Genomic DNA, 72,089 nt, shown 5'->3' with positions numbered 1-72,089 from the left:
TGAGCTCATTGTAAGTACTTTTGGTGATGGACAAGATTCAGCATTGCCACTATGACTAGTCAGCAGCTACCCAGCCCCATATAAAGCAAGCTGCAATGGACTGTGTGTTCTGATACCTTTCTATCATACAGTAGCTAGCTTTTGCGCATCCATCAGCCTGTTGTCCTTCCTTTGACCACTTTTGGTAGGTACTAACCACTGCATACTGGGAACACCCCATAAGACCTGCAGTTTTGGAGATGCTCTGAGTAAATCAACTAGCCATCACAAATTGGCCCTTGTCTAAGTCACCCAGATCCTTACGCTTGCCCATTTTTCCTGCTTCCAACACATCAACTTCAAGAACTGGCTGCTCACTTGCTGCCTAATATATCCCACAAGGTAATCAACAGTACCACTGTCACCTGTCAGTGGTTTAATGTTTTGGCTGATGGGTGTGACAGAGTGGTAGGTATAAGCAGGGAGGGTATGAGTTGGTGGTGAGTGTCCAGTGGCGGAAGGTTGAGGGAGAATGCCCAGGAGCTGGAGCATGGATTTATCAGAAATTGTAGATGAGGTCCAAGAGGGAAGAGGCCAGGGAATGCAGGACCCATCAACTGTAGATGACAGATCTATGGTGGGCAATGGCAGATCCTGGACTGCAGATCGGACTACTGATAGAAAGCAATTGAGTCTGGTCATAAGAAGATGAAGGTAGCACAACCTCCAACTTGGTTATACTTGCTCCTTGTTTTGAACAGTTTTCTGTGGCACAATCTTGGTATATGTGCTCGATGTAATATTGTGATGTAGAATCCTAAATTTCTTCCTCGATGTAATATTGTGATGCAGAATCCTACATTTCTTCCTCGATGTAATATTGTGATGCAGAATCCTACATTTCTTCATTTCTTAAAAAAAAACCCCATTGGGTTTAGTTTTATATACCAATATGCATGTTTACAAGGGCTTTCAAAAAATCACATGACATGAAATGTATTACAGAATTCAGACATACTGGCCCTCATTCCGAGTTGTTCGCTCGGTATTTTTCATCGCATCGCAGTGAAAATCCGCTTAGTACGCATGCGCAATGTTCGCACTGCGACTGCGCCAAGTAACTTTACTATGAAGAAAGTATTTTTACTCACGGCTTTTTCTTCGCTCCGGCGATCGTAATGTGATTGACAGGAAATGGGTGTTACTGGGCGGATACATGGCGTTTCAGGGGCGTGTGGCTGAAAACGCTACCGTTTCCGGAAAAAACGCAGGAGTGGCCGGGGAAACGGTGGGAGTGCCTGGGCGAACGCTGGGTGTGTTTGTGACGTCAACCAGGAACGACAAGCACTGAAATGATCGCACAGGCAGAGTAAGTCTGGAGCTACTCTGAAACTGCTAACTCGTTTGTAATCGCAATATTGCGCGTACGTCGGTCGCAATTTTAAGAAGCTAAGATTCACTCCCAGTAGGCGGCGGCTTAGCGTGTGTAACTCTGCTACATTCGCCTTGCGAGCGAACAACTCGGAATGAGGGCCACTGTGTATAACATCTTTTTAAACAGCCTTGTTTGTCTCACCGTTCTTATAAATGCATTACTTCCTAATGGGAACCCATAATTGTGTGTTGTTGGCAAAGCTTTTCTATATTCAGGTATGGATGAAAGGGTTTGAATAAAGAACATTGCCATTTTATCACAAACAGCCATTGAGATTTATTCATAGTATTTACATTTTGTGCTTCCAGGGAACAGCGTTATTTTTGTTATGCTTGCACAATGTAGGATTGATTGCTCCAAATTCACTTCAGCTGCGCAGCTATTACAGGGTTTGTGTGTGTCTCCCCCCCGCCCATATGTTTTGTGCTTTTCTTGCTCTTTGTGATTTTGCTTTGGTTACTTTTATTCATAATTTTTCAATTCAGCGTACAGTGAATGTAAATGACATTTCTTTCTATGGTGTGTTGGTATCAGTGCTTCAATTAATATTTATCTTCATCATTATTTTACATCTAGTAATGGAGGTTTATGCTTTAATAATGTACAACATTTTTAATATCTTAATGGACATATTTAGCAAAATAATTTTTAAGAAAATAATGTAAAAAAGTTTTTTTTCTAGAGATAAGTGGGTTCGGTTCTCTGAACCCCCCAAACTTCAAGTCCCGAGCCCGAATCTGAGTCCGGCTCCGGACTTACCGCCATACTCGGAAACCAGAACGAGGCAAAACGTCATCATCCCGCTGTCAGATTCTTGCGGGTTTTGGATTCCATATAAGAAGCCGCGCGTCGCCGCCATTTTCACTCCAGCATTGGAGAGTGTAGCGAGAGGACGTGTCTCCATTCTCACTCAGTGTCTGTGCGGGAAAGTGGGGTGACGATTCCAGTGCTGTCTTGTGCTGCTCAGTCCAGTGTAGTGTCTTATGCTGCATCAGTCCAGTCACAGTGGTGGTGTCCTCTGCTGCCATATGTCAGTGCTGCTGTATAAGTCCAGTCCAGTGGTGCTGTGTTGTGCTGCATCATTCCAGTGGTGGTGTCCCTGTGCTGCTGTGAAAGTCCTGTGGTATTGCCGTATAAATCCAGTGATACTGCCGTATATGTCCAGTGATACTGCCGTATATGTCCAGTGGTACTGCAGTATAAATCCAGTGATACTGTCGTATATGTGCAGTGGTACTGCCATATAAATCCAGTCCAGTGGTACTGCCATATAAATCCAGTGGTACTGCCATATAATTCCAGTGATACTGCCATATAAGTCCAGTGGTACTGCCGTATAAATCCAGTGATACTGCTGTATATGTCCAGTGGTACTGCCATATAATTCCAGTGATACTGCCGTATATGTCCAGTGGTACTGCCGTATAAGTCCAGTGGTACTGCCGTATAAGTCCAGTGGTACTGCCATATAATTCCAGTGATATTGCCGTATAAGTCCAGTGGTCCTGCCGTATAAATCCAGTGATACGGCCATATATGTCCAGTGGTACTGCCATATAATTCCAGTGATACTGCCATATAAATACAGTGGTACTGCCGTATAAATCCAGTCCAGTGGTACTGCCGTAAAAGTCCAGTGGTACTGCCATATAATTCCAGTGATACTGCTGTATAAATCCAGTGGTACTGCCGTATAAATCCAGTGATACTGCCACAGATGTCCAGTGGTACTGCCGTATAAATCCAGTCCAGTGACGCTGCCGTATAAGTACAGTGATACTGCAATATATGTCCAGTGGTACTGCCATATAAATTCAGTGATACTGCCGTATATGTCCAGTGGTACTGCCGTATAAATCCAGTCAAGTGATACTGCCGTATATGTCCAGTGGTACTGCTGTATAAATCCAGTGGTACTGCCGTATAAATCCAGTGATACTGCTGTATATGTCCAGTGGTACTGCCGTATAAATCCAGCCTAGTGGTACTGCCGTATATATATCCAGTGGTACTGCCATATAAATCCAGTCCAGTGGTACTGCCGTAGAAGTCCAGTGGTACTGCCATATAATTCCAGTGATACTGCCGTATATATCCAGGGGTACTGCCATATAAGTCCAGTGATACTGCCATATATACCCAGTGGTACTGCCATTTAAATCCAGTCCAGTGATACTGCTGTATAAGTCCAGTGATACTGCTATATATGTCCAGTGATACTGCCATATAAGTCCAGTGATACTGCCATATAAATCCAGTCCAGTGGTACTGCCATATAATTCCAGTGATACTGCCGTATATGTCCAGTGGTACTGCTGTATAAATCCAGTCCAGTGATACTGCCGTATATGACCACTGGTAATGCCGTATAAGTCCAGTGATACTGCTGTATAAGTCTAGTCCAGTGGTACTGCCGTATAAGTCCAGTGGTACTGCCGTATAAGTCCAGTGGTACTGCCGTATAAGTCCAGTGGTACTGCCATATAAATCCAGTGGTACCGCCGTATAAGTCCAGTCCAGTGGTCTCTGCCATATAAGTTCAGTGGTGCTGTCCTGTGCTGTATATTATTTACTCCAAATAAAGGGGTTATTAATATTTAATCCAAATAATTTTCTACAAGGTATGCCAGGCATACCGACACTTTTTCGCCCTCATGGAGGTCCATGATCCCCTTGGAGGGAGAATAGATAGCATGGTGCGCATAGCGCGCCACCGTGCCCGCAAGGGGCTCATTTGCGCTCACCATGCTGTCGGTATGCCGGCGGTCGGGCTTCTGGCACCGGTATGCTGGTCGCCGGGAGCCCGGCCGCAGGCATGACCTACTACACCCGGTATGCCCTGTGTGGTGTAGAGGTACGCTCTTCTGTGCTGCATTTCGTTATTTAACTCCAGAAAAATAATGGAGAACAAAAATTTGGAGGACAAAATAGAGAAAGATCAAGAACCACTTCCTCCTACTGCTGCTGCTGCCGCTACTGTTGTTGCTGCTGGGAGTCGATCGTCATCCCAGAGGGAAAGTCGGAAGACCACTTGTACTACTTCACCTAAGCAAATGACTGTCCAACAATCCTTTGCGAGGAAAATGAAATATGACAGCAGTCATCCTGTTGCAAAGCGGATAACTGAGGCCTTGACAGCTATGTTTATGTTAGACGTGCATCCGATATCCGCCATTAGTCCAGTGGGACTGCAGTGCCACTCCTAGATGGTCCAGGTGTTTGTGCAGCACACTTGTGTCGCTTATCTTAGTCATACAGCTACCTCATTGCACCTCTTTTACTTCTTTGCATGATGTGCTGTTTGGGGACTAGTTTTTTTAAGTGCCATCCTGTCTGCCACTGCAGTGCCACTCCTAGATGGGCCAGGTGTTTGTGCCGCACACTTGTGTCGCTTAGCTTAGTCATACATCTACCTCAGAGCACCTCTTTTACTTCTTTGCATGATGTGCTGTTTGGGGACTAGTTTTTTTAAGTGCCATCCTGTCTGCCACTGCAGTGCCACTCCTAGATGGGCCAGGTGTTTGTGCCGCACACTTGTGTCGCTTATCTTAGAGTTATAGCTACCTCATTGCACCTCTTTTACTTCTTTGCATGATGTGCTGTTTGGCACTATTTTTCTTTTAAGTGCCATCCTGTCTGCCACTGCAGTGTCACACCTAGATGGGACAAGTGTTTGTGTCGCACACTTGTGTCGCTTATCGGTGATCTGGTGAGGGCAGTCATTCATTTGGTCGCTGTGCTCCTGCTGTGACTCCTGGTGCAGTAAAGTGATGCTTTGAAGCCAGCATTTCACTTTACAGCATCGGGGGTCACAACGGAGCACAGAATCAGATGACCGGTTGCCCTCCCGGATCACCGATCACGGGTCTTGACTGTTGGTAAGTGTAAGTAAATGGGAGGGGGTCGCAGCATGTTGCACATACATGGTCACAATCTCAGGGTGTTTTTTAGGAAAAACACCCTGAAAATTGCGTTCATAGGATTTGCAGGGACAGAGTTTTGTTCGCAACCTCTGTCCCTGCATGCGATAATTGATACATCCTTGCGATGTATTCAATTATCGCAATGTGAGTTTGGGTGAGTATATCCCAACCCATCCGTATATGAGATGCAGGTTGTGATAAATATGCCCCTTATTAACTAATTATAAGTAATTGAACGTTCCCCTTTCTTAATTCTTCTATATCAACAATTTTATCCGGTACAGTTTCCATTCTGCTGAACTTACTGTTCAGGTAATGTCAGGTAATGTCATACAAACAATTCACAATGCTGAGTATTTCCACTTACAAAAATGCTGCTTGGATCCAACTTAAAAATAAGCTCCATACGGGTTTGCTATGTAAGACTGGAGGTTGGGATTCCAATACTGAAAATCCTGACACAGGACGGGGTAAGAATTTCAACCTCCCCCCCTCGCCTACTGTGACAGGACGGTCCCGTACGAAAGCACTCGCCGCTTTCGCGTCCCGTCTCCTGCGCACAGAATGGAGGGCAGGTCACACGAGGCCTGACCACATAGGGGATTCCCGCTTACCGTCAGTAACCGCCTGTTACTGACTCCACCCACTGCGTTGTGGGCGGGTTTATGCTGCCACCACCAAACTCCTAACCTGCCGTGGCGTTTGGAACCACGGTTCTGCTCTGTATGTGCCGACGCACTGCCTTACCACACCTGTGTAGTGTTGACGAATCCCCACTAGCCACTTGCTAGGCATCTACCGGTAGCTGGCGGAAGGCGGAACTTGGAGACGTTAGGTGCTTCCCTGGACAGCCGGAGGACAGGGCTATGTTTGGCATAACCCTGTAGGTCACAAGATGAAGCAATCTTGTTGAGGCAGATGTTTATTTGCTCTATAATAGCCTTAAAAAAGACTCATCCCTATTGCTAGGGGCAACAGCATACAGCAAGATGTTCCAGCAGAATAAAGATGGTACAACTACCATCTGGAGGCACACAGGCTTCCTTTTTATGTCAATTTTCCACACAGTACCACAGGGGGGTAAGCCCTCCCTGTCTTCTCCAACCAATCAGGTTATCGCACAAAATATAAATAAATTACATTTTACAAGGATGTCAGTAAGTGCAAAAAAGCTATTTCCTTTTTCCTGCCACACACAGACAAAGTTTTGTATAATTTAAACTCCAATTCCTACCACCTGGGAGGTTACACTTCACCATTGATACATTTAACACATAGCTTTAAATACGGTTTGTATTGGATTTACCAAACAAATATTCTTCCTTCCTGCATCTACCATTCAGGATTCGTATATCAATTAAATCAGCTACATGAAACAAACAGGTTTCAAGCCCATAGACTTTATCTATGGGATAAGGAGATCCCACGTGATTAGCATATTTCTCTAAGGAACTTACACATCAAAAGGTTTTGTCATTCACACCTCTCTGCTAGGACAGGGCCATTAGCATGCCACTTCCTACTGACAGGAGATGATTATTCAGACAGCTATAGTAACTGCATTTTTCCTTTAAATACATTTCAGTTAAATACATGTGTTTCCCTTTAAATATACTCTGAGCCTGTGCCCTGCACAGGCTCCACATACCTAGGCACTGCAGTGCCTTACAACACACTATATATGTGATTACATTTAAAACAATGTTTTTGTTTCTCTAAATACTGTCCCCTAGCCCTGCAGCCTGGCTGCTAGGACTCTGTCTGTGCTGGAGGTATGGGGCTGGCTTGCCCCCATCCTCCAGCCTGCCTGTAATGCCCGTCAATGGGGTCCAGGGAGCTGGCTCTCCCTATCCCCCCAGTGTGGCACTCACTCAGTGGCCTCCTCTCCCCTGGTGCGCACACACAGATCAGCGCGCCGGGGAGCTCCCTCACTGCCGCGGTCGCCGGAGAGGTCCGGGACCGCGGCACACAATTTAAAAATACATTTTTAAAGCATTTTAAACACCTGGCGCCTAGCGCCCTATACATTTTAAATATAGCGCCAAGCGCCCATTGTCCTTATAATGGCGCTGGGCACTAGGGGTTAACCCCTTCAGTGCCACGGTGGCCATTGTCCACGTGGGCTGGGGGTCTCTCCGGCCACACTCCCCCCCCCCATTCAAGCGGGTCAACCAGGGACCCATGTCCCAACGATTTGATCCCTGGTCCCGCCGTCTGTTGGGTTGAAGGTGACGCTACCTGGGGGGCGTAGGCTCCGGCCTAGACAGTTCATCCATAGTGTAGTGGGCCTCTCTTCGTGGGTGCACAATGTTCAAATAGTCCACCTGAAGTCCAAGTTCAAGGCTCCACCACAAAAGTCTGTCCAATTTCCCCAAGGTAGGTTGCAGCCACCTAACAGGTGGGTGGTAAGTCACCACGGTGGGGGGCCAGTTACACACAAGTGCCACCCACGGTGTCCCAATTGTGGCATACCCCACCTCCCACCATAGCAGTATACTGCTCAAACAGGCCACAGGGTGCTCCTGCCCATATGGCTCCTTCTGGCTTGGTACTGCCCCCAGTCCGTGCAGTGGCGCAGTAGTTCGTAAAACACAGTCCTGGTCAAGAATGTGCGCCATCAGCACTGTAGCGGGTACCAGAGCCTCCTTCAATGACTGGAATGCCAACTCGCAAGCGGGTGCAAAGTCCACTGACTTGGAAATGCCCTTCCTAGCCATCTCTGTAAAGGAGTTCACTACAGGACTAAAGTCAATGACAACGTGTCCGTAGGGCCTTACAGGTTCTAAGGTCAGTACCAGTCTTGGTGATGTGGGTCGGGGACAGCCTCTGGTTGCCTCCACTCCCTCTGGTTTGGGCCTACCCCAGTCTCCTCCCACATGGTGCCCCAGGCACTGCACCTCCGTCATTCCTATCTGGCAACTGTCTGCCCTAACTGTCAGACCTGCCCTCCAATCCTCCTCTGTCGACCTATGACTCGGGAAACCTACCCTGTCACCTAGGTCTACTCTTTCCTCCTCGTCCGCTACCTGTTCCACAGTGATGGCGGCCAGACCACCAGCCTCTGGATCCTGTGTGGCATCCACTACAGGGAGGCTGCGTGTCTTCCCCGATCTACTGAGCATAGGCAGGGGACCTGCTATGTCCACAGCAACTGGCTGTAAAGGTTCTCCTATGGGCAGAGGGCCAGAGACAACACAACCGCTGGAGTGCCCCAGCTGCCAATGCATGGCACCAGCCTTACAGTTGGTCTGGGCGTCATCCGACATTCCAGACCAGGGTAAGCACTGTATCAGGCACTTCAGGGTACGGTCTTTCTGAGTGGCTGTCCAAAGGGGTTTCGCTGGCAACCGACACCGGTTGCGCAGGAAGGTTCCCTGGGGGGACCAGTTGGACACGGTCCCTATCTGGTCTATCCCCTCTCACTTTCCTGTCTACCCTGTACCTTAACCCTTCCCGCCAGGTCAAACTTCCTGCCCCAACCCTGTCAAGGCCACTGCCAGAGTGGCGCCTCATGCCTTTCGGGGATGGGTCAGAGAGTTGAGCCTCCCTAAACTCCTGCCTGCGGCCCTCAATCTCTCCTAAATTGGGACACTCTACAGGGGGATCTAGGTTGGGACTGCTAGGGTCAGTCTGGTAGGGGTCAGTCATGGAAAAGTTAGTGAGGTTTCTCATACTCACCGCCGGAGTTGGCAAACCACTTGGGTCAGGAGCATCATTGGGCACCCCCACAGGATCAAACGAGCTGGAACCAACATCCTCTGCGTTGCTAGGGGACATAGGCATACCAGAGGCAAAAGGCATGCGGGGTCGATGTGCCGATCTAGCCGCTGTAATCTTTTCCTCTGGGCTGGTTGATGCTGTGGTTGGCTGTGCTGGCAGTTGTCTAGCAGCTGTAGTCTTTTCCTCTGGGCTGGGCTGTGCTGGAGTAGCTGATGTCAACGGTGGTTGTGGAACTTGACTCCGGGAAATAGCGCCAGCAAACGTGGTGACGATCCCACCACCCAGGTCATTTCCTAGGACCACATCAGTTGGGAGACCATCCATGACGGCAACTTCTCGCAACTCTGGTCCAGCTCCCTAGTCCAGGTAGACTCTTGCCATGGGAACCTCTTTCTCTGTTCCATCTGCCAGGGTGACCTTGGCAGTGCGACCCTGCAATACTGCAGCAGGATCTATAAGATGGGGGCTCACCACAGTGATTGAGGCCCCAGAGTCTCTTAGGCCTTCCCCCTACAGGGATCCCACGTGGACCGGCTGCAGGTGCCTCCACATATTATGTAGGGGTTGTTTGGCCATGCAGGTGACTCTCTCCGCAGAGTGCACCTGTCTCTCGCCACACTCCATCAGACTGACTGGAGGGGGAACAGTCTCTGTAGGCTCATCTCCACTCGTCAAACAAGCAAGCCGGGCTCCAGCACTCGGATTTGGGGCACGAGTCTGGGGTGCTTGGGATGCAGGACAGTTCATCCTCAGATGTCCGATTTTCCCACAGCCGTAGCACTTTTTCTCCAGTCGTGGCACCGATGATCTCTGATCAGTTGCAGGGACGCTGCGGTGCGGTTGCTGGCCAAGAGCACCCGGGTTGGAAGATGCTTGCTTTGGGGGGCGATGAGCTGAAGAGGGGTGTCCCCCTGATGGTACAGTCTTTTGGAGCTGGCTGCTGGCGGGGCGCTTCTGCCCCTGTGGCCGAATTGCCACATACTTGTCTGCTAACTGGGCAGCCATCTTTAAGCTGGATGGCTCCCGGTCTAGCACCCACTCCTTCACTTCTGGGGCGCACCTGCGGTAGAACTGCTCCCTGCAGATCAGGTCGATCAGTGCGTCCCATGTAGCGGCTTCAGAATCCATCACCCACTTCACCATGTACTGCCGCAGCTGGGTGGCGAACTGCTCATGGGTGCTGCTAGGATTCTTGGGCAAGTCTCTGAACTTCTTCCTGTAAGAAATACAAGGAAGGTCTCGGTGCGCAAAAATAGATACATTTTTAAAGCATTTTAAACACCTGGCGCCTAGCGCCCTATACATTTTAAATATAGCGCCAAGCGCCCATTGTCCTTATAATGGCGCCGGGCACTAGGGGTTAACCCCTTCAGTGCCGCGACGGCCATTGTCCACGTGGGCTGGGGGTCTCTCCGGCCACACCTACCCTAACCCTCCGGTGTGTTGGCTATGGCTAACCAACCCCTTAGTGCCTAACCCTAACCCTCCTCCCTGGTAACCAAACCCTAACCCGTACCCCGGTACATACCTTTGGGATGTCGGTGTTCCGACACCAATCTTCTGAGTGCCGAATGCATCACCTACATGCAGCATTGTAAGAGTATATGGTGGAGATGTATCAAATCTTCATGAGAGATAAAGTGAACAAGTTGTCATGCCAACCATTCAGCATCTATAGTAACTGCCATTTTACAGGCTGTACTAGAAAAATGACAGATACTGAATGGTTGCTATTGGCAACTTCTCCAATTTTCTCTCTGAAAGGTTCAATACATTTTCCCCAATATGAGGCTATCTTAGTACAGTGTGTCAGTACTTGGGCATTAGAACACTATTTTTTTTTAGCACTTACTGTAGGTATAAGCAACATTATCAAATTTTTTACTATTGTCGCCATGTTTTTGGACAGTGGCATAGCCAGATTTTGACAAGAGGGAGAGCGAAAATGGAAAAATACGCTTACTAGCTGCTTTCCTTCCCCAAAGATATGGTTCTGCAAAAAGACTTCCTCTGGGACTCCAACATTTAGTTATACTCTCCTGATAAATGGCATCACACACCTGCCCAGTGCCAGATTAAGGTCCACATGGGCCTGGAGCTGAAAATGATGAAAGGCCTATTGTGTGCCACTGCAGGGGGTGTGATCTATATAGGGGGTGTGGCCTGTGCTTTGGGTATCTCCATAATTCTATTAGTGTCATCCAGTATACCTAGCCACTGCAGTAAGTTAATTAAATTAATAATGCAGAGAACATCACAGTGACCACCATATAATACAGAGAGCATCGCAGTGACTGCTACATAATACGGAGAGCATTGCAGTGAATGCCATATAATACAGAGCAAATTACATTGACTGCTAGATAATACAAAGAGCATTACAGTAAAATTCATATTATACATGCCAAATAAAAGAGAAAACATGGTAGTTTCCGTCATATCCATGTGACCTCCATACAATACAAAGAACATTGTAATGAGTCCCATTTAAAATAGAGAACTCCAACAAACCACCATAAAATACAGAAGCCATCACAGCCACACACCATGACCCGTTTAATGCAATTAATTGTACAGCAAGTATATCTACGGTATATATCTATAATCAGTATTTAATGGAATTCACACTTTGCAGCATTGGGCGCTGGTAGTAGCTCTGATTAGGCTCCTCACTGGAAGAATGCCTGGAGAGCATTTCCCTTCCCATTTCCCTTCTCTCTTCTTAACTCCTGCCACTGTCCTCCTGGCTCCCACAGCCCATGATTCAACATAGACACATTGAGTCTGTGGCTGCGCTGTAGTGAAGCAGTGCTAAGGCTGGAACAACTGCAGTCCACGGCACCACCGAGGAGTGATGATTATTGATCATCATCACCCTACATTCATCACGACGGGATGTAGTTAATTGTGACCTGTAGTCAGGAGATCACCGGTCACAACACCTCCCCCTATACCCCACCCCCTTAGAGTCCTGACAGTCGGCATGCCGACTAGCAGGGACTATTCACACTTGTGGGTGTCCACGACACCCATAAAGTGGGAATAGAACCTGTGGCAAGCGCAGAGAGCCAGCAGCGTGGCGAACACAGCAAGCCCGCAAGAGGCTTGTTGCGCTCTCCCCCTGCCGGCATTCCGCTGTCGGGATCCCAACGTAGGTATGCTGACCACCTTTCACTCATACCCAACCCATCACGACAGCTTATTCCCAGCTACCCTGTCCTCTGGCACATACCCCACCCACACCTTGCACTACAACATACATATATTATACACACAAACATATGAGAAATACAACATACATATAAATACATAAGTATACCCTCCAGACCCACATATTTTAATCACATAAAACATGACTAAAATTCAGATTATGTACCTCAATCTTAAATATCTCAGGTGACAGGTCTTAAGGTGCATACACACTTGCCAAGAAAATGAACAACGTCGCTCATTTTCACCCTTCCTGAGCAACGTCGTTCACTATCTCGGCTAGTGTGTATACCGGCGTCGACGAGCGTTTTGCAGCCCCGCAGTTGGTTATTGACCCTCGCAGTCGGCCGTGCATGCAGTTCAATTTGGACTGTTGGCCAAGAGCTGCCTGCACGGCCCGACCGCGGCGTGACTGAGCAATATGGTCATCATATCTCTCAGTGTATATGCACTGCTGCCGACCACCCTGGCATGGGAGGGTAAACACTAGGCGACATCGCTCATAGAGCACGTCGCCTAGTGTGTACCTACCATTAGTCAGTCATGAGGGGGTCTTCATGGAGAACCCCTGCTTCTGTGTGCTGACACTGTCCCTTTGGGTGCGGTGTGGGGTCAGGGCCGGATTAACAATGGGGCGGGTGGAGCTGCAGCTCCGAGCCCTCCCAGGAAAATAGGCCCACAGGATCTGCTGTAGCGCAATCAATGTTCACAATGACCAGCCTAATTGTAATCACCTCCTGACTGTCTTGCCCGGCCTTCACTCCCTTACCCCTTCATCAGCAGATCACATACCACGGAGCAGTCTGAAGGCCCGCCCCCTTGCCATACGAAGCTCCGCCCCGTTACCACGCTAAGCTCCGCCCCTTTTACTGTTTACACAAAGCTGCATCTCTCAGACTCCTGAAGCCGGGCGTTCACCCCCACCTCTCTTTTAACAGCTGAGTACAGAGCCTGCTGTGGTGGAGCACTCTGAGTCTGTGCTGCCAGGCATAGGAGTAAAAGCAACTGTAACTAGATGTGTGGATAAACCAGAAGACATTTGCAAAGGACTTTTCCACAAGTCAGTATAATGTCTAACCCCTATGTATGTATGTGTGTGTCTTTGTGTGTCAGCACAGAACCACAACTAGGGGGGGTGAGGCTAGGGGGGTGGAATTGAGGGGGGCTTCTGGCCTGTACGTAACAGGGAAGAATGGGGGGTCAGCGATCCCAGAGCTCCCTGCACGTGGCCATGTCCCCAGGGTTGGTTCTAAATCCGAGTGAGAGAAGGGACCTTCTGACGTTACTAGGGGAGGAGACACATCATCAGGGGGAGGAGCTACGGGCGAACAGGGTACCCAAAAAGTACCCTCACGGGCTCACTTCGCTAGCCACCGGGTTACTAAAGGTAATAGTTGGTGGCGTGGATAGTAGAGGAACTATCCCGCTGGCCTAGCTACTCCCCCTTGTGTCGTGGCTCCTCCCCGTAACGTAAAAGGTCCCTTAAGCCACTTGGATTTAGCATCTACCATGTCCCCCAGTGGTGTCAGGACGCATCGCCATTGAGACGAAACATACCACTATGCCTGGGTAGGAATAGTCACACATGCCTAGTGTACCCGGGCGCCGCTGAGTGCGCACCGGACACTTGCTGCGGTGCTGAATAATAGAGCTGGCTCGGTCTCACTCCCCAGCCGGCGATGGCACAGTCTGGTTTCCTTCCACTCCTGCTCTGGAAACGTCACGATGGCTCCATATCCTCTGCTGCCCTGATTTTAAGCTCCGTGGGGCAGCCGGTTGTGGTGGCCGGAAAACATATCCAACATGGGAAACAGCTGATCAGTTAGTGGGCTCACAGGCTGGAAGGTACACCTAGGGGAAAGATCCAGCATCAGACCTGGAGATTTGCTGCTGTGCAGCCAGGGGATCTTGTCATCCTGGAGCAAGGCCTGGGGGTGTCATGGCTGACCTCTCTTTTTGGCACACGTGCCGTTGTCCCTTTGCAAAGTGTGGTTGGGAGGGAGATAGATATTAAATTTATGTCAGAAAAGGGGGGTGGGGGCTTGTCAAATTACTGCCTTTCCCCAGTGGACAAAAATCTGGTCAGTCCCATAACAGGGCATCGGTGCACCTTGTGCAGTACACGCCCCCTGGGTGTCGGCCTTAAATCAGAGCCCCATGGGAAGGGCGGGCAAAAGCACCTTCACCGGGTGTCTTGGGTGCTACTCAGAGCATCCATAGGATGCTCTGATCGGTAGTACAGATCCCAAAGCACTGTAGGAGACCTCACGACACAATACGGGAGCTGGAAAAAGGAGAAGCAGGGCACAGTTTGTGGCAGCGTGTGAGTATGGCTGGCACCTTTTACTGCTGGTTTTCAATTAGTTTTTGCCCCACATCCAGATTTTGTGTTTTACAAACACTGTGGTCTCAGCAAACACTAGTGTCCATCATTTTTAGGATCGCTGCGCCTCTCAGAAAGTGCCCAGATTCCCTCGGGTAAAGTATCTGTTAACAAAGCATATAGAGAGGGCGCCTTATAGTGTAAAACCTTCAATTTATTATAAAAAGCACAACACATGGCACAGCAGTATAAATGTAATGCTCATACTAGTGATGTGCACCTGAAATTTTTCGGGTTTTGTATTTTGGTTTTGGATTCGGTTCCGCGGCCGTGTTTTGGATTCGGACGCGTTTTGGCAAAACCACCCTGAAATTTTTTTGTCGGATTCGGGTGTTTTTTTTACAAAAAACCCTCAAAAACAGCTTCAATCATAGAATTTGGGGGTCATTTTGATCCCATAGTATTATTAACCTCAATAACCATAATTTCCACTCATTTTCAGTCTATTCTGAACACCTCACACCTCACAATATTATTTTTAGTCCTAAAATTTGCACCGAGGTCGCTGGATGACTAAGCTAAGCGACCCAAGTGGCCGACACAAACACCTGGCCCATCTAGGAGTGGCACTGCAGTGTCAGACAGGATGGCACTTCAAAAAAATAGTCCCCAAACAGCACATGATGCAAAGAAAAAAAGAGGCGCAATGAGGTAGCTGTGTGACTAAGCTAAGCGACCCAAGTGCCCGACACAAACACCTGGCCCATCTAGGAGTGGCACTGCAGTGTCAGACAGGATGGCACTTCAAAAAAATAGTCCCCAAACAGCACATGAAGCAAAGAAAAAAAGAGGCGCAATGAGGTAGCTGTGTGACTAAGCTAAGCGACCCAAGTGGCCGACACAAACACCTGGCCCATCTAGGAGTGGCACTGCAGTGTCAGACAGGATGGCACTTCAAAAAAATAGTTCCCAAACAGCACATGATGCAAAGAAAAAAAGAGGCGCAATGAGGTAGCTGTGTGACTAAGCTAAGCGACCCAAGTGGCCGACACAAACACCTGGCCCATCTAGGAGTGGCACTGCAGTGTCAGACAGGATGGCAGATTTAAAAATAGTCCCCAAACAGCACATGATGCAAAGAAAAAAAGAGGTGCACCAAGGTCGCTGGATGGCTAAGCTAAGCGACACAAGTGGCCGACACAAACACCTGGCCCATCTAGGAGTGGCACTGCAGTTTTCTAGCGAGAGGATGAGTGCATCCATCCTCATGTGAAGCTGAACCACTAGCCATGAACATAGGCCAGGGCCTCAGTCGTTCCTTGCCACTCCGTGTCATAAATGGCACATTGGCAAGTTTATGCTTCTCCTCAGACGCTTTCAATTTTGATTTTTGGGTCATTTTACTGAACTTTTGTTTTTTGGATTTTACATGCTCTCTACTATGACATTGTGCATCGGCCTTGGCAGACGACGTTGATGGCATTTCATCGTCTCGGCCACAAACTATACATATGTTTATTTTTACTTTTTGATGGATTATTTGGCTTAAAATAAAACGTATTTTTTATTATTCATAATACAGTCTCCCAACCTCATTTCTGACCACTTCACAGCCATTTTTTCAAAATCAATTTTTATTGCTAAATCGTTATAACATACAATTATATTATACATTCTTAAGCGCGATGTTTTATCGATCTTTTTTTCGTATCGTCTCGGCCATGACTAGTGGCAGCAGCTTCAGCACGAGGTGGAAGTGGATCTTGATCTTTCCCTATTTTACCCTCCACATTTTTGTTCTCCATTTTTTTAATGTGTGGAATTATATGCCAGTATCAATAGCAATGGCCTACTACTATATATACTGCGCACAACTGAAATGCACCACAGGTATGGATGGATAGTATACTTGACGACACAGAGGTAGGTAGAGCAGTGGCCTACTGTACCGTACTGCTATATATTATATACTGGTGGTCAGCAAACTGTGCAAAACTTAAATGCACCACAGGTATGGATGGATAGTATACTTGACGACACAGAGGTAGGTAGAGCAGTGGCCTACTGTACCGTACTGCTATATATTATATACTGGTGGTCAGCAAACTGTGCAAAACTTAAATGCACCACAGGTATGGATGGATAGTATACTTGATGACACAGAGGTAGGTAGAGCAGTGGCCTACTGTACCGTACTGCTATATATTATATACTGGTGGTCAGCAAACTGTGCAAAACTTAAATGCACCACAGGTATGGATGGATAGTATACTTGATGACACAGAGGTAGGTAGAGCAGTGGCCTACTGTACCGTACTGCTATATATTATATACTGGTGGTCAGCAAACTGTGCAAAACTGAAATGCACCACAGGTATGGATGGATAGTATACTTGACGACACAGAGGTAGGTAGAGCTGTGGCCTACTGTACCGTACTCCTATATATTATATACTGGTGGTCAGCAAACTGTGCAAAACTGAAATGCACCACAGGTATGGATGGATAGTATACTTGACGACACAGAGGTAGGTAGAGCAGTGGCCTTCTGTACCGTACTCCTATATATTATATACTGGTGGTCAGCAAAATTATGCACTGTACTCCTACTATATACTACAATGCAGCACAGATATGGAGCGTTTTTCAGGCAGAGAACGTATAATACTGGTGGTCACTGGTCAACAAAACTCTGCACTGTACTCCTCCTATATAATACTGCTGGTCCCCAGTCCCCACAATAAAGCAGTGTGAGCACAGATATATGCAGCACACTGAGCACAGATATGGAGCGTTTTTCAGGCAGACAATGTATACTGGTGGTCACTGGTCAGCAAAACTCTGCACTGTACTCCTCCTATATAATACTGCTGGTGCCCAGTCCCCACAATAAAGCAGTGTGAGCACAGATATATGCAGCACATTGAGCACCGATATGGAGCGTTTTTCAGGCAGACAACGTATAATACTGGTGGTCACTGGTCAGCAAAACTCTGCACTGTACTCCTCCTATAATACTGCTGGTCCCCAGAATAAAGATATGCAGCCCCCTGAAACAAAGTGAGAGGACGCCAGCCACGTCCTCTAATTATCATTTCCAATGCACGAGTGAAAAATGGCGGCGACGCGCGGCTACTTATATAGAATCCGAATCTCGCGAGAATCCGACAGCAGGATGATGACATTCGGGCGCGCTCGGGTTAACCGAGCCATACGGGAGAATCCGAGTATGCCTCGGACCCGTGTAAAATGGGTGAAGTTCGGGGGGGTTCAGACTCAGAGGAACCGAACCCGCTCATCTCTAGCTCATACCAAAACGTAACCGGTGTGGGCTGGTTACCACATGGCAGAATTGTATAAGTTTCACAGCAATGTCAGGAACACCGCTGCAGGTTGCTTCGGATTCACACTACCCGCTGCTGACCACCACCAGGGGCCGGATCACTGGAGCTGCTGTTACAAGACCACACACGCCGGAGATTTGTGACGTCATCGATCTCCGGCATGTGTGGTCCCGTAACAGCAGCTCCAGTGATCCGGCCTGCGGCGATCCCTGGTGGTGGTCAGCATTAGATTTATACCTCAGTGCCATGTATTGTGCTTTTTATAATAAATTTAAGGTTTTACACTATGAGGCGCCCTCTCTATATGCTTTGTTAACACATATATATATATATATATATATATTGTGTAACAGAAAATGATACAGCGCCACTTGTGGGGTCAAATCTCAGTAAAAAAGTGGTTTAAAAAGCACTAATATTGATTTAAAACACACACGTAACCTACTTAAAGGTGTCTCCCAACCCTTAAAGGTGCAGTACTGGCACAATACTGCTAAAAGGATATAGAATGGGGGAATATGGGTATCGGCGACTGGTGTTGTTTAAAACAGAATCATTAGAGATTAAAATTTATGAGCCAAAAAATATATAATAATAAAATATATATATATAATATATAAAATTAACAAACAAGCTTTTTAATATATAAAAGTGGAATAAAATACAAAAAATTTCACAAGTACTGATAAAAGCATAAAAATCTTTGTAAAAGGTAAGGAATTCGGACTTAGCTTTTAAGATAGGCAAGGGGGGTCACTATATACACACACTCACACACACACACACACACAGTATATATGTGTATGTGTGTGTGTGTGTATATATGTGTAAAGCGTAATATAAATATATCACATACACACAATTGGATGGGTACACGAACTTGAGGAATAGAAGTGAAATGGGGTGTGGGTGATATGGAAAGCTTCACAAGCCCTCCCTGTGCCATATAGAGCACCTTGACAGCTTCTCTGCGCTGTGCGATGTCACACCCCACACCGCACCCAAAGGGACAGTGTCAGCACACAGAAGCAGGGGTTCTCCATGAAGACCCCCTCATGACTGACTAATGGTAGGTACACACTAGGCGACGTGCTCTATGAGCGATGTCGCCTAGTGTTTACCCTCCCATGCCAGGGTGGTCGGCAGCAGTGCATATACACTGAGAGATATGATGACCATATTGCTCAGTCACGCCGCGGTCGGGCCGTGCAGGCAGCTCTTGGCCAACAGTCCAAATTGAACTGCATGCACGGCCGACTGCGAGGGTCAATAACCAACTGCGGGGCTGCAAAACGCTCGTCGACGCCGGTATACACTAGAGATGAGCGGGTTCGGTTCCTCGGAATCCGAACCCGCCCGAACTTCATGTTTTTTTACACGGGTCCGAGCGACTCGGATCTTCCCGCCTTGCTCGGTTAACCCGAGCGCGCCCGAACGTCATCATCCCGCTGTCGGATTCTCGCGAGGCTCGGATTCTATCGCGAGACTCGGATTCTATATAAGGAGCCGCGAGTCGCCGCCATTTTCACACGTGCATTGAGATTGATAGGGAGAGGACGTGGCTGGCGTCCTCTCCGTTTATAGAGAAGAGAGTGAGACTAGAGTAGAGAGAGACACAGTATTTACTTTAGTAATTTTGGGGAGCATTAGGAGGAGTACTACTACTTGCTGAAGTGATAGTGTGACTGTATATCTGACTTGTGGGGGAGACACTGACAGTGGGGAGCAGTTAGAGTCTGAGAGCAGGAGTACATATTTTAACGTACAGTGCACACTTTTGCTGCCAGAGTGCCACACTGCCATTGTGACCACACTGACCACCAGTATATATATTGTGATTGTCTGCTTAGGAGTACTACTTGCAAGTTGCTGATAGTGTGACCTGACCACCAGTTTAATTAATCACCACCAGTTTAATATATATATATATATATATATAATTGTATATAATATATATATAATTGTATACCACCTACCCGTGTTTTTTTTTTTCCTTTCTTCTTGATACATACTACTATAGTAGCTTACTGTAGCAGTCTGCGGTGCTGCTGAGCTGACAGTGTCCAGCAGGTCCGTCATCAGTCATTACATAATAAATATATATACCTGTCCGGCTGCAGTACTAGTGATATTATATATATATATATATTAATTTCATCTCATTATCATCCAGTCTATATTAGCTGCAGACACAGTACGGTAGTCCACGGCTGTAGCTATCTCTGTGTCGGCAGTCGCTGGTCCATCCATAATTGTATACCACCTACCCGTGTTTTTTTTTTTTTTTCTTCTTGATACATACTACTATAGTAGCTTACTGTAGCAGTCTGCGGTGCTGCTGAGCTGACAGTGTCCAGCAGGTCCGTCATCAGTCATTACATAATAAATATATATACCTGTCCGGCTGCAGTACTAGTGATATTATATATATATATATTAATTTCATCTCATTATCATCCAGTCTATATTAGCAGCAGACACAGTACGGTAGTCCACGGCTGTAGCTACCTCTGTGTCGGCAGTCGCTGGTCCATCCATAATTGTATACCACCTACCCGTGTTTTTTTTTTTTTTTCTTTTTTCTTGATACATACTACTATAGTAGCTTACTGTAGCAGTCTGCGGTGCTGCTGAGCTGACAGTGTCCAGCAGGTCCGTCATCAGTCATTACATAATAAATATATATACCTGTCCGGCTGCAGTACTAGTGATATTATATATATATATATATATATATATATATATATATTAATTTCATCTCATTATCATCCAGTCTATATTAGCAGCAGACACAGTACGGTAGTCCACGGCTGTAGCTACCTCTGTGTCGGCAGTCGCTGGTCCATCCATAATCGTATACCACCTACCCGTGTTTTATTTTTTTTCTTTCTTCTTGATACATACTACTATAGTAGCTTACTGTAGCAGTCTGCGGTGCTGCTGAGCTGACAGTGTCCAGCAGGTCCGTCATCAGTCATTACATAATAAATATATATACCTGTCCGGCTGCAGTACTAGTGATATTATATATGTATATATATTAATTTCATCTCATTATCATCCAGTCTATATTAGCAGCAGACACAGTACGGTAGTCCACGGCTGTAGCTACCTCTGTGTCGGCAGTCGCTGGTCCATCCATAATTGTATACCACCTACCCGTGTTTTTTTTTTTTCTTTCTTCTTGATACATACTACTATAGTAGCTTACTGTAGCAGTCTGCGGTGCTGCTGAGCTGACAGTGTCCAGCAGGTCCGTCATCAGTCATTACATAATAAATATATATACCTGTCCGGCTGCAGTACTAGTGATATTATATATATATATATATTAATTTTATCTCATTATCAACCAGTCTATATTAGCAGCAGACACAGTACGGTAGTCCACGGCTGTAGCTACCTCTGTGTCGGCAGTCGCTGGTCCATCCATAATTGTATACCACCTACCCGTGTTTTTTTTTTTCTTTCTTTATTCTTGATACATACTACTATAGTAGCTTACTGTAGCAGTCTGCGGTGCTACTGAGCTGACAGTGTCCAGCAGGTCCGTCATCAGTCATTACATAATAAATATATATACCTGTCCGGCTGCAGTACTAGTGATATTATATATATATATATATATATTAATTTCATCTCATTATCATCCAGTCTATATTAGCAGCAGACACAGTACGGTAGTCCACGGCTGTAGCTACCTCTGTGTCGGCAGTCGCTGGTCCATCCATAATTGTATTCCACCTACCCGTGTTTTTTTTTTTCTTTCTTCTTGATACATACTACTATAGTAGCTTACTGTAGCAGTCTGCGGTGCTGCTGAGCTGACAGTGTCCAGCAGGTCCGTCATCAGTCATTACATAATAAATATATATACCTGTCCGGCTGCAGTACTAGTGATATTATATATATATATTAATTTCATCTCATTATCATCCAGTCTATATTAGCAGCAGACACAGTACGGTAGTCCACGGCTGTAGCTACCTCTGTGTCGGCAGTCGCTGGTCCATCCATAATTGTATACCACCTACCCGTGTTTTTTTTTTCTTTCTTCTTGATACATACTACTATAGTAGCTTACTGTAGCAGTCTGCGGTGCTGCTGAGCTGACAGTGTCCAGCAGGTCCGTCATCAGTCATTACATAATAAATATATATATACCTGTCCGGCTGCAGTACTAGTGATATTATATATATATATATATATATATTAATTTCATCTCATTATCATCCAGTCTATATTAGCAGCAGACACAGTACGGTAGTCCACGGCTGTAGCTACCTCTGTGTCGGCAGTCGCTGGTCCATCCATAATTGTATACCACCTACCCGTGTTTTTTTCTTTTCTTTCTTCTTGATACATACTACTATAGTAGCTTACTGTAGCAGTCTGCGGTGCTGCTGAGCTGACAGTGTCCAGCAGGTCCGTCATCATTCATTACATAATAAATATATATACCTGTCCGGCTGCAGTACTAGTGATATTATATATATATATATTAATTTCATCTCATTATCATCCAGTCTATATTAGCAGCAGACACAGTACGGTAGTCCACGGCTGTAGCTACCTCTGTGTCGGCAGTCGCTGGTCCATCCATAATTGTATACCACCTACCCGTGTTTTTTTTTTTTCTTTCTTCTTGATACATACTACTATAGTAGCTTACTGTAGCAGTCTGCGGTGCTGCTGAGCTGACAGTGTCCAGCAGGTCCGTCATCAGTCATTATATAATAAATATATATACCTGTCCGGCTGCAGTACTAGTGATATTATATATATATATATATTAATTTCATCTCATTATCATCCAGTCTATATTAGCAGCAGACACAGTACAGTAGTCCACGGCTGTAGCTACCTCTGTGTCGGCAGTCGCTGGTCCATCCATAAGTATACTAGTATCCATCCATCCATCTCCATTGTTTACCTGAGGTGCCTTTTAGTTGTGCCTATTAAAATATGGAGAACAAAAATGTTGAGGTTCCAAAATTAGGGAAAGATCAAGATCCACTTCCACCTCGTGCTGAAGCTGCTGCCACTAGTCATGGCCGAGACGATGAAATGCCAGCAACGTCGTCTGCCAAGGCCGATGCCCAATGTCATAGTATAGAGCATGTAAAATCCAAAACACCAAATATCAGTAAAAAAAGGACTCCAAAATCTAAAATAAAATTGTCGGAGGAGAAGCGTAAACTTGCCAATATGCCATTTACCACACGGAGTGGCAAGGAACGGCTGAGGCCCTGGCCTATGTTCATGGCTAGTGGTTCAGCTTCACATGAGGATGGAAGCACTCAGCCTCTCGCTAGAAAAATGAAAAGACTCAAGCTGGCAAAAGCACCGCAAAGAACTGTGCGTTCTTCGAAATCCCAAATCCACAAGGAGAGTAATAAGTAGGGGTAAGGACGTTAACCACCTCGGAACATCCTCCCTTATACGTCACCTGCAGCGCATTCATAATAAGTCAGTGACAAGTTCAAAAACTTTGGGCGACAGCTGAAGCAGTCCACTGACCAGTAAATCCCTTCCTCTTGTAACCAAGCTCACGCAAACCACCCCACCAACTCCCTCAGTGTCAATTTCCTCCTTCCCCAGGAATGCCAATAGTCCTGCAGGCCATGTCACTGGCAATTCTGACGAGTCCTCTCCTGCCTGGGATTCCTCCGATGCATCCTTGCGTGTAACGCCTACTGCTGCTGGCGCTGCTGTTGTTGCTGCTGGGAGTCGATGGTCATCCCAGAGGGGAAGTCGTAAGCCCACTTTTACTACTTCCACCAAGCAATAGACTGTCCAACAGTCCTTTGCGAGGAAGATGAAATATCACAGCAGTCATCCTGTTGCAAAGCGGATAACTGAGGCCTTGACAACTATGTTGGTGTTAGACGTGCGTCCTGTATACGCCGTTAGTTCACAGGGAACTAGACAATTTCTTGAGGTAGTGTGCCCCCGTTACCAAATACCATCTAGGTTCCACTTCTCTAGGCAGGCGATACCGAGAATGTACACGGACGTCAGAAAAAGACTCACCAGTGTCCTAAAAAATGCAGTTGTACCCAATGTCCACTTAACCACGGACATGTGGACAAGTGGAGCAGGGCAGGGTCAGGACTATATGACTGTGACAGCCCACTGGGTAGATGTATGGACTCCCGCCGCAAGAACAGCAGCGGCGGCACCAGTAGCAGCATCTCGCAAACGCCAACTCTTTCCTAGGCAGGCTACGCTTTGTATCACCGGTTTCCAGAATACGCACACAGCTGAAAACCTCTTACGGCAACTGAGGAAGATCATCGCGGAATGGCTTACCCCAATTGGACTCTCCTGTGGATTTGTGGCATCGGACAACGCTAGCAATATTGTGTGTGCATTAAATATGGGCAAATTCCAGCACGTCCCATGTTTTGCACGTACCTTGAATTTGGTGGTGCAGAATTTTTAAAAAAACGACAGGGGCGTGCAAGAGATGCTGTCGGTGGCCAGAAGAATTGCGGGACACTTTTGGCGTACAGGCACCACGTACAGAAGACTGGAGCACCACCAAAAACGCCTGAACCTGCCCTGCCATCATCTGAAGCAAGAAGTGGTAATGAGGTGGAATTCAACCCTATATATGCTTCAGAGGTTGGAGGAGCAGCAAAAGGCCATTCAAGCCTATACAATTGAGCACGATATAGGAGGTGGAATGTACCTGTCTCAAGCGCAGTGGAGAATGATTTCAACGTTGTGCAAGGTTCTGCAACCTTTTGAACTTGCCACACGTGAAGTCAGTTCAGACACTGTCAGCCTGAGTCAGGTCATTCCCCTCATCAGGCTTTTGCAGAAGAAGCTGGAGGCATTGAAGGAGGAGCTAAAAGGGAGCGATTCCGCTAGGCATGTGGGACTTGTGGATGGAGCCCTTAATTCGCTTAACAAGGATTCACGGGTGGTCAATCTGTTGAAATCAGAGCACTACATTTTGGCCACCGTGCTCGATCCTAGATTTAAAACCTACCTTGGATCTCTCTTTCCGGCAGACACAAGTCTGCTGGGGTTCAAAGACCTGCTGGTGACAAAATTGTCAAGTCAAGCGGAACGCGACCTGTCAACATCTCCTCCTTCACATTCTCCCGCAACTGGGGGTGCGAGGAAAAGGCTCAGAATTCCGAGCCCACCCGCTGGCGGTGATGCAGGGCAGTCTGGAGCGACTGCTAATGCTGACATCTGGTTCGGACTGAAGGACCTGACAACGATTACGGACATGTCGTCTACTGTCACTGCATATGATTCTCTCCCCATTGAAAGAATGGTGGAGGATTATATGAGTGACCGCATCCAAGTAGGCACGTCAGACAGTCCGTACTTATACTGGCAGGAAAAAGAGGCAATTTGGAGGCCCTTGCACAAACTGGCTTTATTCTACCTAAGTTGCCCTCCCACAAGTGTGTACTCCGAAAGAGTGTTTAGTGCCGCCGCTCACCTTGTCAGCAATCGGCGTACGAGGTTACTTCCAGAAAATGTGGAGAAGATGATGTTCATTAAAATGAATTATAATCAATTCCTCCGTGGAGACATTGACCAGCAGCAATTGCCTCCACAAAGTACACAGGGAGCTGAGATGGTGGATTCCAGTGGGGACGAATTGATAATCTGTGAGGAGCGGGATGTACACGGTGATATATCGGAGGATGAGGATGAGGTGGACATCTTGCCTCTGTAGAGCCAGTTTGTGCAAGGAGAGATTAATTGCTTCTTTTTCGGTGGGGGTCCAAACCAACCCGTCATTTCAGTCACAGTCGTGTGGCAGACCCTGTCACTGAAATGATGGGTTGGTTAAAGTGTGCATGTCCTGTTTATACAACATAAGGGTGGGTGGGAGGGCCCAAGGACAATTCCATCTTGCACCTCTTTTTTCTTTCATTTTTCTTTGCGTCATGTGCTGTTTGGGGAGTGTTTTTTGGAAGGGCCATCCTGCGTGACACTGCAGTGCCACTCCTAGATGGGCCAGGTGTTTGTGTCGGCCACTAGGGTCGCTTATCTTACTCACACAGCTACCTCATTGCGCCTCTTTTTTTCTTTGCGTCATGTGCTGTTTGGGGAGTGTTTTTTGGAAGGGCCATCCTGCGTGACACTGCAGTGCCACTCCTAGATGGGCCAGGTGTTTGTGTCGGCCACTAGGGTCGCTTATCTTACTCACACAGCTACCTCATTGCGCCTCTTTTTTTCTTTGCGTCATGTGCTGTTTGGGGAGTGTTTTTTGGAAGGGCCATCCTGCGTGACACTGCAGTGCCACTCCTAGATGGGCCAGGTGTTTGTGTCGGCCACTAGGGTCGCTTATCTTACTCACACAGCTACCTCATTGCGCCTCTTTTTTTCTTTGCGTCATGTGCTGTTTGGGGAGTGTTTTTTGGAAGGGCCATCCTGCGTGACACTGCAGTGCCACTCCTAGATGGGCCAGGTGTTTGTGTCGGCCACTAGGGTCGCTTATCTTACTCACACAGCTACCTCATTGCGCCTCTTTTTTTCTTTGCGTCATGTGCTGTTTGGGGAGTGTTTTTTGGAAGGGCCATCCTGCGTGACACTGCAGTGCCACTCCTAGATGGGCCAGGTGTTTGTGTCGGCCACTAGGGTCGCTTATCTTACTCACACAGCTACCTCATTGCGCCTCTTTTTTTCTTTGCGTCATGTGCTGTTTGGGGAGTGTTTTTTGGAAGGGCCATCCTGCGTGACACTGCAGTGCCACTCCTAGATGGGCCAGGTGTTTGTGTCGGCCACTAGGGTCGCTTATCTTACTCACACAGCTACCTCATTGCGCCTCTTTTTTTCTTTGCGTCATGTGCTGTTTGGGGAGTGTTTTTTGGAAGGGCCATCCTGCGTGACACTGCAGTGCCACTCCTAGATGGGCCAGGTGTTTGTGTCGGCCACTAGGGTCGCTTATCTTACTCACACAGCTACCTCATTGCGCCTCTTTTTTTCTTTGCGTCATGTGCTGTTTGGGGAGGGTTTTTTGGAAGGGCCATCCTGCGTGACACTGCAGTGCCACTCCTAGATGGGCCCGGTGTTTGTGTCGGCCACTAGGGTCGCTTATCTTACTCACACAGCTACCTCATTGCGCCTCTTTTTTTCTTTGCGTCATGTGCTGTTTGGGGAGGGTTTTTTGGAAGGGACATCCTGCGTGACACTGCAGTGCCACTCCTAGATGGGCCAGGTGTTTGTGTCGGCCACTAGGGTCGCTTAGCTTAGTCATCCAGCGACCTCGGTGCAAATTTTAGGACTAAAAATAATATTGTGAGGTGTGAGGTATTCAGAATAGACTGAAAATGAGTGGAAATTATGGTTTTTGAGGTTAATAATACTTTGGGATCAAAATGACCCCCAAATTCTATGATTTAAGCAGTTTTTTAGTGTTTTTTGAAAAAAAACACCCGAATCCAAAACACACCCGAATCCGACAAAAAAAATTTGGTGAGGTTTTGCCAAAACGCTGTCGAACCCAAAACACGGCCGCGGAACCGAACCCAAAACCAAAACACAAAACCCGAAAAATTTCAAGTGCACATCTCTAATTAAAATATGTGGGTCTGGAGGGTATACTTATGTATTTATATGTATGTTGTATTTCTCATATGTTTGTGTGTATAATATATGTATGTTGTAGTGCAAGGTGTGGGTGGGGTATGTGCCAGAGGACAGGGTAGCTGGGAATAAGCTGTCGTAATGGGTTGGGTATGAGTGAAAGGTGGTCAGCATGCCTACGTTGGGATCCCGACAGCGGAATGCCGGCAGGGGGAGAGCGCAACAAGCCTCTTGCGGGCTTGCTGTGTTCGCCACGCTGCTGGCTCTCTGCGCTTGCCACAGGTTCTATTCCCACTTTATGGGTGTCGTGGACACCCACAAGTGTGAATAGTCCCTGCTAGTCGGCATGCCGACTGTCAGGACTCTAAGGGGGTGGGGTATAGGGGGAGGTGTTGTGACCGGTGATCTCCTGACTACAGGTCACAATTAACTACATCCCGTCGTGATGAATGTAGGGTGATGATGATCAATAATCATCACTCCTCGGTGGTGCCGTGGACTGCAGTTGTTCCAGCCTTAGCACTGCTTCACTACAGCGCAGCCACAGACTCAATGTGTCTATGTTGAATCATGGGCTGTGGGAGCCAGGAGGACAGTGGCAGGAGTTAAGAAGAGAGAAGGGAAATGGGAAGGGAAATGCTCTCCAGGCATTCTTCCAGTGAGGAGCCTAATCAGAGCTACTACCAGCGCCCAATGCTGCAAAGTGTGAATTCCATTAAATACTGATTATAGATATATACCGTAGATATACTTGCTGTACAATTAATTGCATTAAACGGGTCATGGTGTGTGGCTGTGATGGCTTCTGTATTTTATGGTGGTTTGTTGGAGTTCTCTATTTTAAATGGGACTCATTACAATGTTCTTTGTATTGTATGGAGGTCACATGGATATGACGGAAACTACCATGTTTTCTCTTTTATTTGGCAGCCACGGATGCTCTCTGTATAATATGAATTTTACTGTAATGCTCTTTGTATTATCTAGCAGTCAATGTAATTTGCTCTGTATTATATGGCATTCACTGCAATGCTCTCCGTATTATGTAGCAGTCACTGCGATGCTCTCTGTATTATATGGTGGTCACTGTGATGTTCTCTGCATTATTAATTTAATTAACTTACTGCAGTGGCTAGGTATACTGGATGACACTAATAGAATTATGGAGATACCCAAAGCACAGGCCACACCCCCTATATAGATCACACCCCCTGCAGTGGCACACAATAGGCCTTTCATCATTTTCAGATCCAGGCCCATGTGGACCTTAATCTGGCACTGTGTGGGGTGTGACATCGCACAGCGCAGAGAAGCTGTCAAGGTACTCTATATGGCACAGGGAGGGCTTGTGAAGCTTTCCATATCACCCACACCCCATTTCACTTCTATTCCTCAAGTTCGTGTACCCATCCAATTGTGTGTATGTGATATATTTATATTACACTTTACACATATATACACACACACACACACACACACACACACACACACACACACACACACACACACACACACACACACACATATATACTGTGTGTGTGTGTGTGAGTGTGTGTATATAGTGACCCCCCTTGCCTATCTTAAAAGCTAAGTCCGAATTCCTTACCTTTTACAAAGATTTTTATGCTTTTATCAGTACTTGTGAAATTTTTTGTATTTTATTCCACTTTTATATATTAAAAAGCTTGTTTGTTAATTTTATATATTATATATATATATTTTATTATTATATATTTTTTGGCTCATAAATTTTAATCTCTAATGATTCTGTTTTAAACAACACCAGTCGCCGATACCCATATTCCCCCATTCTATATCCTTTTAGCAGTATTGTGCCAGTACTGCACCTTTAAGGGTTGGGAGACACCTTTAAGTAGGTTACGTGTGTGTTTTTAATCAATATTAGTGCTTTTTAAACCACTTTTTTACTGAGATTTTACCCCACAAGTGGCGCTGTATCATTTTCTGTTACACAATATATATATATATATATATATATGTTAACAAAGCATATAGAGAGGGCGCCTCATAGTGTAAAACCTTAAATTTATTATAAAAAGCACAATACATGGCACTGAGGTATAAATCTAATGCTGACCACCACCAGGGATCGCCGCAGGCCGGATCACTGGAGCTGCTGTTACGGGACCACACATGCCGGAGATCGATGACGTCACAAATCTCCGGCGTGTGTGGTCTTGTAACAGCAGCTCCAGTGATCCGGCCCCTGGTGGTGGTCAGCAGCGGGTAGTGTGAATCCGAAGCAACCTGCTGCGGTGTTCCTGACATTGCTGTGAAACTTATACAATTCTGCCATGTGGTAACCAGCCCACACCGGTTACGTTTTGGTATGAGCTAGAGATGAGCGGGTTCGGTTCCTCTGAGTCTGAACCCCCCCGAACTTCACCCATTTTACACGGGTCCGAGGCATACTCGGATTCTCCCGTATGGCTCGGTTAACCCGAGCGCGCCCGAATGTCATCATCCCGCTGTCGGATTCTCGCGAGATTCGGATTCTATATAAGTAGCCGCGCGTCGCCGCCATTTTTCACTCGTGCATTGGAAATGATAATGAGAGGACGTGGCTGGCGTCCTCTCACTTTGTTTCAGGGGGCTGCATATCTTTATTCTGGGGACCAGCAGTATTATAGGAGGAGTACAGTGCAGAGTTTTGCTGACCAGTGACCACCAGTATTATACGTTGTCTACCTGAAAAACGCTCCATATCTGTGCTCAATGTGCTGCATATATCTGTGCTCACACTGCTTTATTGTGGGGACTGGGGACCAGCAGTATTATATAGGAGGAGTACAGTGCAGAGTTCTGCTGACCAGTGACCACCAGTATTATACGTTATCTGCCTGAAAAACGCTCCATATCTGTGCTCAGTGTGCTGCATATATCTGTGCTCACACTGCTTTATTGTGGGGACTGGGGACCAGCAGTATTATATAGGAGGAGTACAGTGCAGAGTTTTGATGACCAGTGACCACCAGTATTATACGTTCTCTGCCTGAAAAACGCTCCATATCTGTGCTGCATTGTAGTATATAGTAGGAGTACAGTGCATAATTTTGCTGACCACCAGTATATAATATATAGGAGTACGGTACAGAAGGCCACTGCTCTACCTACCTCTGTGTCGTCAAGTATACTATCCATCCATACCTGTGGTGCATTTCAGTTTTGCACAGTTTGCTGACCACCAGTATATAATATATAGGAGTACGGTACAGTAGGCCACTGCTCTACCTACCTCTGTGTCGTCAAGTATACTATCCATCCATACCTGTGGTGCATTTCAGTTTTGCACAGTTTGCTGACCACCAGTATATAATATATAGCAGTACGGTACAGTAGGCCACTGCTCTACCTACCTCTGTGTCGTCAAGTATACTATCCATCCATACCTGTGGTGCATTTAAGTTTTGCACAGTTTGCTGACCACCAGTATATAATATATAGCAGTACGGTACAGTAGGCCACTGCTCTACCTACCTCTGTGTCGTCAAGTATACTATCCATCCATACCTGTGGTGCATTTCAGTTGTGCGCAGTATATATAGTAGTAGGCCATTGCTATTGATACTGGCATATAATTCCACACATTAAAAAAATGGAGAACAAAAATGTGGAGGGTAAAATAGGGAAAGATCAAGATCCACTTCCACCTCGTGCTGAAGCTGCTGCCACTAGTCATGGCCGAGACGATACGAAAAAAGATCTATAAAACATCGTGCTTAAGAATGTATAATGTAATTGTATGTTATAACGATTTAGCAATAAAAATTGATTTTGAAAAAATGGCTGTGAAGTGGTCAGAAATGAGGTTGGGAGACTGTATTATGAATAATAAAAAATACGTTTTATTTTAAGCCAAATAATCCATCAAAAAGTAAAAATAAACATATGTATAGTTTGTGGCCGAGACGATGAAATGCCATCAACGTCGTCTGCCAAGGCCGATGCACAATGTCATAGTAGAGAGCATGTAAAATCCAAAAAACAAAAGTTCAGTAAAATGACCCAAAAATCAAAATTGAAAGCGTCTGAGGAGAAGCGTAAACTTGCCAATGTGCCATTTACAACACGGAGTGGCAAGGAATGACTGAGGCCCTGGCCTATGTTCATGGCTAGTGGTTCAGCTTCACATGAGGATGGATGCACTCATCCTCTCGCTAGAAAACTGCAGTGCCACTCCTAGATGGGCCAGGTGTTTGTGTCGGCCACTTGTGTCGCTTAGCTTAGCCATCCAGCGACCTTGGTGCACCTCTTTTTTTCTTTGCATCATGTGCTGTTTGGGGACTATTTTTAAATCTGCCATCCTGTCTGACACTGCAGTGCCACTCCTAGATGGGCCAGGTGTTTGTGTTGGCCACTTGGGTCGCTTAGCTTAGTCACACAGCTACCTCATTGCGCCTCTTTTTTTCTTTGCATCATGTGCTGTTTGGGAACTATTTTTTTGAAGTGCCATCCTGTCTGACACTGCAGTGCCACTCCTAGATGGGCCAGGTGTTTGTGTCGGCGACTTGGGTCGCTTAGCTTAGTCACACAGCTACCTCATTGCGCCTCTTTTTTTCTTTGCGTCATGTGCTGTTTGGGGAGTGTTTTTTGGAAGGGCCATCCTGTCTGACACTGCAGTGCCACTCCTAGATGGGCCAGGTGTTTGTGTCGGGCACTTGGGTCGCTTAGCTTAGTCACACAGCTACCTCATTGCGCCTCTTTTTTTCTTTGCATCATGTGCTGTTTGGGAACTATTTTTTTGAAGTGCCATCCTGTCTGACACTGCAGTGCCACTCCTAGATGGGCCAGGTGTTTGTGTCGGCCACTTGGGTCGCTTAGCTTAGTCACACAGCTACCTCATTGCGCCTCTTTTTTTCTTTGCTTCATGTGCTGTTTGGGGACTATTTTTTTGAAGTGCCATCCTGTCTGACACTGCAGTGCCACTCCTAGATGGGCCAGGTGTTTGTGTCGGGCACTTGGGTCGCTTAGCTTAGTCACACAGCTACCTCATTGCGCCTCTTTTTTTCTTTGCATCATGTGCTGTTTGGGGACTATTTTTTTGAAGTGCCATCCTGTCTGACACTGCAGTGCCACTCCTAGATGGGCCAGGTGTTTGTGTCGGGCACTTGGGTCGCTTAGCTTAGTCACACAGCTACCTCATTGCGCCTCTTTTTTTCTTTGCATCATGTGCTGTTTGGGGACTATTTTTTTGAAGTGCCATCCTATCTGACACTGCAGTGCCACTCCTAGATGGGCCAGGTGTTTGTATCGGCCACTTGGGTCGCTTAGCTTAGTCATCCAGCGACCTCGGTGCAAATTTTAGGACTAAAAATAATATTGTGAGGTGTGAGGTGTTCAGAATAGACTGAAAATGAGTGGAAATTATGGTTATTGAGGTTAATAATACTATGGGATCAAAATGACCCCCAAATTCTATGATTTAAGCTGTTTTTGAGGGTTTTTTGTAAAAAAAACACCCGAATCCGACAAAAAATTTTCAGGGTGGTTTTGCCAAAACGCGTCCGAATCCAAAACACGGCCGCGGAACCGAATCCAAAACCAAAATACAAAACCTGAAAAATTTCAGGTGCACATCACTAGTATGAGCATTACATTTATACTGCTGTGCCGTGTGTTGTGCTTTTTATAATAAATTGAAGGTTTTACACTATAAGGCGCCCTCTCTATATGCTTTGTTAACAGATACTTTACCCGAGGGAATCTGGGCACTTTCTGAGAGGCGCAGCGATCCTAAAAATGATGGACACTAGTGTTTGCTGAGACCACAGTGTTTGTAAAACACAAAATCTGGATGTGGGGCAAAAACTAATTGAAAACCAGCAGTAAAAGGTGCCAGCCATACTCACACGCTGCCACAAACTGTGCCCTGCTTCTCCTTTTTCCAGCTCCCGTATTGTGTCGTGAGGTCTCCTACAGTGCTTTGGGATCTGTACTACCGATCAGAGCATCCTATGGATGCTCTGAGTAGCACCCAAGACACCCGGTGAAGGTGCTTTTGCCCGCCCTTCCCATGGGGCTCTGATTTAAGGCCGACACCCAGGGGGCGTGTACTGCACAAGGTGCACCGATGCCCTGTTATGGGACTGACCAGATTTTTGTCCACTGGGGAAAGGCAGTAATTTGACAAGCCCCCACCCCCCTTTTCTGACATAAATTTAATATCTATCTCCCTCCCAACCACACTTTGCAAAGGGACAACGGCACGTGTGCCAAAAAGAGAGGTCAGCCATGACACCCCCAGGCCTTGCTCCAGGATGACAAGATCCCCTGGCTGCACAGCAGCAAATCTCCAGGTCTGATGCTGGATCTTTCCCCTAGGTGTACCTTCCAGCCTGTGAGCCCACTAACTGATCAGCTGTTTCCCATGTTGGATATGTTTTCCGGCCACCACAACCGGCTGCCCCACGGAGCTTAAAATCAGGGCAGCAGAGGATATGGAGCCATCGTGACGTTTCCAGAGCAGGAGTGGAAGGAAACCAGACTGTGCCATCGCCGGCTGGGGAGTGAGACCGAGCCAGCTCTATTATTCAGCACCGCAGCAAGTGTCCGGTGCGCACTCAGCGGCGCCCGGGTACACTAGGCATGTGTGACTATTCCTACCCAGGCATAGTGGTATGTTTCGTCTCAATGGCGATGCGTCCTGACACCACTGGGGGACATGGTAGATGCTAAATCCAAGTGGCTTAAGGGACCTTTTACGTTACGGGGAGGAGCCACGACACAAGGGGGAGTAGCTAGGCCAGCGGGATAGTTCCTCTACTATCCACGCCACCAACTATTACCTTTAGTAACCCGGTGGCTAGCGAAGTGAGCCCGCGAGGGTACTTTTTGGGTACCCTGTTCGCCCGTAGCTCCTCCCCCTGATGATGTGTCTCCTCCCCTAGTAACGTCAGAAGGTCCCTTCTCTCACTCGGATTTAGAACCAACCCTGGGGACATGGCCACGTGCAGGGAGCTCTGGGATCGCTGACCCCCCATTCTTCCCTGTTACGTACAGGCCAGAAGCCCCCCTCAATTCCACCCCCCTAGCCTCACCCCCTCTAGTTGTGGTTCTGTGCTGACACACAAAGACACACACATACATACATAGGGGTTAGACATTATACTGACTTGTGGAAAAGTCCTTTGCAAATGTCTGCTGGTTTATCCACACATCTAGTTACAGTTGCTTTTACTCCTATGCCTGGCAGCACAGACTCAGAGTGCTCCACCACAGCAGGCTCTGTACTCAGCTGTTAAAAGAGAGGTGGGGGTGAACGCCCGGCTTCAGGAGTCTGAGAGATGCAGCTTTGTGTAAACAGTAAAAGGGGCGGAGCTTAGCGTGGTAACGGGGCGGAGCTTCGTATGGCAAGGGGGCGGGCCTTCAGACTGCTCCGTGGTATGTGATCTGCTGATGAAGGGGTAAGGGAGTGAAGGCCGGGCAAGACAGTCAGGAGGTGATTACAATTAGGCTGGTCATTGTGAACATTGATTGCGCTACAGCAGATCCTGTGGGCCTATTTTCCTGGGAGGGCTTGGAGCTGCAGCTCCACCCGCCCCATTGTTAATCCGGCCCTGCACCTGCCTACAAACACTTAACTTCTTCCAGGCAGTGACAAACTCTTCCGTCTCTCCCTGATTAGGTGCAGTGGTCAACAGAGAAGAAAAGAAGAGGGAAACTGGGGGAGAAACGAATTGCTGTAATCCTATTGGATACATGCGGGCAAGCAATGCATACTGTGTGGCTGTGTTCAATACTATAAGGCTTGGAACGCACATACAGTAGCATTTTCTCCAGACCTGTTTCACAGGACCTGGGTCCAGCAAAAACGCTATGTGGATTCACACAAAGCCTTTTTGCCGGATGCCGCAGAACGGCATCCGGCCAATGCCATGACTGGATTTCAAGTAGAACATAATGCGGCACAGCCACACTGTGTGAACACATACATTCAAATGTGTTCTCCTTTAAATCTGTTCGTCCTGTCATCCGGCTCAACTGCAGCATGCTACAGTTGGGTCCAGTGGATGCGGCACCACCGTATATGTGTGGGCAGCTTCATAGGAGCCCATGTGCAAGCTCCTTCTTGCCAAGCAGGTCCCGCTAAAATGCAATGTGTGGCCCCAGCCTTACTGCTTATCCGGCCAGAAGGATGCTGGCTCCTTTCATCCCCAGAGATTATGCAGTGGCCACTCATAGCTCCTCACAGCCATTATGCTATAAAAATTGTTCAGTTTGCAACACTAGGTTCACTGAAGAGGTGCCATGTTTGGTGTACTTATGGGGTTCATTTATCAACGAGTGATAAAACTCATTGTGAATGATTGAATTCATTGCGTATGATAAATGGTGCTTCAGTCAATCAGCTCCGTACTGTCATGTGTATGAAAAATTACAGTTGGGGGCTGATTGGCTGGAGCACCATTTATCATAGGCAACGAGTTTATCAGTCACAACAAGTTTTATCACTCGTTGATAAATGGGCCCCTATATACAGAGTCCCTACTGGCCCCCTAAGCCTCCCTTCTAGCAGCCTAAACCTAACCCTCACACCCCCGCAGCCAGGGCCGGATTAAGGTCTGTGTGGGCCCCTGAGCAACAACCTTGTAGGGGCCCCAATCAATAAAAGTGATGGAATGGTGATGTTATTATTAATATACATAATATGAGCACTGTAATGTGCCGTGGTTGCTGCCGGTTCAGGCACCAGTGCTCTGCCTCTGATTCTGCTGCACCATAGGGGGTAGGGAGGTCTGGTCTGGGAACCTCATGAAGATAAAGCTGCCCACCACAATCAGACAGTCGGCGCCGCTAATGATAGAGCTGAGAGTCAAATGGTGTCGCCTCACTCTCAGCTCCTGTACGTCATCATATTCCCAGCGACTGCAGGTAGTGAAATTGAAAGTCTTGCAGAATTTGCCTACAGTAGCAGTGCCCCTTACACATAATACCCACAGTAATAATGCCGCTTACACGCACAATGCCCACAGTAGTAATCCCTCTTACACAATCCCACAGTATTAGTGCCGCTTACACATATTGCCCTCAGTAGTAGTGTCCCTTACACAAAGTTTCCACAGAAGTTGTGCCATTTACACACACAATGCCCACAATAGTAGGGCCATTTAGACACATAATGCTCAGAGTAATAGAGCCCCTTATATAAAATGGCCACAGTAGTAATGCCACATACACACAATGCTCACAGTAATAGTGCCCCATATACATAATGTCCACAGTGATAATGCTGCTTACACACACAATGTCCACAGTAGTAGTGCCCTTTATACAATGCCCACAGAATTTGTGCCTCTTAAGGGCCCCATACACTACAACGATATGTCTGAGGTTGAAGTCGGAGGTGATTTCCCTTGAACTCTCCCAGGAGCTTCCCGGGAGGGGTTCCATACGATTCCATATGATTTGGTACATTTTGCATGCGATATATCGTATGCAATCCCAGCCATACCTGCGGGAACCGACATATCGCGCATCGGATCGGATTGAAAACACATCCAAAATGCCTGATTTCACCCGAAATTGGATGAAATCGGGCATTATCGTTTTAATGTATGTGGCCCTTTACACATAATACCCTCAGTAGTTGTGCCCCTTACTCATAATGCCCACAGTAGGAGTGCTGCTGTGAATGCTGTGCTCCAATTTCAGTGCCAGTGGTGTCCGATTCAGGACAGTTTGTGGGGGCCCTTAATGTGTGGGGGCCCCAGGATGACCACCCCTGTCGCTTATCATTTAATCCTGCTCTAATCCTAACCCTAACCCTCCCCTGTGGTGCTAAAACTTAACGCCCCACCTTGTAGCCTAAGCCTAACCATCCCTGGCAGTGGCGCACCCAGGGGGGGTTTCGAGCACCCAGAAACCCCCCTCCACTAAAAAAAAAAAAAAAAATGTGATTTTTTTTTTTAGCTGCATGAGTATTATTAATGGCTGTCTAGCATCCTCTGCAGCCTGCTGTCTTCCTGGTGGCACTTGTAAGTGCAATAAAAGTTTACTTTATTTTAATTATAGTACATATATATCCATCTGCATACATATATACACATGTATATACATACATACATATAAACACACACACACACACACACACACACACACACACACACACACACACAATATATATATATATATATATATATATACATGTGTATATATATATGTACTGTATGTGTGTGTACATATATATATATATATATATATATATATGTATGTATGCATTCATGTTTAATATGCTATGTATATGTGTATATGTATGTGTGTATGTATATATATATATATATATATATATGTGTAGATATATGTATATATATATACACACACACACACACACACACACACACACTAGTTTTACAGACCCAGCATATACTGGGTCACCTCAGTCCCCACCCCCGTGATTGGCTCCGCCCAGTTCTGGAAACCCCCCCATGCAAATCCTGCGTTTGCCACTGCCTGGGGGTGCCTACACCTGAGCCCCCCTCCCAACAGCCTAAACCTAACCCCTCCCCCAGGCTGTAGTCTAACTCAAACCTTCCCCCAGCCTAAACCTAACCTCCCCTCCACCCGTGCGGCTTACCTCTCCGGTGGCCCAGCAGATGCTCGTTCTGAATTTTGGCGGATTCAGGTGCAGGGGTGGTGACCATATGTGGGATGCTGGTGTCGGCATTCTGAGTAGTGTCGGGATTCTGGCATCGATATCCTGACTGCTGGGATTCCGAACGTCGGGATCCTGACCAGATTCCATCTTCACAGAGTGATACAGGATATATGGGAAAATAATAGGATGAAGGAGACTGTAGACTAACAGTAGTAGAATCTGATTGAATATTACTCAGCAATTAAATACTAAGATTTATTTAACCAATCACTTTATTACTGAAGAAATTAGTTAATAATTTAAAACTATGAGTTTCTTTTTATTTAAACAACAAAAACAATTCAGTATTTTTGATAAGTGGTTTCCTTTAATTAAACGGAATAAAAAATGTAATGATTCCTGTTCTGCGTGACCTGGGGAGAAACGCAATTTTGGATGAGAAGTGTGTATCACTGCTTTATTATCTCTCCTACACGGGTTTGTAAGTATGAGCAACGTTTTCCTGTGACCTCACTTGGGATTGGAAAAGAAGACGTTAAAGAAAGCACTGCCTTTCAAATTCAAATGCAACCACTGTATAAAGAAGAATAAAAAGGGATTTAATACGAAATACAATCTTCAAATACCTGAAATCTCCAAAGTGGTTGTTATTGTTCGGTAAATGTCACAAAAATAGAGAACGTTCAGAAACTACAGAGAATAGTCTAAAATTGCTTCCCCAAAGGGACACGGAATTCAGCATTCAACATAATGTCCCCTTAGATCTACAAATGTTACTATCAAAAACCACTGTACACTAGGGGCTGTAAAAGACCAAATTGTACCAATGACAAACACCCTCTTATTGTCAAAGTAGCTCTTTAGGATCAAGAGATTAACAAGCAATAGGAGCAAGTGTTACTGTGAAGATAACATTTGAATCATGATCTGCTAGCTATGTATGAGATAGACAGCTGCTCTATACACACATGTAATACTTGCTGTAGACTGTATCGCTGTTATGCAATTGATAGTTTAAAATTAGTCAACTATATAAGTATGCAATGCAATTATCTGGCTCCCATTAAAATATCTAGAATACTACTTGGGGAAAAAAATGCATTGTCAAATCCTATGGTTTATTTTCGCTAATTAAATGTGTTTTCATAATTTACTGTACTGATTATCTTGTAAAACGGCAAACTTCTTTATCAGACACGGGAGACGCAGAGGGACGTTGTGAAATGATAACTGTGGAACAAAGGTAATTTTGAGTTGGCTTGGGAATGTTTTACAGATCTAATTTAAATGTTTTTCGGATATGTGCACATGAAAGATCAGCCACTGTTGCTCCTGCACTTGGGCAGTGTTTCGGAACTCTACAAAGTGACCATTAATTATTAGACAATCGCATGAGTGACCCACATAGCCTCTCAGTAGGATGAAGACTTGGTTATGCATAGACATGAAAACAGTAGTGCAATCTGTGAGTATGCCTTGTTGAGCATTCACACTGCCTTGGTGCCAGTCAAACATGCAAATGCCCCCATAGGGATGACTGATCCTTTTTTATGGCTCCTGAACTATAATCCGTTCCATTTGGTGTAAATTTCAAGGAATAGAGCTCAAGTAGAGGGGCAAAGAGGTCTAAACTAATATTCTCCTTGATATCTCCTTCATGTTTTGGATCTGTATTTGTTTTTGCAGAAACCGTCCTTGCATTTTTTGATTTTGGTTTTGGATTCCCCCCCCTAAAAAATCGTAAAAAAAGCTACAAACACATATTTTGGGCCTTTTTTCTTCCTACGGTACTATTACCTTCAATAGCATTAATTTCCCGTCATTTCCAGTCAATTTTGAACACCTCACAGTTCACAATATTGTTTAATCCATGTTAGGCCAAAGGCTGCAGCGAGCTGGCTGGTTACTAACCGACAGAGCAGCGGCACAAACACCTGGCAGTTTATAGCACATCTATGAAATCTTGCCAAACAGCAGTGCAGAAATGAAAAGTGGTGCAAGATGGAATTGGCCACCCACCCTTATGAGGGATATTAAAAAGGATATGCACAGTTTAACAAATCAAGCACATCATTCTCCTTGGTCATTTTAAGTAGGGATGTGTGCCAGCCCCAATTATGGGCTTTGGTTTTGGGTCTGTATCTCCTTCATGTTTTGGATCTGTATTTGGCTTTGCAGAAAATGCCTTTGCGTGTTTTGATTTTGGATTTTTTTCACAAAAATCATACAAAAATCTAAAATCACATATTTTGGAAATTTTTTCTTCCTACAGTAATATTAACCTCAAAAACATTAATTTCCAGTCATTTCCAGTCAATTTTAAACACCTCACAGTCCACAATATTGCTTTAATCCATTTTAGGCCAAAGGCTGCAGAGAGCTGGCTGGTTACTAACCGACAGAGCAGTGGCACAAACACACAGTAGTTTATAGCACATCTGTGAAATCTTGCCACACAGCAGTGCAGAAATGAAAAATGGTGCAAGCCCACCCACCCACCCTTATGTGGGATATTAAAAAGGACATGCGCAGTTTAACAAACCAAGCACATCAGGGACTGACACTTTTGTGACTGAAGTGATTGGTTTGTTTGGCCCACGACAAAACAATTTTTTGGAAGGACTACCACCGATCACTAATGAGGTTAATGATAAGGGTGTTAATTACATTATAATCTTGTAAAATACATTTAATGAACTCGCCACAAATGACAAAATGGAGGAGGTGCCTAGATGGCTAACGTCCCTACCTCTACTAACTTTTGCCTCCCAAATGGAGCAGATGCCTTCACAAACATTGTCAGCATTTGGGTAAATATAATCCCACACCCAAGAGGTGATTTTTTTTGGTCTTTCTTTTTATCATGGGCAAGAACTGCAGACACTGGTGACCGACTTACACAAACAAAATAATCAACATCCATAGTGTCAGGTAGTAGTACACACATATCCCCCTCATCCTGTTCCACTTCCACACATGAATCTTCAATTTTTATTATACTATCATCACCATCTTTACTTGTTCTGCTACCCACATTTGCAGATGGTGCAGAAATGGTATAGGGAGGTGAAAGAGGCTTCTCTATGAGGACAGTGTGAGAAATGTCAGACTCACACATAGCTAATGTAGACAACCCTAAATGTTCCTCAGGAATGTGGGACAGTTCTGAATGCATTTTGTTCTACTACTTTAGTTGTTTTCATTTTTTTTACACCTCTTCTGAGTGAAAAGGTCTTGCATCATTATAAGAGACAGAAGATGCCTCACTTACAGCTGCAGAACCACCACTCAGAAATAAAGGCCAAGACCTTGCCTTTCCTTGCCACTGTGTGTGGTGAATGGCATGTTAGCAATTTTATGTTTCTCTGCAGTCAACTTTCCTTTGGTGTTTTTTTCTTTACCACTGTAACATTATATTGCTTCTTTGATGTTATACAGTATGCCCTGACTTAAGCCCCCTATGCCATTGGGCATTGGCCTTAGTAGATGATGTTGACAGACTTACATTGTCATGACTGGTGGCAGCAGCTGCAGAACTAGTATGTGTTTCCTGTTCTCCTCTCAATCATCCTACATACCAACAAACACGAACGAAGTGGAGTACATTACACACAATTTGTACAAAAAAGTTTTGTAAAATTTGTTCACAAATGACACTGTGGAGTCACACCGCTTATGTGAATGCACTGGGGTACAACCTACAGTGTCACAATATGTCTATGAATATTACACTATGGCACCAACTACAGTGTCACAATACATATATGAATATTACGCTGCAGTACCACCTACAGTGCCACAATACATGCATTACTATTACACTGCAGTACCAACTACAGCCTCTTAATATGTGTATGAATAGTGCACTGTGGTACCACCTACAGTGTCACAATACATGTATGAATATTACACTGTGGTACCACCTACATTGTCATGATACACATATGAATATTAGATTGCGGTACCACCTACAGTGTACCAATACTTGGATGACATTGGGGTGCCACCTACAGTGTCAAAACACGTGTATGAATTTTACACTGTGGTACCACCTATAGTGTCACAATACATTATGAATATTACACTGCAGTACCACCTACAGTGTCAAAATATGAGTATGAATATAACACTGTGGTACCACCTACAGTGTCACAATACATGTATGAATATTACACTGTGGTACCACCTACAGTGACATGATACATGTATAAATATTACACTGTGGTATCACCTACAGTGTCATGATACATGTATAAATATTACACTGTGGTATCACCTACAGTGTCACAATACTTTGATTAAATTGGGGTAGCACCTACAGTGTAACAATATGTGTATGAATATTACACTGCGGTACCACCTATAGCATCACAATATGAGTATGAATATACCACTGTGGTACCAACTGCAGTGTCACAATACAGGTATGAATATTACTCTGTGGTACTACCTACAGTGTACAAATACTTGGATGACATTGGGGTGCCAATGATGACATTGGGGTGACACTGCAGAGTCACACCACTTATGTGAATGCACTGGGGTACAACCTACAACAGGCCTGGCCAACCTGTGGCTCTCCAGATGTTGAGAAACTACACATCCCAGCATGCCCTGCCATAGTTTTAGCATTCCCTAAGAGCAAAACTGTGGCAAGGCATGATGGGACTTGTAGTTTTACAACAGCTGGAGAGCCACAGGTTGGCCAGGCCTGACCTACAATGTCACAATACATATATGAATATTACACTGCAGTACCACCTACAGAGTCACAATACGTGCATTAATATTACACTGCGGTACCAACTACAGCATCTCAATGTGTATGAATAATGAACTGCGGTACCACGTACAGTGTCACAATACGTGTATGAATATTACATTGTGCTACCATCTACAGCAGGGGTGGCCAACCAGTCACAAACAAAAAATCTTGTTAGGCACATCAAAGAGCCGACATCAAGCCACAGGCGCACATGCAAAAATGGGGTGTGGCCTTGTGCCTGCTAGGCCACGCCTCTGGTATAAAATACATTTAAAAAGCCAGATCCACATAAAATACATTTTTAAAGCCAGATCCAACATAAAATACATTAAAAAGCCACTTCCACATACCTTACTGTGTCACTTCAGTCAGCTACCTCATGTGTCACTCCTGCTAGCACACTCCTACAGTATGTCACTACAGCCAGCTCCCCCAAGAGTCACTCCTGCCAGCACTCTGCTGTGTCACTCCTGCCAGAACCCTCATGTGTCACTACAGCCCCCACGAAAATACACCTCGTGCCATTGCAGTAGTCCCTTATGTGTCCTCTGTTTGCCAGTGGGTGTCTCACCTCTAGTATCTGGCTCTCTCAGTTCTCAGTCTCCGTAGTGCTGCTGCTGCCTGTCTGGAGTGCAGCAGTTTCCGGATCTGTTGTGGTCACGTGACTGAGTGTCGGGAGCCACATTTGAATAAAGAAAGAGCCGCATGAGGCTCAAGAGCCACAGGTTGGCCACCGCTGACCTACAGTGTCATGATACATGTATGAATATAACACTGCGCTTCCACGTACAGTGTACCAATACTTGGATGAAATTGGGGTAGCACCTACAGTGTAACAATATGTGTATGAATAATACAATGTGGTACCACCTACAGTGTCACAATATGAGTATGAATATAACAATGCGGTACCACCTGCAGTGTCACAATACATGTATAAATATTACACTGTGGTACCACCTACAGTGTCACAATATATGCATGAATATTACAGTGAAACAATACTTGGATGAAATTGGGGTCCAGCTTGCAGCATCACAATTCCTGTTTAATTACAGTATATTACACTGCGGCGGGACCTGTAGCGCAACAATACTTGCATGACTATTACACTGTGGTTTGATTGACAGTGTCACAGTACTTGTATGTGAAAAATAATAGTAATACACTTGGGTACAGCACCAAAAATATATTTTTTATTATCATTTTAGCCTTTTATTTTTTTACACTGGAGCAGAGCCCCTGGATGGACAGACAGAGCACCCCTGGAGGACACTGCAGCTCCTTGTTGGATGGATAGAGCACCCCTAGATGGACAGAGCACCCCTGAATGACCACAGCAGCCCCTTGATGGACAACACAGCAGCACCCCTGGATGGACAACACAGCACCCCTAGATGGACAGAGTACTCCTGGTCGGACACAGCAGTCCCTTGATGGACAACACAGCAGCACCCCTGGATGGACAACACAGCACCCCTGGATGGACAGAGCACCACTGGTCGGACACAGCAGCCCCTTGATGGGCAACACAGCAGCCAACCTGGATGGACAACTCAGCGCCTCTGGATGGACAGAGCAACCCTGGTCGGACACAGCAGTCCCTTGATGGACAACACGGCAGCACCCCTTGTTGGACAACACAGCACCCCTGGATGGACAGAGCACCACTGGTCGGACACAGCAGCCCCTTGATGGGCAACACAGCAGCCAACCTGGATGGACAACTCAGCGCCTCTGGATGGACAGAGCAACCCTGGTCAGACACAGCAACCTCATGATGGACAACACAGCAGCAGTCCTGGATGGACAACACAGCACCCCTGGATGGACAGAGCACCACTGGTCGGACACAGCAGCCCCTTGATGGGCAACACAGCAGCCAACCTGGATGGACAACTCAGCGCCTCTGGGTGGACAGAGCAACCCTGGTCAGACACAGCAACCTCATGATGGACAACACAGCAGCAGTCCTGGATGGACAACACAGCTCCCCTGGACTGACACAGCACAGACACAGTTTCACTATACAAGCTATACAGCTGTAGTGAAAATGGCACGATCACTGGGGACCTTTTATAGAATCCAAAACCTGCGAGAATCCGGCAGCGAGAGGATGACATTTTGCCTCGTTTCAGGATCCGAGTCAGGTAGGGAAACTCGGGCCGGACTAGGATCCTGTCTCAGATCGCAATGTTTGGGCTTATCTGTAATTTTAAGCTATAGCTGCTAATTTTGTAATAGAATTTCCAGGTATAGATGGAGTCAGAATACTATGGAATTGTGTATCTTAATGAAATTTAGGTGCCTATTCATGATCACTAATAGCCCGTTACACATGTGAAAACAATAGTTTCCACATTTTCAGTAATGGGCTCCTGGCCCAATGGGGCTATCTAGTATTCAGCCTATGGGAACCTATGTGAAGATAGTGTTGGTTCCTGGAGCCCCGCTTCTTCCTATGGGAAGGAAGTCCAGGTTTTGAAGAGAGATCCGATTGGATGCCTCCACCCCCTCCAGCTCTGTGTCCCCTGTGGCCACTTGCATGCGTGAGCTCAAGTCTTGCATGCCCACGAACACTGGTGGATCTGTCCCAACAATGTACACTTCCACCAATGCCAATTAGCAGCAGAAACATGTATGGCTCATTTTCAGGGCAGCTGTCCCTGCACTTTTGTAATATTGAAATGCTCTGGTGTTTTAGTATCCACTGCTGCAACTTGCGGCAAGTTGGATACTTAATTATCATGGGCCAAACAATAATGAATAGGCCCTTTATTGTGAGCTGTTAATATGGAGGTAGCGAGCAGCCATGCTCTCACCAATCAAAACATGCCTGTTTATTTCTATGGGAATGACCAGCAATAACTTGTCCTCCATGCTGGTGTCCACCATCCATCATACGCAACAAGTTTTCTCATTCACGAGTTTTAGCACTCATTGAAAAATGGGCCCCTAAGTTTGAGAGCTATATGGGGATGTCTTAAATAAATGGCTTTTACATTCAGTGAGTGTATCATATTTTATGTATTTATTACAGGTGACAATAGCCCATTGATGTTGGCACTTGTGGCTGAATATCCTGGCAGACAGTGAAGTTGGACATGACAGGGCTAAATAAAATAGTAAGTTAAAATATTTACCCGCCTGTTTCGCCGACTACACAGAGAATGCTGTGAATAGCTTCCTGCAGTGAGCAGCCGGGCAATTTAGTTCCCAATGTGACAACAGGCAGAGTGGAGTGGAGAGAGGACCCCAGGGCTGTCCCTCCACTCTGCCTGCTGCCCGTGCTGGACCCCAGAGCTGCCCCTCCACTCTACAGTACCTGTGCCTGACAAGGACCACCCCCAGGGCTAGCTCTCCACTCTGCTTGGACTGCAACCTGGCTTGGAACCACCAGGGCTGTCCATCCACTCTGCTTCAGTCTGTTGGTGACATGAAGACACACAGTCCCCCCTCCTCCTTGGCAACCAGGGGTAGGAGGTAGGTCATATGATATGCTGCGTATCATCGGTAATGGTGTCGGTCCACTCCTGGTGCCAACGGTTGTACAGTGGGACATATGTTCCCCTCAGCAGTGCTGCAAAGAGAAACTAATTAGTACCCATTCTCTGCCCCTCGGTCCCTTATTCTTTCTGTACCTAGGTGCAATCAGACTGTGCCTCAATGGCACTGCCTGAATTCAACATGGTGCTGCATACACTAGTAGTGCAAGGAGGAAACCAGGCAAAAAGATGCTCCACAATGGCATGAGAGGAGCTGCTGTAACTGGACATGTGCAGAAGCTCCTCCTAGGACATCTTCCTGTAGCCAATGCACAGAGAACTCTGTCAATCAGAGCTCTCTGTCTGAGGAGTCACCACACATGCATGGTAGCTCCGATTAACAGAGATGGACAGACAAGATAAAGTAGTCTCCATCTAAATAAAATGCTTTGATCTTAAAGTGAGGGTTTCTGAGTACTCAGACCCCCCCCCATTGTGCGCCACTGCACGTGAAACTGTAGTTGGTCGTCATCTGCTTGTACTATCACGTACCCTCATTAAAAAAATATGGATTTGCTATGTTTGACAATAACGTTTTTAATGTATCACACCAGTGTCTTGTGCTGCTGTTTTGCTTTTTATAATTGTGGCATCTAATTTGTAAGCATCTCGAGTCACATTTTATGAACCGTCCATATATTCTTGGCAATATTGTTTCCTTTGTAAATAATCTCTCAAAAACTTGACATTTCAACGTTGGATCCAAAAATTCTCAGAATGGATGCTGTGTCAGTACAATAAGCGCCAGTACATTCTTTACTTCTTTTTTTTTTGCTGACGTGCAGCCTTTGTTCGGATGTGACATGCATTCTAAAACACCTCCTAGGAATTGGTTTCATCCACAATACTTAATGTGAGATTACATGTTGCTAGTTTATCATCAGCTTGTGTTGACTGCTATATAGAAGTAGGAGTCTTAGAAGTGACAATCATGTAGGAAGATCCAACACCAGCACAGCAACTTTCTAAACCAACACTGTGCAAAACAAATAAGAAGCTATTAAAGCTAACGGAAACTGTTATTTAAAAAATAAAAAATAAATAAATAATATATATATATATATATATAAGCTGGCTGTGGGTGGCCCGGCACTCCTATGAGCCTGAAGTATAACTGCTGCGGTGCCCTCCGGGTGACTCTAGCTCACAATATGTAGCGTGGATATGCGGCGGCACTCAAACAGACTCGTCAATATAAAAAATCAGGTCATTTATTTAGACCATTGCAACCGACATGTTTCGGGGCAGATCCCCGTCCTCAGGGTCAGACAGCAAGTGGTCTAAATAAATGACCTGATTTTTCATATTGACGAGTCTGTTTGAGTGCCGCCGCATATCCACGCTATATATATATATATATATATATATACCCCACTAGCAAAGCCAATTAACGTAAATCAGGAACCATATTAAAACATGCCTCAAAGTGTTATACGGTAAATGGCTATAATATAATATACTTATTATTTATTTATTAACAGTTTCTTATATAGCGCAGCATATTCCGTTGCACTTTACAATTAGAACAACAGTAATAGAACAAAACTGGGTAAAAGCAGACACACATAGAGGTAAGAGGGCCCTGCTCGCAAGCTTACAATCTATAGGGGAATAGGCATTGATACACAAGGATAGATGCTACCTATTGCATAATGGTCCACTAGATTGCTAGATTCTTAATGGGTTGCATGATATGATCACCCAGCAATGTTGGCCAAGTGTCAGGAGGGTTTGATAGTAAAGAAAGACAAAATATGTGATGTTAGGTGTACTGTATAGAGAGGATGTAATTAGATAGGGAAGCACTGAAGGTTATGTGGGTGGATCTGGAATTTGATAGGCTTGTCTGAAGAGGTGAGTTTTCAGGGAACGTTTAAAGGTTTGGAGACTAGAGGCGAGTCTTATTGTGCGTGGGAGGGCATTCCACAGAGTGGGTGAAGCCCGGATAAAGTACTGTAATTTTGAGTGTGAACAAGTAATGTGTGTGGATGAGAGACGTAGATCTTGTGCAGAGCGGAGAGGTCGGGTAGGGAGATATTCTGAGATGAGTGAAGAGATGTATGTTGGTGCAGTTTGGTTAATGGCCTTGTATGTCAGTAAAAGTATTTTATATTTAATACGGTAGAATACTGGTAACCAATGTACAATAGGAATTTTCTCTTTTTTTTTTTTACAGATTGTGTAATATATATTAATGAGAAATCTGATATGTCAGTGCTATATTAATGCATCAGTTATTAAGAAGTTATATTACCGGGTCAAAGTTATCTACAGTCTAATATATGCATACCGCCGCGGCAGCCATCATGTTTCATACTGCCTAGAACATTGGGACTCAGCACAATGTCGGGGCCCAGTATGGGAACCCCCTTTGATCCCTTCTGTCGCCAGGCCTGGCCGGGAGTATTGGGATAGCTCAGCTCTCAGACAATTTTGGCGGAGCTCATGGTCTGCTTGAAATCCTTTTATACAATCTTGCCAGTGGGCCCCCTTGGGACCCACTTTGGTTGCCTTGTGGTAAATCTGCTACTGGTCAGACATAAGTTCCATAACAACCAGTCAAATATCAGTGTATCAACCACAGTAAAAAGAGTGAATTTGGCCAGTGGTTGCTATGGGTAACTTCTGCACTAGTCCACCTCTCCACTCTTTTCACTGCTTGTTACATCAACCCCATAGCATACTTGCCTACTCTCCCAGAAGCTGCGGGAGGCTCCCACTTTCTGGGGTAGCCCCCCGCGCCCCCAGAAGAGTAGGCAGGTTTCCAGTATCCTGCTCGCAATCTAGTGATCGGGCAGGATGGAGAGATAATCTCCCGTATTCGTGGGTCCGTGGGGTGGGGAAGGGCTTAAAATAATGCAAATCGCATCATTTTAGCCCAGCAACCTTCCCGCAGACCCGCGAATCACGCCATTTTCCGATGTAGGGGCGGGACTTGATGATGTCACAGCCCACCCCCCGAAGTCTCCTGCAGCGTTTCCTCTCCGGGCTTCTCCCGGGGAGGAGAAATGTAAAGTAGGCAAGTATGCCCCATAGTAATCAACTATATATCAGTTCCGTAGGAGCCAGTCAGAACTTACATTAATCATTCGTAATGAGTGATAACAAGAATATTACTCATTAATAAATTTGCCCCTAAAAACTGATATTGGATTTACTGATGTGGGTTACATCATTACATGTCATAATTGCACATAAAGTGACATTAAAGTGAAAATCTATATATCATCCCTATATGCCTATATATTTACTCCCATCAGGCTGCCATTTTGTGTGTTGAACCAAAATTCATGGGAAGGCAGCAAATCAATGCTTTCTGCACTGCGAGACTCATTCATTAAATACAGTCTTGACTGGCAAAGCCTGGAAACAGTGGCGTCACTAGGGGGGTGAGGGCCGCTTCAGGGGGGTCTCCCTCCCTCCTGTCACTACAGAGGAGCCGGGTGTAACAGTGAAGGATACACAAGCAATAGATGGCTGCAGACTAGCGCTGAGTTTAAAAATAATGAAATTTATAAACAACTTGAGACTTTTCAATCTTCGTCCGAAGTTTCTTTCAAGCTCTTTCCACACATCAGAAAGACACTCACTTTATTATTCTGTCTCGCTTTCATGTAAAGGTATCTTTCTATCACCATACATCCACGGTACACTTCACTTGCAATGGACTTAGCTATTGGAATAACACTTACATTAGTGTCCTATCCCGCGTACACATCAAGGTATCTTTCGTATCCCTCACAGTATGGGCGGCAGGAATAAGGCAGACCAGTATTTTTCCAAAAAACACACGGCTTCTTTATTCATCCAATACAGCAAGTAAGTGATCTGGTATGATGGTTAGCAGCAAACTTCAACGCGTTTCGGGGATACCCTCCCCTTCCTCAAGAAGTAAAATGTATGTTCTAATCAGCCCGGTTATATTTAGGCTTCACAAGGTCACATGATCCATTTTGACCAATCCCTCACCATAGACAATTAACAGGTGTATATGTTTAAACAATTAAGAACTCCCACAACAGGAGTAACTTGCACATTACTCCTGTTGTGGGAGTTCTTAATTGTTTAAACATATACACCTGTTAATTGTCTATGGTGAGGGATTGGTCAAAATGGAAGGTACCTTTACATGAAAGCGAGACAGAATAATAAAGTGAGTGTCTTTCTGATGTGTGGAAAGAGCTTGAAAGAAACTTCGGACGAAGATTGAAAAGTCTCAAGTTGTTTATAAATTTCATTATTTTTAAACTCAGCGCTAGTCTGCAACCATCTATTGCTTGTGTATATTTCGTGTGGTTCATAGGGATAAATAAGGGAATATCCCACGTGTTGCAAACAGGCTGCTTTTAACTGGCAGCGCAGGGCTGCATACAAAAACTATTGTAACAGTGAAGGAGTCAGCACTGCAGCCAGTCAAGCTCCTGGGGCAGCCAGCATCTCCCGAACCCTTGGTGCAATGAAAATGGGGGTCAGGCTTTGAGGCCACACCCTCACTTTGCGGCCACGCCCCTCTCCACGATGTCATGCCTACGTTTTGCTGGTGCGCACCTTTGACACACACAGGGGGAAGTTAAGCTACAACACCGGTTGTCACGGGGTATAAGGATTCCTCTGCTCGGAAACACGCAATGATATAGATTAGAAGATAAAAAATAAAAATATTTCTGATGTATATAATACCCCATTTAATCTAGATGCAGTTTGTATTTAAATTAAGTATCAAACCCAATACATGTAATTAATTCACTCTGCAGCCCATCAATGGGCCTAATTCAGAGTTGATCGCAGCAGCAAATTTGTTAGCAGTTGGGCAAAACCATGTGCACCATGTGCACTGCAGGGGGGGGGGGGGGGCAGATGTAACATGTGCAGAGAGAGTTAGAATTGGGTGGGTTGTGTTCAAACAGAAATCTAAATTGCAGTGTAAAAATAAAGCAGCCAGTATTTACCCTGCACAGAAACAACATAACATACCCAAATCTAACTCTCTCTGCGCATGCTACATCTGCCCCCCCCCCCCCCCCCCCTGCAGTGCACATGGTTTTGCCCAACTGCTAACAAATTTGCTGCTGCGATCAACTCTGAATTACCCCCCAATGTTCCAAACCACTATACCATGTGCTTGGCCACAAAACAACAATCTCCCCCCCCCCCCCCTTTTTTCCCATGCTTCCCCCTTTTTTATTGCATTAAACAAGCCTGTATATATATACAAGTATACAAGGTTAAGTTTTTGTAAACAGAACTCTGGCATTCACTTTCCTTGTTGATTGAAAATATATCCGTACAGCAAGGAAAACTCATCTTTGAATTGAGTAGATGCTATCTGCTTGTGCTGAACAATGAGAAACAGATAAATCACCTTCCCAGAACTGCATGTGAGGGATAATGTCAATATGAGTTATGTCTTCCTATAACTTCAAATGAAGTCTGCTGCTGACTGTCACAAGATGAACAATTTCCATTACTCCATCAGCGTTCCACAGCTTGTTCACTTAGAAAACTGCTATATGTTTCTTCTACTTCTGTCACAGCCGCAGATAAGTCACACACAGGCTGTCACACAGGCACATCAGGAAATCTCTGGCCTTTTTGCCGAGAAGAAAAAAAAATTTTTTTTTTGCATTAGTAATTCATTTAGTAAATAGTATCTATTTTTTAACCATTGTGAATAAGATAAAGGTCGATTTTAATATAGATTAGTTAACGTGCCGCAAGGTTTCGGCAGTCTGGGGCTATCACACCACAAGGAGAATGCAGGAGGAACCCAGGTGGCGTTATCCGTTTCGTGACCTCTCTCTCTCCTCTGGATAAGCCTTAATGGATACCTATAAACATACTCTACCGTCTACTCTCTGTGGAACTAGCCAAATAGCAGAACTCAGTATACGGCACCCTGCAGTTTGGAAGAACTGACCACTGCTCGCTCTTCAGCTATTTATCTTTAAAAAATTAATGTCCTTAAAATGCTGTAGTAGCCTAAGGGCCAAATTCAAGGTTGATTGCATAAGCTAAATCTTCCTCTAATGGGCAAAACCATGTGCACTGCAGGGGGGGCAGATACAACATTTGTGCAGAGATTACGACTTGGGTGGGGTGTGTTCAAACTGAAATCTAAATTGCAGTGTAAAAATAAAGCAGCCAGTATTGACCTTGCACAGAAACAATATAACTCACCCAAATCCAACTCTCTCTGCACATGTGACATCTGTCCCCCCCCCCCTACAGTGCACATGGTTTTGCCCATTAGAGGAAGATTTTGCTTTTGCAATCAACCTTGAATTAGGCCATATATCTAGTGATGTGCGCAGACCCCCGTATTTTGGTTTTGGTATTGCTTTTCGCTCTGAAACCATTTTCGTGTTTTGGTTTTGCCCAAATTTCCTTGTGTGTTTTGGATTCGGTGTTGTGTTTGGATTAAATTAAAAGTAGTCAAAAACTAAAACATGTCAATTGTAATTAGCAGTTTTTATAGTTCTTACGTTAATATTAATATCATTATCAGGGGCGTCACTGTGGTCAGTGACACCTTATGCGCTGGACAGCCCCCCCCTCCCCTCCGTGTGCGCTGAAAGCGTGTGAAGACAAAAAGCATGACCTCGGGGCTTGACCCTATTTTCATCACTCCAATGGCGTGCTAGTGACGTGCTTGGCTGCACTGCACTATGACAGGAGCCGAGTGCTGTTACTGAGGAGGTGTTGGCATTTTGGTGTCACTTCTCGTGGTTCCGGTATCAATTGGTCGACATTGACATGGTCGACATGGACACATGGTCGACACATGAAAATGGTCGACACATGAAAGGTCGACATATGAAAAGGACGACATGAGTTTTTTAACTTTTTTTGGTGTCGTTTTTTGCGTGACTGGGAACCCCAATTAGTGCACCGCGTCCCCTCGCATGGCTCGCTTCGCTCGCCATGCTTCGGGCATGGTGCCTTCGCTCCGCTACCGCTTCGCTCGGCACACTTTACCGTTCCAATCGTAGTCCATGTGGATCGTAAAGTATGGAAAAGTTCCCCAAAAGAAAAAAAAGGTAAAAAAACTCATGTCGACCTTTTCATGTGTCGACCATTTTCATGTGTCGACCATGTGTCCATGTCGACCATGTCAATGTCGACCAATAGTGGTCGACCTAATGACTGTCGACCATAACATGGTCGACCATGTGAACGGATACCACTTCTCGTAGGGTGACACCCGGATGCGGTCCGCAAACCCTTCACCACCCTAGTGACACCACTAGTGTTCATTTATAGTTATTGACTGTAAATGTAATAAATTAACACCTAAAAACTTATCTATATTTTAATTTTGCATCAGTGTTGTCCAAAGGTTGCAGGGAGTTGTCTGTCTAAACTTAGCGACAGAGCAGCGGCACAAAGACTCAGCAGTTTAACATCAGATACGACACCTATAGAATACAATACAAATAAACAGAAGGGAGGTCCTTTTGTTCAACACACAAATGTAAATGGTGACAGGTTTAGAGGCCAGATCCTTTTACAAAATAGATACAGATGCTACATAAAGAACAGATAGAGCCCTCAGCAGTGTGTGAGGAGGCTGTGTGGCAGTGTGTGAGGAGGCCTCAGCGATGTGTGAGGAGGCTGTGTGGCAGTGTGTGAGGAGGCTGTGTGGCAGTGTGTGAGGAGGCCTCATCGATGTGTGAGGAGGCTGTGTGGCAGTGTGTGAGGAGGCCTCAGCGATGTGTGAGGAGGCTGTGTGGCAGTGTGTGAGGAGGCCTCAGCGATGTGTGTGGAGGCTGTGTGGCAGTGTGTGAGGAGGCCTCATCGATGTGTGAGGAGGCTGTGTGGCAGTGTGTGAGGAGGCTGTGTGGTGGCAGTGTGGCAGTGTGTGAGGAGGCTGTGTGGCAGTGTGTGAGGAGGCTGTGTGGCAGTGTGTGAGGAGGCTGTGTGGGAAAAATACTGCATTCTTCGTAAAACACGTGGTCGATGTGCAACATATTTACCCATATAATAAAAGCTTTGAGGTACTGTAGCATTTATAAAGTACATTCTATAAAATAATAGGTAGAAGCTAGTTACTATAGGCAAAGTTTCCACTGCTCCTTTTCATTGTTTAATATACCAACCCTTACATTTGATATTTATAATAATATAATAATACCCCTTTCACACTGCACAAATAACCCAGTATATTGCCTGGTCGATGCAGTGTGAAAGGGGTCACTTACAAATTCCCGGGTCGCCTGACCAGGTAATTCAACCTGGGAATAAAGAAGGGTTATTCCCGGGTTATTAACGGGTCCATGTAACCCGGGACCCATTCACAACATAGGCAGAGGCGGCACGGAGATGATCTCATTTTCCAGCGCCACCACCGCACCCGCCCCTGATTCCGTCTCCCTGCCCGCCCCCTATGGCATAATGCTGGGTCAGGAAGCCAGTCTGAAAGGGTCTAATACCGGGTGGCACCTGGGGAGGACCTGTTTTCAGTTCCCCGGTGCAACCCGGTATTGCAATGTGAAAACGGCATTAGAGTAAAAAGAATTCATTCTGTAGATGAAGTGTACAAGGAGAAAGAGTTAAGAATAGAATTAAAATATGTAGGGACCATATATTATTTTTCTTACACGGAGATGGAAATAGAGCTTCAGAACAAATTTTTAAGTTGATGAAATTTTTTTTTAATTTGATTACAAGATTAGAATTTATTTATTTTTGAAGGAAACCCTGACTGCAGAGCTTACTGGCCTCTGTGGATGATGGTGGTTGTGGTGTACCAAACACCAATATTTTTGGGATTGAAAAAAATTGATTGCAAAATGATTACAAATCAATAATTAAGACAGTGGCAATGATTAATGTAGAATAATAGAATAATTACTACCATTAGACCCTGACACCTGTGGGTTATTTAGGCTAACAAATTAATACCTGTCCCATTTCCAGCCTCGTGCCACCTACAGTGTCGGACTGGGGCATGAAGGGCCCACCGGGGGAATGCAGTGATAGGGGCCCATACTTAGGGGTTCGGTCAACCTACAAAAGGGGTGTGACCATCCCCCACAGAGGCTTGAAATACACAATAGACTTGTGCAGTGTAATGCAACATATCTACCATGTATAATACAAGTGCTGACTCTGGAACCTGATCCCTAGAGGAAGGAGTGGGTCCCCAGGCAGTGGGACCCACCGGTGGTTTCCCCTGTACCCCTGTGGACCAGTCCGACCCTGGGCACCCACTAACCACAATGGGCAGTACACTTAATTAGGATACTTTAAATCCTGTAAGGAGCACCCATTGGTGGATCAGGCTAATTCCAGCAGCCTTCTATTTTCTTTAGCTTTATGTAGACCTAAGTAGACTTTATTTTCTAAGGCTGGAATTGATGTCAATAACCAAAACTTTTCTGCATAATATAATATACATTGATTAATACATTGAAATAAAAAATGAATCATTAACAACAAAAAATAAATTTAAAATGGTGGTCTAATCTCCAGGATAAGACAAGAAAGAGAATTACCATGGTGGCCTATACTCCAGTGCAACTGGTGTCACAGCGGCTTTCCAATTATTTGGCTGTATTTCATTCCCTTCCCTACTCCCCATGGGGTCTATTCATGAAGCAGTGAAAAGAGTGGAGAAGTGAGTCAGTGGAGAAGTTGCCCATGGCAACCAATCAGCTGCTCTGTATAATTTTATAGTATGCAAATTATAAATGTTACCTCAATGATGATTGGTTGCCATGGGCAACTTCTCTACTGGCTCACTTCTTCACTCTTTTCACTGCTTCTGGAAAAGACCCCCAGGTCTTTAGCATGGGCATCTTCATGGGCAAGGATTAAGGATGTTTGGCTTTGCTCCTGAAGTGATAATGATGCTGACATGTGGGTCCCACCCTCCACGCCTTTTCTTAAGAATGAAGGCTGCATGTTGCTTGTACAATGCTCCACATAGCCTTGGCTGTCAGCACCTGGAGCACCCACTCCCCTCGGGCCCTCAAGAAGAGGGAGGTTGCTGACAGCCAGGGCTGAGGAAAGCATTACATAACCATCACGTAGCCTTCATTTTTATTATTTGTATTTACTGTTTATTAAAATAAATCTAACACTTAGCCATAAAAAATGTAAATAATAACTGCACAGATGAAGGTCATTTTGGAAACTGCATACTGTACCTCCATGTTTACAAGCAAACTTATATAATGACCAATATGGATTGGATTTGTCCCTTGGACCTCCAATCACGCCTTTGATTTAAAAAAGGACAAGTAATTCTAATTTACAAATCACCAGACAGTTCTGTTGCGAAGGAGGGGATTCAAATCTTCTTGGATTATCGATAGTATTTTTTTTTCTGGGAAGGGGGCGGGGGAAGGACCACCAAAGAAATATAAAATAACATGACTTTATTTGTTTTTGTTTGAAAGTGGACCAAAACAAATTTCCTGTAATTGTTTTAAAATTAAAATATAAAATAATGTATACTGTATATATATATATATATATATATATATAAAATTTTGGCCAGGGGCTCTGTGGTCATATTCGTCATTGTTAACACTGACAATTTTATCATCATTGTCAGAGATATCAACTTTCTCATCGCCTGATGTCAAGAAGATCATCATCATCTTCTTCCTCCAATAGTAGTTCATCATCACTGGAATTTAAATTTGCATACCCCTTTTTTGAAGGATGATGACTACAGTGTTCTTCAAACAAATTGTAGTCCATTTTGATGAACACCAATATCGCTACATTTTTTGGTAGTAGCCTCCTAAATAAGTCACAATTTGAACACATGCACCCGCTATCCATTAACTTTAGTTGGGGGACCGTGCGGGTGCAATTTAGCGTGGCATGTTATGAAGCGCTGCATGCTGCAACAACAGCACAGGAGGACACATCTGTACTCACTAACTAGTGTGGTCACGCTGTTCTAAATTTCCATCTTTTCCTCCCAAAATTCCAATAGACACTTTGTGATGCCAATTTGTGTTTTGGCATTAAAGTATTCCACCAACATTTTACAAACTGACACTGCATCACAAAGAGATGTGGTAGAGTTGTCACTGACAAAATTGGGCATTTCATTAAAGCCTACCAAAAGGTTATAACAACCTTTCTTTTCACTGTCTTTGAAAAACTATTTTTTGTCCTGCTATTATTATTATTATTATTATTATTATAAATATTATTACTACTACTACTACTACTACTACTACTAGCAGCAGCACTAGTAGAAACTGAAGCAGAGGATGTAGCACTTGAGACTTGGTTAGTCAACTCTCTCACAAGGATCTCTTAACATGTCTTGGTCATTTGGAAAAAAATACATGGCATAGGATGTCAACCTAGGATCTAGTATGGTTGACAACATGTAGTCATCATGTGCAAGGTCTTTCACACCCTTGGTCCATTGCAAAGGAAATGAAGACATTGATTTACCATGCCAACAGAATCACTTGTTTTCATCATCTCCTTCTTCAGCTTCTCTAAATGCTTTAATTAGGGGTCTGACTTAACGGAGGCTGGCAGTATGGGAACACATTTGGTTTGCTCCTATTTCAGATGGCTTTAGTAGCTTCCATACAACTGGAAGGAACCTGCAGTGTGCAGCAATATGGAAACATATATCATGGTTAGATATGTAGCTCTTGAAGGCTTGCTACTGTTTCTCCCGTCACTCAAGCTTATAAAGCTTAGAATTCCACCACATTAATGCTTCTCGCTTCAGCTTATTACATGACATGTCAATATTTTTCTTTTTTGCAGATGGTGCAATTTTCTACAGGCCATTGTGGAATGTAAAAATAACCCAAAATTTTACAGGACATGGAGCCCATCTCCTGGATAGACTTCTCTTTTTAGAGGAAATTATGACCACCACGATTATTGTGTAGGCAAATCACGGAAGGTGTTTCTATTTGGCCATTCAAATTGCATGCACAATGTTGACTTTGTCATCATATATGAGAAAACCAGAGGCAACATATTTTTATTGGTATGTGTATAAAGTATAAGTAGTTTGTCTGTGAATGAGTTGATACTGTGTGCTAGCACTTAGCATGATAATGAAGATGATGATGATGATGCTGTTCCAGCTGCTGAGGGCGATACACTTATTTAGTGGGCTGCCACGATCATGTAGTCTTTGTGTGACCAATGCCACTTGTCCACATATCTGTACTTATGTGGACAGAGTGTACAATGTTCTTTTCAAGGAAGTAATTATTTCATGTTTGACCACCCTGCAGGGACGAATTGGGGCTGTTATACAGCACTGGCATCTTATTTGTGTGCACACATGCACAAAAAGGGGCACGGTCACAGCTCACAGGAGCATTCTGTGAGTCACGGGGGCCTGGCCTCGGAGCACCCCCCCCTCTCTTTTTTTATGCTGGGTGGCCGAGCAGAGCTCTGGAGGTTGAGTTGCTCAGCCAGCCCCTGTCTTTGTGAGCCAGGTTGCCGAGCAGAGTGCCGGAAAACTACGCAGAATTTTGGAATTGTGGATTGCATTACACGAGACATTGCATTTAATTCAAATTTTACAGGTCTACAACTTAATACTGTTCTCGAGAAGGTCAATGATGAGGGCGTTGGTGGTAAAGATTGTATGATGAATTTAACTACAGTATGTTGCTGGTAGCTGTTAGTGGGCTGCTTATTGCGGGATACGGTCGTTAGGTTGACACAACTTAGGTCGACAGGCATTAGGTCACCCACTGTAGGTCGACATGGGTACTAGGTCGACATGCACTAGGTCGACATGTGCATTAGGTTGACATGTACTAGGTCGACAGGTCAAAATGTCGACATGAGTTTAAAAAAATATTATTATTTTTTTGGAAACTCACATTGTAGCACACTGAATGAGCCGAAACTCACCTTGTAGCACACTGAATGAGCCGAAATTCACCTTGTAGCACACTGAATGAGCCGAAATTCACATTGTAGAACACTGAATGAGCCGCAATTCACCTTGTAGCACACTGAATGAGCCGACATTCACATTGTAGCACACTGACTGAGCCGAAATTCACATTGTAGCACACTGAATGAGCCTAAATTCACATTGTAGGATAATGAATGAGCTGAAATTCACATTGTAGCACACTGAATGATCCAAAATTCACATTGTAGCATACTGAATGAGCCGAAATTCACATTGTAGCACACTGAATGAGCCGAAATTCACATTGTAGCACACTGAATGAGCCCAAATTCACATTATAGCACACTGAATGAGCCGAAACTCACATTGTAGCACACTGAATGAGCCGAAACTCACATTATAGCACACTGAATGAGCAGAAATTCACATTGTAGCACACTGAATGAGCCCAAATTCACATTGTAGCACACTGAATGAGCCGAAATTCACATTGTAGGACACTGAATGAGCCGAAATTCACCTTGTAGCACACTGAATGAGCCGACATTCACATTGTAGCACACTGACTGAGCCGAAATTCACATTGTAGCACACTGAATGAGCCTAAATTCACATTGTAGGATAATGAATGAGCTGAAATTCACATTGTAGCACACTGAATGATCCAAAATTCACATTGTAGCACACTGAATGAGCCGAAATTCACATTGTAGCACACTGAATGAGCCGAAATTCACATTGTAGCACACTGAATGAGCCCAAATTCACATTATAGCACACTGAATGAGCCGAAATTCACATTGTAGCACACTGAATGAGCCGAAATTCACATTATAGCACACTGAATGAGCCGAAATTCACATTGTAGCACACTGAATGAGCCGAAATTCACATTGTAGCACACTGAATGAGCTGAAATTCACATTGTAGCACACTGAATGAGCCGAAATTCACATTGTAGGACACTGAATGAGCAGAAATTCACATTGTAGCACACTGTATGAGCCGAAATTCACATTGTAGGACACTGAATGAGCCGACATTAACATTGTAGCACACTGAATGAGCTGAAATTTTGACAGCAGGGACAGCCAGAGTGACGACAGGGAGAGAGACAGTGACGACATGGAGAGAGACAGGAAGAGAGAGTGACGACAGGGAGAGAGAGACAGTGATGACAGGGAGAGAGAGAGTGACGACAGGGAGAGTGACGACAGGGAGAGTGACGACAGGGAGAGTGACGGCAGGGAGAGTGATTGACGACAGGGACGACAGGGAGAGAGAGTGACGACAGGGAGAAAAAGTGATGACAGGGAGAGAGACAGTGACGACAGGGAGAGAGAGTGACGACAGGGAGAGAGAGTGACGACAGGGAGAGTGACGACAGCGAGAGTGACGACAGTGACGACAGTGGCGACAGGGAGAGTGACGACAGTGATGACAGGAAGAGACATTGACGACAGGGAGAGACAGTGATGACAGTGATGACAGGGAGAGAGACAGTGACGACAGTGACGACAGGGAGAGAGAGAGTGACGACAGGGAGAGAGAGAGAGTGATGACAGGGAGAGAGAGTGACGACAGGGAGAGTGACGACAGTGACGACAGGAAGACTGACGACAGTGACGACAGGGAGAGTGACGACAGTGACGACAGGGAGAGTCATGACAGGGAGAGTGACGACAGTGACGACAGGGAGAGTGACGACAGGGAGAGACAGTTACGACAGTGACGACAGGGAGAGACAGTGACGACAGGGAGAGTGACGACAGTGACGACAGGGAGAGTGACGACAGCTACGACAGGGAGAGTGACGACAGTGACAGCAGGGAGAGAGGTGACAGCAGGGGAACATTACCTCATTTGTTGCTGGCAGCAGTGAGCGGTGGGCTGCTGGCGACGTCGGGCGGCTAGTGGCTGGCGCCAGGCGGCTGGTGGCGGGTGAGCGGCAGCGGCGGGCGACTGGTGAGCGGTGTGCGTGGACGGCTGGCGGCGGTGAGCGGCTGTGAGCTACTACAGTGCTCTACACAGCCGCCGGCTGCCGCGCAGGGACGGGGAGCACCATGTGCAGCAGGATGGCCACTTCCCTCGCCGCCTGCTGCACTTTCATGGGCTCATTTCCGGGTCAGTGGAAGAAGTGGCGGTATACCATACCGCCGTATACCGCCCCACTTCGACCACTGTCTATATATATTTAAAAATACATAAATAAATCCTGTGCACATACGGTGCAAAACTATATTAATGCCCCTTGCACCATATTAATGCCCCTTGCACCACATTAACACCCCCAATACTGGTGCTGCTTATACACATCATGCACTCCAATAGCAGTGCCGCTTACACACAAACTGCCCCCTGTAGCGATGCCGCTTATACATGCCTCTAATAGTAGCGCCGCTTACACATATTGACCACACACACACAGATACACACATACCCATACATACAGACACACACTTTCTCTCTCTTACTCACTCTCCCTCAACTTACCTATCACAGGCTGGCAGGAGCTGTTGCAGATTCTCCTGTGGTAGCAGCCAGCCTGGTCCTGCGTAGCCCCGCCCCCTCCATTTCGGTAGCTTCGCCTCCTTTTCATGCCCGAGTTCTGACACTGTCACAAGAGGGGGGAGAGGACGCTGCAAGATTCGATTGAAAATGTCCCTCCCAAAATGGCCACCACCTCAGAGGAGACAGTTATTAAAGATACTAGAGGAGCCTCCTTTAGTGTGTTTAATAAATGTCTCCTATGAGGCGGTGGCCATTTTGGGAGGGACGCTTACAATTGATGCTTGCAGCGTCCTCCCCTCCTGTGACAGAGTCAGATCTCGTCACGAAAATCGGGCGGAGCAGAGCGGCGGGCGGACAGCGGCATGAGCGGTACAGGCCCTCTCCTCTCTGTAGAGAGGCCGGGCCCGGGACTACTGTGCCCGCAGCACCCCCCTGATGGCGGGCCTGTGTGTCGACCCAACGACCCATACCCCTTATTGCACATGATTTCACTTTCTTGGGGATGAACCACTTGCACGATTACATTGCAAATGACATATTAGTGAGGAGGTGCCTATATTGTTAACATTCTTACTCAACTTGTTTCAGCGTCACATAGGCTACAGATGGCTTTAAAAATCCAGCTGAGAAGTGTTTTTTTTGGTCTTTTGGTAGACCCTAAAAACAATGCATTTATCATCTGCATGATGTAGGACCATTAGTGGCTGCCTTATTGGAGACATACATCACCATCGTCTTTTTCACGTACAGTAAAGTCATCATCATCATTGTCCTCACCCTTGGACTCCCATCTGGATTCTTCTGTTTTGTTTGGCCCCAACAGACACTCCTTAGCACCTTCCCTTACATTTTAGCTATCTTGATCATCAGCTTCTCTTTCATGTTGCTGCTCCTGGTTGGGTGCCGGGGAACTTCCTGGATAAGTCACCTGACACTGGAACAAGCGACGCCCTCTTTTTGCAGTACTATTGACTACAGTGTGGCCCCGCCCCAGTTTCTCACTATCACAGGAAAGGCTAAGCTCTTTGTACAGTATTTCCAGTGGAGCTCTGCACATTTGGTGAGTTTTGACTATAAAAATAAATATAATGATATAAAGATGATATTTGCGAGTTATAAATATCTTCTTTGTATTATGCTAATAATTTTTATAGTCAACTCTGGAGTATACTGGAATATGACCGGTGATACTGTGCCTCCTCCGCCTATCCTGACTGCACGTCACTGACTGACAACGATCCTTTGCCTATTCAAGCAAGTGCCAAAATGGCAGATAAGCGACCTCACAGTGCCCTTGTATGTGATCATAAAACATGTGAACACGTGAAAAATCACTTTTAACCTGCTTGGATTATTGATCGAAAATACGCGAGATCCAAGATTTCCAGGAAAATTAAATTTCCTCATGACAAAGTGCAATTTTGCCACCTAGATTCATGTCACGACACAGCAATACTAAGTATCCTTAAATCTGGTTCTGTCAACATCCGAACCGCTCATCTCTACTTGTAGCTCATGTAGTACAAAGATGGGTGGAAGTGGATCTGGTCACTAAGCATCTACTGTACAGCACGATTGCAGCAGCTCTTCTGTTGGCTGACAGAGGTGGATAAACGGTGGTCACTGTACCAGCTGGTGCAAATTCAACCAAATGGATCATTGCAGCATATTTTAATTAAAAAATACAATTTGAATTAAAATATTTTAAAGCAGGATGTTATCTTTTACGTATTTATAAATTGCAAATATCTGAATGTAGTGATACAGAGTTTATGTCTAAATGTCAGGCTATTGTCAACAAATGCAGTATGGTTTGGAACCTAACCATTGCACAAAAACGTAGAGCACATTAAGAATGCAGGCATAACTATAATATTTTTTGTCAATGGATAGTGAACAGGAGGGAGGGTGGGAAGATGATGAGGTCAGTCTTACATAGGTTAAGTTTAAAACACCACTGAGACATCATGACGGATATGGTGGCAGTTGAAGATGTGAGTCAGGAGGGGAAGAGGTCAGAGGATGACCATAGGAGGCTTCAGTTCTCCCTTAGCTTGCCGAATACACCTGCTTTACGGTTTACCACACCAGTCAAACTCCCCACCTGCCACTGTTACAGGAACATAGAACTGACGCTTAAAGGCAAAAGAGCTGATGAGCTCACCAAGGGAGGAAGCATAATGGGAGTTAAGAAGGGGAACACCAACAGATAGTGGGGCAGGTATATTAAGCATGGAGACAGAGGCAGAACTCTGGGAGGCAACGGAGTCGTCTGCCGCCGGGCTCCTGCTCTGAAAGGGGGCACCTCTCCTCCCATTCTGTGACACCATTGAATTAAGTTAATTGATAGCTGTCGCTGTCTTTTCAGTGGCCAACTTCCTCACTGGTCCCTGCACCTTACAAATCACACCCTTTTTATTATACTGAACAGTGGCGGTTCTTGCCACGGGCAAGCAGTACTTTTGCCCGGGGCGCCGCCTTCCGGAGGGCGCCGGCGCCATCCGGAGGGCGCCGCACCAGGGCAAGATCCGCCACTGTGCCCCCCGCAGTGCCCTGCTGTGCCCCCCCGCTTTGAAGGGAACCAGACGCGTAGCGTCTAGTTTCCCTTCATTGAGAGGACCTTAGTTGTGCGGTGCGCGATGACGTCATCGCGCACCGCACAGCAAAGGTCCTCTCCATGAAGGGAAACTAGACGCTACGGTCTAGTTTCCCTTCGTGTAGAGGACCTTTGCTGTGCGATGCGCGATGACGTCATCGCGCACTGCACAGCATAGTGGCACAGACACTAGGGGTCATAATTGACCTCTAGTGACTGTCTATGCTGTTCTATGGGAGAGACGTAATAACGTCTCTCCCATAGATCGAAGAGAGGAGAGGAGAGGAGAGGAGAAGAGCGCCGCCGGCGGCGGAGGGGGTCTGGATCAGGAACGGGGATGGTAAGTATACTGTTTATTTTTTTTTATTTTTTTCTTGCAGCGTCGTGGCCACACCCCCAATTGAAGCCACGCCCCCATATTTTGCCCGGGGCGCCACAAGTCTTAGAACCGGCCCTGATACTGAATATGCACATTTTACAAGTACATACCCAGGATTAGAAACCACAACCTACAGTATTACACTGGAAGCAGACACCGTACTGATGCAAGCGGTTTGCTCCTGTATAGGAAATATGAGAATTTTAACTATATGAAGATACTTCTATGACAATTACACGTAACTTCATATAGTTAGAATTATCATGCTTCCTCTACAGAAGCAAATAACTCCATCAGTAAAGTGTCTGCTGCCAGTGTAACAGGTCATGGGCTCTAATCCTGGGTATGACTGCTAAGAAATGGGTGATTTCAAATAAAAGACAATTAAATGTATAAATACAGTATATACATTTTTTTCAGAACACTCCATATACACACACACACACACACACACACACACACACACACACACACACACACACACACACACACACACACACACGCACTCACACACCCATACATACATACATACATATATTTATCTTTATATAGGAATTAGGGGGGCACCAATATTTATCTTGCCTCCGGGCAACTGTGACGAACTTACGCCACTGCATGGAGAAGTGATAAAGAAGTGATAAGTGGAAAGTGATAACGCACCAACCAATCAGCTCATAACTGTCATTTTTCAAACCCATAATGATTGGCTGGTGTGTTATCACCTTACACTTATCACCTCTTCATCACTGCTTTATCACTTTTCCAGGCTTAATACATCTGACCCAGTGTTTCTTATTGTGTATAGTTGTGGCAGGTAAGAAAGGACAAAGGGAGAGATATATCAAAGCTTGGAGAGTGATTAATTGGAGAGAATTAAAATACCAACCAATCAGCTCCTAACTGTCATTATTCAAACCCATAACGATTGGTTGGTGCGTTATCACCTTACACTTATCACTTCTTCATCACTGCTTTATCACTTCTCCAGGCTTAATACCTCTGCCCCAATGTTTTGTATTGTGTATAGTTGTGGTAGGTAAGAAAGGACAAAGGGAGAGATTTATCAAAGCTTGGAGAGTGATTAATTGGAGGGAGATACAATACCAACCAATTAGCTCCTAACAGTCATTTTTCAAATTCTGCCTGTAAAATAACAGTTAGAAGCTGATTGGTTAGTACTTTATCTGTCTCCAGTGTATCTCTCTCCAAGCTTTGATACATATCCCCCTATGCCTGTACTAATGATAAGCAATAAAGCATGAACAAAGAAGCTCTGAAAACAAAGAGGTTAAAATGAGCACATAAGTTATTTTACTAGCCTAGGGGGTGCATGTTTGGCATCCCTGCCTTCAGGTAGTCGCCGCCTACAAGGGAGGGTATTAGCTGTGTGCAGGTGTTACTCAGCCGCTGCGATGATCAGGGCTGGAGTTCACGTCAGAAACCCTCCCTCCAAACGCCTGGTCCCTCCTGCATTTTCCAGGACACTCCTCTAAAACGGTCAGTTGCCACCCACAAACGGCCTCTTCCTGTCAGTCACATTTGCGATCGCCCATGCGATCACTTTTTTCGCACTATCCCATCCCTATGCACCGATGCCTGGAGCAATCGTACAATGTATCTGTGCATTGCGGTGCATACGCATGCGCAGTACTGACCTGATCGCCTGCTGTGCGAAAACGCACGGCAGCGATCAGGTCTGAATTACCCCCTAGTTTGGATTAGAGATGAGCGGGTTCAGTTTTACTTGGTTTTACTCGGATTTACTCGGTTCTCAAAACGGCATCTTATTGGTTCACGATGTCTCTTGTTTTGGATAGCCAATAAGATGCCATTGTTGAGAACCGAGTAAATCCGAGTAAAACCAAGAAAAACCCGAACCCGCTCATCTCTACTTTGGATGAACCAAAGCAACTTTGTAACCCAATGCGATAAACTATGAAATCAAATATCCCATAATATCAAAATATCTGCTTCCAAAATATCATAATTAGCTATAAATGACATATAAAGGAAAATGTTAACAGTATGTCATTATACATTGTTAATGTTAAACAAGCCCTTTAGTTTATTATAATAATTATGGTTCTACATAGACTAATTGTACTAGTTTTATAGTGCCGCTACGGTAATTACTGAGTTTAAAGCGTTTTCTTTGTTCTGCTATCTGACATGGTATTTACCAAAAAGGTTAATCAAAACTCTGTATGTGGTCTTGTTTATCATTTGAGAGACATATTAACGTCATTGTTAAAGTGAGTTATTTTTTTGGAGAGATCATCACTGTGTACAGGTTTGTGTCAGTCAATATCTGGTTAATTAAGATTCAGGCAATCATACAGTAGGACAAATAGCATTATGTAAACTTTAGCAAACAAGTTTAATAATGAATACCATCTTAAATGTTAAAACAAACAATAAGCCTTATTGAGATGTGGTTGGAGGTGATATTGCTGCTGCAGTGACAGCTCTTTATGGTGATGCAGAAGGAGGCTTCTATTACAAGTAGATGCCTCCTGCTGCAGCAGTGATCGAACCTGGTTGCAGCATCGGATCACTGACTCACCATCGGGCGGCTTGCGGCACCCATGGGGACGCGGAAGCCGCTCGTCGCAGATGCCAGGGAATCTACGTCGAACGGATCCCTGACCTCCTCCCTCCCCCTGAACAGCGGCAACACGCTTCTGTTTTCACAACCAGAGGCTGTCTCCTCCCCCACCCCGCCTCCAAATGACATCAGGCTGTCAATCACTAATGACGGACTGCATGCTGTGTCGCGGGACCTGTTCTCACACACGCAAAAGTGGGTTCTGCGCATGTGCAAAGTACTGGACATTGGTACTTTGCGCATCAGTGACAACCTGACCCGAATGAGGTCCAATAACCTCTTATTAACAGCACATTTCAGTACCGATATTGGCCCTCATTTCGAGTTGATCGCTAGCTGCTTTCATTCGCAGCGCAGCGATTAGGTAAAAAAAGTGGCACTTCTGCGCATGCGTATGGTGCGCACTGCGCACGCGCATCGTACTTTCACAAAAGCCGATGTAGTTTTACACAAGGTCTAGCGGCGCTTTTCAGTCGCACTGCTAGCCGCAGAGTGATTGACAGGAACTGGGTGTTTCTGGGTGGCCGTTTTCGGGGAGTGTGTGTAAAAACACAGGCGTGTCAGATAAAAACGCAGGAGTGGCTGGGGAAACGTAGGTGTGGCTTGCCGAACGCAGGGCGTGTTTGTGACGTCAAACCAGGAACGAAACAGTCTGAAGTGATCGCAAGGATGGAGTAGGTATGCAGCTACTCTGAAACTGCAACATTTTTTTTTATAGCAATGCTGCGATCCTTTCGTTCGCACTTCTGCTAAGCTAAGATACCCTCCCAGAGGGCGGCGGCCTAGCGTTTGCACTGCTGCTAAAAGCAGCTAGCGAGCGATCAACTCAGAATGAGGGCCATTATTTCATAATTTGAACCTTGGCATATTTACATAGTAGTAGAATTAATTTGGAGAAAACTGTGTGATAACACTAAAGGTGGAGACTATCTGAGAAAATAGGATGCTTGACGAGTATTGCGCAATTTGGGGAGCTACTTAGTTAATTTATGAGTAAAAAAACAACTTTTGCCAAAAATAAATTAATAGGTACCTTTTTCTTTCAGAACTGCATCTATTCTATCTTTCATTTTCAATTTTTATGGTCTCAGAATAAAATGTAAGAGTTATTAATATCTAGAGATGAGCGGGTTCGGTTTCTCTGAATCCGAACCCGCACGAACTTCATGTTTTTTTTCACGGGTCCGAGCGACACGGATCTTCCCGCCTTGCTCGGTTAACCCGAGCGCGCCCGAACGTCATCATGACGCTGTCGGATTCTCGCGAGGCTCGGATTCTATCGCGAGACTCGGATTCTATATAAGGAGCCGCGCGTCGCCGCCATTTTCACACGTGCATTGAGATTGATAGGGAGAGGACGTGGCTGGCGTCCTCTCCGTTTAGAGTGACTAGAGTACTAGAGAGAGACAAATTTTGGGGAGCATATAGGAGGAGTACTACTTGCTGCTGATAGTGTGACCAGTGACCAGTGCCACCAGTTTGATTAGAAGAGAGAGAGAGAGAGAGAGATTGACCTGATTTACTGGAGCTTAGGAGTACTGTAGAAGTGTAGAGAGTGCAGAGTTTACTAGTGACTGACCACAGTGACCACCAGACAGTGCAGTTTTATTTAATATATCCGTTCTCTGCCTGAAAAAAACGATACACACAGTGACTCAGTCACATACCATATCTGTGTGCACTGCTCAGCCCAGTGTGCTGCATCATCTATGTATATATATCTGACTGTGCTCAGCTCACACAGCTTATAATTGTGGGGGAGACTGGGGAGCACTGCAGTGCCAGTTATAGGTTATAGCAGGAGCCAGGAGTACATATTATATTAAAATTAAACAGTGCACACTTTTGCTGCAGGAGTGCCACTGCCAGTGTGACTGACCAGTGACCTGACCACACTGACCACCAGTATAGTTAGTAGTATACTATATTGTGTGATTGCCTGAAAAAGTTAAACACTCGTCGTGTGACTTCACTTGTGTGGTGTTTTTTTTTTAATTCTATAAAAAACTCATTCTGCTGACAGACAGTGTCCAGCAGGTCCGTCATTATATAATATATATACCTGTCCGGCTGCAGTAGTGATATATATATATTTTTTATATCATTATTTATCATCCAGTCGCAGCAGACACAGTACGGTAGTTCACGGCTGTAGCTACCTCTGTGTCGGCACTCGGCAGTCCGTCCATAATTGTATACCACCTACCCGAGGTTTTTTTTTCTTTCTTCTTTATACATACATACTACTACATCTCTTTATCAACCAGTCTATATTAGCAGCAGACACAGTACGGTAGTTCACGGCTGTAGCTACCTCTGTGTCGGCACTCGGCAGTCCGTCCATAATTGTATACCACCTACCCGTGTTTTTTTTTTCTTTCTTCTTTATACATACATACTACTACATCTCTTTATCAACCAGTCTATATTAGCAGCAGACACAGTACAGTACGGTAGTTCACGGCTGTAGCTACCTCTGTGTCGGCACTCGGCAGTCCGTCCATAATTGTATACCACCTACCCGTGGTTTTTTTTTCTTTCTTCTTTATACATACTACATCTTATTATCACCCAGTCTATATTAGCAGCAGACACAGTACAGTACGGTAGTCCACGGCTGTAGCTACCTCTGTGTCGGCACTCGGCAGTCCATCCATAATTGTATACCACCTACCCGTGGTTTTTTTTTCTTTCTTCTTTATACACATACTACATCTCATTATCATCCAGTCTATATTAGCAGCAGACACAGTACAGTACGGTAGTCCACGGCTGTAGCTACCTCTGTGTCGGCACTCGGCAGTCCATCCATAATTGTATACCACCTACCCGTGGTTTTTTTTTCTTTCTTCTTTATACATACTACATCTCATTATCATCCAGTCTATATTAGCAGCAGACACAGTACAGTACGGTAGTCTACGGCTGTAGCTACCTCTGTGTCGGCACTCGGCAGTCCATCCATAATTGTATACCACCTAACCGTGGTTTTTTTTTCTTTCTTCTTTATACATACTACATCTCATTATCATCCAGTCTATATTAGCAGCAGACACAGTACAGTACGGTAGTCCACGGCTGTAGCTACCTCTGTGTCGGCACTCGGCAGTCCATCCATAATTGTATACCACCTACCCGTGGTTTTTTTTTCTTTCTTCTTTATACATACTACATCTCATTATCATCCAGTCTATATTAGCAGCAGACACAGTACAGTACGGTAGTCCACGGCTGTAGCTACCTCTGTGTCGGCACTCGGCAGTCCATCCATAATTGTATACCACCTACCCGTGGTTTTTTTTTCTTTCTTCTTTATACATACTACATCTCATTATCATCCAGTCTATATTAGCAGCAGACACAGTACAGTACGGTAGTCCACGGCTGTAGCTACCTCTGTGTCGGCACTCGGCAGTCCATCCATAATTGTATACTAGTATCCATCCATCTCCATTGTTTACCTGAGGTGCCTTTTAGTTGTGCCTATTAAAATATGGAGAACAAAAATGTTGAGGTTCCAAAATTAGGGAAAGATCAAGATCCACTTCCACCTCGTGCTGAAGCTGCTGCCACTAGTCATGGCCGAGACGATGAAATGCCAGCAACGTCGTCTGCCAAGGCCGATGCCCAATGTCATAGTACAGAGCATGTCAAATCCAAAACACCAAATATCAGTAAAAAAAGGACTCCAAAACCTAAAATAAAATTGTCGGAGGAGAAGCGTAAACTTGCCAATATGCCATTTACCACACGGAGTGGCAAGGAACGGCTGAGGCCCTGGCCTATGTTCATGGCTAGTGGTTCAGCTTCACATGAGGATGGAAGCACTCAGCCTCTCGCTAGAAAACTGAAAAGACTCAAGCTGGCAAAAGCACCGCAAAGAACTGTGCGTTCTTCGAAATCCCAAATCCACAAGGAGAGTCCAATTGTGTCGGTTGCGATGCCTGACCTTCCCAACACTGGACGTGAAGAGCATGCGCCTTCCACCATTTGCACGCCCCCTGCAAGTGCTGGAAGGAGCACCCGCAGTCCAGTTCCTGATAGTCAGATTGAAGATGTCAGTGTTGAAGTACACCAGGATGAGGAGGATATGGGTGTTGCTGGCGCTGGGGAGGAAATTGACCAGGAGGATTCTGATGGTGAGGTGGTTTGTTTAAGTCAGGCACCCGGGGAGACACCTGTTGTCCGTGGGAGGAATATGGCCGTTGACATGCCTGGTGAAAATACAAAAAAAATCAGCTCTTCGGTGTGGAGGTATTTCACCACAAATGCGGACAACATTTGTCAAGCCGTGTGTTCCCTTTGTCAAGCTGTAATAAGTAGGGGTAAGGACGTTAACCACCTCGGAACATCCTCCCTTATACGTCACCTGCAGCGCATTCATAATAAGTCAGTGACAAGTTCAAAAACTTTGGGCGACAGCGGAAGCAGTCCACTGACCAGTAAATCCCTTCCTCTTGTAACCAAGCTCACGCAAACCACCCCACCAACTCCCTCAGTGTCAATTTCCTCCTTCCCCAGGAATGCCAATAGTCCTGCAGGCCATGTCACTGGCAATTCTGACGAGTCCTCTCCTGCCTGGGATTCCTCCGATGCATCCTTGCGTGTAACGCCTACTGCTGCTGGCGCTGCTGTTGTTGCTGCTGGGAGTCGATGGTCATCCCAGAGGGGAAGTCGTAAGCCCACTTGTACTACTTCCAGTAAGCAATTGAC

The sequence above is a fragment of the Pseudophryne corroboree genome, chromosome 5, assembly GCF_028390025.1.
Source record: "Pseudophryne corroboree isolate aPseCor3 chromosome 5, aPseCor3.hap2, whole genome shotgun sequence".
NCBI lineage: Eukaryota > Metazoa > Chordata > Amphibia > Anura > Myobatrachidae > Pseudophryne > Pseudophryne corroboree.
The sequence above is the reverse complement of the archived record's forward strand: the minus strand, read 5'-3'. Positions refer to the sequence as shown.